This window comes from Diadema setosum, chromosome 19 (assembly GCF_964275005.1).
Source record: "Diadema setosum chromosome 19, eeDiaSeto1, whole genome shotgun sequence".
Classification (NCBI taxonomy): domain Eukaryota; kingdom Metazoa; phylum Echinodermata; class Echinoidea; order Diadematoida; family Diadematidae; genus Diadema; species Diadema setosum.
Genome location: NC_092703.1, coordinates 16,494,366 through 16,566,454, shown reverse-complemented (window position 1 = coordinate 16,566,454; position 72,089 = coordinate 16,494,366). Strand labels below are relative to the sequence as shown.

The 72,089-nt window shown below is 39.1% G+C and overlaps 2 protein-coding genes across 2 annotated transcripts; one reads left to right on the top strand and one right to left on the bottom strand.

Annotated features, from left to right (window-relative positions):
- Positions 1–7,762: 7,762 nt before the first annotated feature.
- LOC140242306 (uncharacterized) lies at positions 7,763–9,625 on the top strand. The gene has a single exon (XM_072322048.1). It carries the CDS (start codon positions 7,763–7,765, stop codon positions 9,623–9,625), a length of 1,863 nt encoding a protein of 620 aa, XP_072178149.1.
- A 49,112-nt stretch (positions 9,626–58,737) lies between these two features.
- LOC140243071 (uncharacterized) lies at positions 58,738–65,395 on the bottom strand. The gene is made up of 5 exons (XM_072322807.1): positions 64,919–65,395; positions 63,925–64,501; positions 63,227–63,412; positions 62,255–62,387; positions 58,738–61,498 (listed from the first exon to the last, which is right to left on the bottom strand). The coding sequence occupies exons 1-5, from the start codon at positions 65,257–65,259 to the stop codon at positions 59,508–59,510; spliced, it is 3,228 nt and encodes a 1,075-aa protein (XP_072178908.1). The 5' UTR covers positions 65,260–65,395; the 3' UTR covers positions 58,738–59,507.
- Between the last annotated feature and the right edge of the window lie 6,694 nt (positions 65,396–72,089).

Sequence of the window (72,089 nt, the reverse complement as noted above, 5' to 3'; positions counted from 1 at the left end):
TCGTCATTTGTATTTCACTGTTGGATTTTGAAACATGGAGTAGACACGTTCTTAATTTTTGAAGACCTATGGTAGTGGATTGCAGATACGTCACAAAGACGTTTAGATTACCTATAAATGAAATATAAAAAGTAATGAGTAAATACAATAGATCAAAGATTATTAAACTGAAAAACTGCTTGACGAACGCCGTGAAAAAAAAAACAAAAAACAAAAAAGATTTGGCTCACCTGAATAATAATCCTTGCTTTCCATTTATGCTTCACTGTTTAACATGAAATTGAACAATTTTGTATAATTGCCTGCAAGGTTTGAAATCTAGATCTTATTTTAGTGCCACTGTTGTGTAAGCATGTTCGTCTAATGTCGGTTTTAATATTATAGTAAAAGATCATACAGCTGTCTCTTATTCGTGAGTATGAGAATGAAAAATTAAGAGTTCTGGGCCTGCATAAATCTATTTGAATACTTCCACTTTGGCAAAAAAAAAAAAAAAGAGGACACCACAAAGAAACGACTCAAGTAGAAACTCATCGTGGTGAGGCCAATGTTGTTTGGAAAGTAAACTGAAACATTGTACTTTACCTGTCAGGTGACAGTAAGTATAAATCTCTTCTAGTGAGCATGTTTGTCATACTGGAATCCCCTTTCCCGTCGACTTCTTCCAGGACCCACAGTGTCATGTAGAATGAATAGGCCTATCACATTACAGAGAATACGATTCTAAGAGGAATTAAAAATTTATTTGATGAAAATCTGTTTCAAAATGGCTAAGATATCCAAAAACGCCAAAAAAGGTTGGTCCAAATAAAGAATGGAACCCACCTTTTATTAGGACTACTTTGTTTCGGGACATCTCACAGCCATTTCAAAACCGATTTTCGTCAAATAAAGTTTTACTTCCGCTTAGAATGGCATGCTCTTGACTATTACACATAAGTGGTTTCTAATCATCTCGCAAAAAAAAAATTAAAACCTGAATGCCCATCTGGACCAAATCTATACCATCCTTTTAACCTAAGCAGAGGCAGGTCAAATTGGGGCGCACGCTTTCTCGTGAGTTCTGAACGGAGTGTGTCATTGGTCCCGCTTCGACCGCAAGCTATACACTGCTAACCTTTAAACTTCAATAAAAATCCTTGCAAGACAATGAAATTATCATTATTTTGTCCAGACGAATAATACGGAGATATAAAACCCATGCTCTATTTAGATGAAGAAATAAAGCGATGTCTGTACATTTGCCTGTAGTAATAGTCAATGCATCGATTGATGAGATGTGCCGAGTCGCAGTCGGGTATGATCACGTCTGTGCTTGACTTCTGAGCCTGGTCGTTCTCCAAGGGTGTCCTCTCGCACAACTGCCTCTTAGCCAATCCTTCGAGTGCCGCGTCCAGGGCCATGATCTCGATGCATCCATTCTTTTGCGTCTCAGCAGTCGTCATCGCCGACTGCCAGTCGAAGTTATCCTCCCTGTAATCGACCCCGATCATCTGACATACCCTCTCCACGCACGGTTTCGGCGCAGTCATAAGATCGGTTGCGTCTATAATCAGCGGTTCGGGATCAACATGGGATTTCACGTACTTCCACAACTGGTAGATCTCGCCGAATTCGTGCTGCGTCGAATAGACCACTCCCATGCCCGCGGCATCTCCCGTGTCCATCGTGTGGAGGTGCTTTCCCTTCAGCAGTTGACTCGCGGTCCCTTCGTTGCTGCTCTCTGGAGGATTCAGGCTCGGATCTTGGATCAAGAAGACATGGCGGAAGCCAGACGGAAGGAACTTGTGACAACCTTGCACAGATACAGCACTATCTTTCACTATCGCGAGCTTCGTGGATGCCTCCAGCGATTTCTGCACTCCTTCATATCTGAAACAAAAATGCGTTGTTTTTTTAATCAATGAGTTCAAAGGACAATTCAATAACCAACGTAAAAAGATTTCATAACTTTCATCTACAGCAGTAAAACTTTAGCAGAGAGATGGAGCTATTTCCAATAACTCAATTACTTAACTCATTCTGACGTGCTGGAGGTCACATGACTGTGCATGAACCCTTCCGAGCTATATACATCGGTTATGTTGTCTTTCAATCTAGAGGAAAATAATATGTTCGATGTTGATTAAAAGCAAAAGCAAAACAAAACAAAAATGCATGCAGTGTGGAAGATTAAAGATCTATGAATTGTCTTTTAGCAGATTCTCCCCCTCCCCATCCTCCGCCACCTGGACAGGTTATAAATCGGATACTCGGCTGACATCACATGAGCGAGGGACCGAAAGGGACCCATGAACAGTACTGCCCATGAATATCATTTGCCTTTGACTAGAACGGTTTTTGCAAAATCTTTATTCTCCTTTTCTGGACCAAAATTCTGGAATTCTCTGGATAATAACATAAAAGAAGCTTTAAGTTTTCATACATTTTCTTTAAAGTTAAAGAATTATCTAAAAACTTCGTACGCAGCATAATTCATTTTTCTTTTTTTACTTTTGATTTTCAAAGTTGTTGTTGCTTCGTTATTCTCACTACTCTTTCTTCACCAGCGAGCCCGTGCTTCTGTGCCTCCAGTGCCCTGGATATGACCCACCATTTTCCTCTCCTCTCCCCTCCTCCCCCCCCCCCCCCCCTTGTCCACCTCGGACTTACTACCTTCTTCACTACTATATCCTCCTCAATTTTTTCCTTACAAGAGAGCCGCCATGTGTTTGTTAATGTGCGTCCGTAAGTGTGCTTGTATCTGTGTGTTACTCTTGTCTGGTATTTTTTTTTTTTTTTTTTTTTTTGCTACCGCTTAGGGAAATTTGTTGTTGTTGTTTTTTTTTGCATTTTTTTTTCTTGATGAGGGGACTGCATTCTACAAGCTCTGCTTTTTAGCAGTCCCCTCCATTTCCAGCAATATCGTTTATGCATTTACCACCGTGACGTAACAGATATTTGTATCTCTGTTGATAATTTACCTATATTTTTCTTACAATGTTATTCTGTTCATCGCATTGTGGTACTGATTTCATGACGTCTGTGTATATGAGTGTTTCTTTGTATTTCTTATTTGTTTGTTGGAAGTGAAATAAAAAATCAACTTGAAATGACGGTACAATCCATATTATAAACTATACCTTAGAATCACGACGCCATAATACGTCGGTGTTCAGAGAATGACATGGAATTTTGAAAAGAGGAAGAAACGATCTTGGACGTGGAAACACTGGTGTGAAGATCCTTTATACTAAGATTTGCTTGCAGTGTTAGAATGAATATTATATTTCTTTCAATACATACCAAACAATTATGTTAACTTTTCGTCAAATTATGTTCCCGCTCTCCATATTTAGTAGTAGCCTCTTAGTTTTGGATCATGCTACTCTTCAAGGTCGTTTTCATATTGATTACATCATGATTCTCTTGATATCTCATGCTCTGTTACAACATAATATAGGCAAATTACAATAGACGGTTTCTGCAATTCATTACGATTTTATGGAATGTTTCTTTTTCAACAGCCTAGTAACAAAGCATTTCATTCACCCTCCCCCTCCCATTAACTTCAAAGACAGGAATTCACTTGATTGTTGCTAGGTTGGGCAAGTCTCCAGCAAGCTTTGAAGCAACTTTAAACAAAAAACAACAAAGCATGCATGCATACAATCTGAATGCATTACAGAACCACTTATGACATGATTATGATTATGAACTTCTTTGAAATGTTCTTTTCTACTTACCGTCATGATATTTGTATGTTTATCACATTGTAACATATTTTTATTTTGATAGATAAGAGAAACAGTTAATTGAAATCGAAATTGAACTGAAATAAAGCAAGGGATTAATAATCAAATTGGAGAAAATGTGAGCAAAAGCTACGGGGAGAGATATATTGTACGTGCGCATGTATACTGAAGCGATTCAAATGTCATTATTGTGGCCTAATATTACCCATGCCGCTGCACTATGAATTCCCTCGCTGTTTCGGTTAGAACTGGTATTTTGAGTTCATTCAATTCGGGATAGCAAAATATCACCTTATCGTTGTGTTTACTTTCCTGAATTAGAAGCACTCTGTCACTGCGGCAATTAGTTTGCCTATTATCAGACGTTACACCGCTAACATCCTGAATTTCGTTTCTATCTCAGCTTCCTTTGGCGGGGATCGGAAACAACCGGAAAGATGACGTTTGAGTCCCACAAAGAATTGTGGGAAATGCCCTTGAGTTAATATACACAGACAGACACACACACACACACACACACACACGCACATATATATATATATATATATATATACATATATATGAGAGAGAGAGAGAGAGAGAGAGTTAGAGAGAGAAAGAGAGAAAGAAAGAAAGAAAGAGACATTTTGCGTCGTCAAGACTACCTAATCAATTACATCGTATGCATAACGTAACTTTTCATTGTGGCTTGCGTACTATGTACTTTGTATTGGCCACGTTTACAGTTAGAGCTTAAATTATACTCCATAAAACATGGCATGAATGGCATATGACATTTGACAGGATGGTCCTTCACGTTTATACCAGTCATCATAATAACACGTTCATCTTATGATCATTGATAACAAGTTCAATAACATCTGTTGCTAATGTTTACGTTCTTGGTTCTACAATTCCTATTGGATTTTAAACGGCTACAAAATAAATGATTTTGTACCACAGATCTTCTCAGTTGTATGAAGTTATAATAATATCTCCCGTCTAACATTTCTGATAACTAGATTTATAACATGACAGTCCTCATACACGATAACGCAGCTAATTATCTCATTTTCTCACAAAGTTGAAGTTCAAGTATAAGTTCAACACGGAAGTGGTGCTTTGTTTCCTGGTCAATAAGAATTTATTTCACGTATTTCCTGTATAATACTCACGAAAGTAAGTATGGATCTGCCTGCTGGAAAGAATGCAAGCCCTTCAGCATGACAAACATCCCATCTGCCACCTGAGCAAACTGCGACTCGTTCCCGGAGTACGCTGTCGGAAGGACCGGACCGTAGACCCGCTGGCTGGCGACTCGAGCGTAGCGGCATATTCTGAAGGGTTCGAACCATAGCTCCACGTCCTCTCTGGCGGATCCGTCCAAATAACTGAGGCATTTGAAAAGAAACACGGCCTCGGGGCAAGGGACGGACCAGATTACTATGTTTCGCGCTCCTGACTCATCATTGTTTTCAGTCATTTTTAAAGATGTATTCTGTCGAACAGAGCGATTGGTTTTGCTGATCACGAGCAGTTTCAATAGCCACCACGATGTAACTAGGTGATTTATGTGTGGGCTTTCGGGCACTCGTCACTGTTCCCGTGATATTTCTGAGCCGTTGATTACCGTCATGCATAACATACAGGACATGCCTCCCCTTTATTTTGTTGGTGTTGGTGTGTTGTATAAAGTTATCGGGTCTTTCGTCTGTCCATCCGTCCGTTCGTCCGTCTAGCTATCCGTTATTCCGCCCCAAATCTCTTTGACACAATTTACGAGAAACACAAGACAATGATTCAGCCTTTACCATAAAACAATGTGGCTAAAAGTTCTTCTTCTTCTTCTTCTGGTTAAGTCTGCCTCCTTCAATAAGCCGAAGATTCTTGCAGATTGTGAAAGCTGCATGCAAGGAAATTGTACTTTGGATAGAATATCACGGACACAAACACACAACGAGAAAACTGTGAACGTGCAGAGGTCATATCAATTGGTGTCAAAAATAACAGTTACTCTCAACGATCGGGGTGAAAGGGCCAAGGTCACGATCACTTTACTTCAGCTCATTTTCCAACTATTACTGGCTGTTACTCCACTTAAAAAAGTCCAGCGAAAATATAAGTTGGTACGATGGACTACGGCGAGCCCGGAAGGGATGTGAGAAAAATATTTTTATCTCATTAAAATGAGATATTATCTCATTTCAGTGAGACTTACAGCGACACAATAGTCAGTGTAAAGCCACACTAAGTTGCCTTGTAAATTATTGGACCCCATAATTTTCGCAGCACCGTGGTTGAAGGCGAAGTTAATCACGACTTTGAAAGAGAAATGGTGCTGCGCCCTCTCTCAATCGCTGCGGACAGTCCCGGGAAGTCGATCCCTCTGAAACTCGTGATGAAATGATAAATCAGTTTATAAAGCGCAGAGCCTATGTATGCATATTCTTCTACACAACAAGAGCTCCTGATCGGCTTAAATAAAATTGAACAGTTGGATGAAGAGATGTGTGTAAGTGGCAATTGTAAATGAAATGATGAGCGTAATGATAAAATTCAGGCGATTATTATCATGATCTTAGACGAACTAGTATGTTTAGTTTTATTTCACAAGCAATCTATCAGAATCATCAATATCAGTGTTAACATTATTACTGTCTTCGTCATCATGCCCGACCCTTTGACATGTGGAATCTTGTATTAAAGTCCTCCCCAAATGTACAAAGTTTCAGAAATTTCGTGGTGAGTGGATTAATGTCGAAGCCATCAGGTCTTAAAGCAAGTCGTATGACTAGATTTATAAATGTAATCTTAAACATAAGAGAACATTGAATCTCCCCATCTCTGCCCGTTCACCTCCCCCCCCCCCCTCACTGTTTGAAGTTCTAACGTCAATACTTTAAAGGGACTGTACAGTACTGGTTGAGGTGGGGATTAATGTTTTGAACATTCCTAAGTGAGATAATGAAAAGCCTCTTATGAAATATGAAAGAGCATGTAATTTAAAGAAGGATTCAACGTTTATTTGATGAAAATTGGTTTTCATATGGCTGAGATATCCAAAAAAGTGCTAATAATAAAATGTGACATGCCACAACTTTATTAGGATCTCTTTGTTTCACATTGTTTTTGGATATCTCAGCCATTTCAAAACCAATTTTCATCGAATAAACTTTTGATACCCCTTAGAACTGCATGCTCTTTGGCATCTCATAGAGTGGTTTCTGAACATCTCGCAAAACGTTAAAAGCTAAATCCTCACCTCGACCAGAACTGTACACACCCTTTAAAGTCCATCGGCTGAGATAACGGGGTAGAACGAGAGATAACGGTGCACACTAATTAGGGTTTCTCGTGACTCAAGAGTCTTGGACGTCCAGGGGATTAAAAGTCCGCCAGACATTTTGACGTACGCTTTGTCCAGACGTGTCACCAGTTCCGGCGTTGTGTCAAAGCAGCACCCGCGCGATGGCTGTATCACTCTCTGGGCAGAGAGTGTTGCCAAGTCTCAGCGTGCGTCGACAGCAGCAGATCTGAAAAAGAAACTGATGTATGACAACACTGTCAATATAGCATCACATTGCGAGCAGGAGCGTGTCTGAAATCAAGTGCCTTACTTCGTCTTTCCTTCGCATGGATATCAGCATCTTCGTAAAAGTCATGTGCAGATGTTTTTGTCTGACTTCGAGACTATGTGGTGCACTATGATGTTATCCAGCTATTCATGCTAATTTCTTTTGTTTCACGTGTGAGCACGGAATTGTTTTCCTCTGCTTTACAATCTTGGATATTTGATATAAAAGGAACAAGAACTTGTTATCATTGTTGACTTTACTTTGCATTGCACAGAAAGACTCTTTCGGGGAATTGAAATTTTCTACTAGACCTGGATGCTTGGAATCTCTGCTGTGTAAATTGACACCAGTAATTAATGTAGTGCGCTGATCGCTAACAGTGTCAGCATATACTGAAACCATCAACGGCGTACTATTTCGCCCTTCTACAACATCACAACGGTTTGGACGTAGCGAAAAGAACTGGCCACAGACATGGCACATTTTGTGAAAGTAGCCTTGAGTTCTCTCCTCCTGGTTACGAGCTCTGTGGCTATATCTTTCCGAGAGCAGCCGGAGAGTAGGACTGTTGGTGCAGGCGAGACGGTGCAGCTGTACTGCTCCGTTAACAACCAAGTGGACGTTCATCTCTACTGGCAAAACTTGGATACAGCAGCCTACATCAGTTTGAATAATAGGATAAGTCCATACGGCCAACTCAATCGTGATCAACTGCGTCGTTATCAGATCATTGGCAATGCTGAACGTGGGGAATATTATCTGCGAATTCAGAACGTCACCAAACAAGATGAGGGCAGGTATGCTTGTGTTTTCTTTCTTAACTTTAATTATTACAGTCAAGTAGCAAAGTTGAAAGTGGTGCGTCCACCTGATCGGGGATACCCTAAGTGTACGGTGGAGCCCATCAACCGCCCGACTGTTGGTGATAATATCACGCTGGTGTGCGAATCACGAGGTGGCGACCCGCCGGCCACCCTGTCCTGGGTTCGGGGTACCACAAGGTTGGTCACAAAGAGAGGGCGCCACTCCAAAGGGGATCCAGTTATTCAATACTCTATGACCCTCACTGAGGATGATTCTGATGTCAGATTTACATGCGTTGCGAATAACCAAGCTCTTCAGCAACCCAGGACATGCTCGTTGACTCCACTGAGGAGTAGCCTTGGAGTCATGCTTCTTCCGGTTGTGGCAAGCGTTGAGGTCGGGAATTCCTTCAAATTTGTGTGTGTTACAGAGCGTATGCCCAATTTGGTATATCAGTGGTACATCAACGACACTCCAATAGATGGACGTGAGAGTAGATTCACGTACATTAGAGGTGGTCAGCAGCTTCGCATTGAGGCTGTGACGCTGGAGGATGATTACGCCTTGGTAAAGTGTGAAGTGACACAAAAGGATTACAGCTATACCGGTTCGGCTGTCGGACTTCTCTGGGTACAGAATAGCGTCAGCACGCCTGACATACTGGAGGCAACGTCGCCTACGACAGAGATACCAACACGGCGCGTAACAAACCTGAGGGCACTGTTTGATAGGACCACTATATCCAAGGCTACTACCGCGGCCACAACAACCGCAGCAACAACGCGACCTGTAATAACAACAGCCGTCACCCCGTCGACAACCTCAGCTACAACGACGAAACGGATGTCGACATTGATAACTCGAAGTGCATCTCGTAGTGAAACACTGGTTCCTGTAATTTTGAATAATCCGAGCGTGGCTGATTCCGAATCGTCGGAGTCATCGCTTTCGTCTAGCTACAGTTCGGTATCGTCACTCTCCTCTGAAGACCATGAAGCTACTGCGAGCGAGACTGAAAGTCAGTTAGAGAACAATCTCCACACAGATGGGAACGAATTGAAGTCGAGTTCCGACACAACTCCAGACCCCGAGGTAAACGACATAGATAACGAAGAAAGACAACCTTCAGGGGCAGTCAGTGCCACGGAGGACACTGGGAGCTCCGATGCTGCAGCAGACGGACATTTGACAACGGCTGCCGCGAACGAGATCGACAATGCCATCGACCAATCCTTGGCCACACCTGACGTGACTGCCACGGTGAACGAAAACGAAATTGCCGGCGAACTGGGGAGTGGCCTAGACATTAGCAACGATGTAGAAGGACTGACCATGTTCACCGACAAAGGTCCAAAATTACCGAACGAGGCGGGGATAGGCTACAACTCTGATCGGTTACGGGGTACGCCGAACTGGGGTTTGATCGCGGGGTTGTTCGTCGTATTCCTACTCGTTATTATCGCTGTCAGTGCTCTAGCAGTCTACCTCTATCGAAGAAAGGGCAAAGAGTCTAAACAAGAGGTTGCCACGTGATAACCAGTGACTTAAAGCATCGAACCATTAGATTATAGCTTGTCATATGTGAAGCCCCTGTGAAAGTCCTCAGACATACGCTGGAACCGGTGAGCTGCAGGATATTGCCTTTAAAATCATCTAAGAGGCATCTCCATGATATTGTGAGATACGGGCTTCCGGAATGAAGGTTGAATAGATGTCTTGTTTGTATATTTTGTAACTTTTATGTAAGAATATGACCATTGTGTAGATACCATTGATCTGTTTCTTCACCGCACCGTGGACTCGAAGGATAACAAAGCAACAGTGAACTCAATCAGTCATAGCCTGGATCGGATTTACTTTGTAGATGATACTTTAGCTCCCTGCTACGATTGACGATTCTTCTTACTGGTTCACTATTAAAGCAAAGAGTCAACAATGAAATACATGGGTTGCAATATGGTGTATGTGCATAATGTACTCACAAGAATTACAAGGCATCCCGGCCATTCAAGCCCATATTCCACCAGAAACTATGATTGGTCGCAATATGGAAGAGATCTGTCAGAATGTATGTGTGTATGTATGTGTATATGTATATGTGTATATGTACAGAAGTAGATTTTGCTTGCATATAGAGAAAGAATATATTTCAAGTCCAAATTTCACTCAAACATGTTCGTCACTGTTAATACGAATTCGAAATGATAGCAGAGAAACATTTCTCATTGTATGGTTTCATGTCTTTTTTTTTTTTTTTTTTTTAGATCTAGTGATTTACTCCAAGTACCAGGACTTGATTTATGGCTTGTATGATAATCGTGTTTCAAATTAATTAGGTCTTACGTATAGTTGTTATTTGACCAATATTAAGGTCATCAAATTCTTTTCTTTTTAATCAAAAGCGAAAAAAAATAGCACGACATCACTTTGGTTGAGTATTTGGTTGAGTACTAGGTTGAGAAGCCAGTATTGTTTTCCCCGTCTTATGTTGAAGAGAGATAGCCCATTTGAGACTATCAAAAGCTCTTGGCGTTAATTACCTTGTGAGGTTAAGAGAAGATAAGAATCACTCATCGCTGACTGGACACCGCCTTTATATAGAAACAAGGTCTATTAACTATCTCCTCGTTGTAAACGCAGTGCCCGTACCATCGAGTGGATCTATAAAAGAAAGTAACTTTTCTTCTTTCCGGAATACTCATCATATACGTGAAAAACTCTCTATGAACATGTTGTGAGATATTACTCCTCCTTCCATTGATGAGGCTCGATTGTGGAAAAAAAAAAACCCACGGAGTGAGTAAGTGCAGGAAACTGGAAGCCAGACAAAGGGGGATGTGCACGAGGTATGGAGGATCAAATATTGACAGAGAGTTGGACTGACAGGTGTATGATTATACGAGATCTATCCCATTGAAGAGTAATGATTGCTAAAGTCGCCTGTCATAGTGTAACCCAAGCCCTTCGATGTCGGTGAAGAGAGACGTTTTGGAAGACAAAAAAAAAAAAAAGAAAAGAAAGCACGAGCGCATAGCTCTCTATAAGCCTATATAGCACTTCCGGGATCATTTCACATGCATCATACATCATTTCTTTCCTGAGCGAGATTTCCAAATGCCTGTACGAATGGATATTCCTTGTAAGGTTTCTCATCATGCAAAGTTGATGTTTATTTACGTTACAAACTTTAAGCATTCATACCCACGGTTTATGTTTACAATTCCTATTTAGATTTTCTGTCCATTTCAAGCACACTTCTTGCTCAATAGAAGAGGAATCAATTGAACGCAATGCTCATGCTGGCTGTGTTTTTAAGTCAAAGCGGTATCGCAGTTTTGTTTGTTTCATTTCCATTTGAGAAGATGGCTGGATAGCCCATATTCAGCTGCATAGCTGGTAGTGACAAAGGTAGTCATTCTTATAAATTACAAAGCATGACAGATTTTGGGAAGAGCGATAGTAGAATGTTATGTAAACGTTGCACACCCATTCTATCTACTCAGTCTGGTCCTCAGCGTGTACTAATTATGAGAGACATACACCGAATATCCATCACGATGTTCATTGGTGGTCTTTTCAAATGAACGCACCTTGTCAAGGATGTATGAACCTGAAAATAGAAATAGTTGGCTTCACAAAGTAGTGTGCATAACTAGATAAGGGTCAACAGATCGGTGTGCGTCAACGAATGTACCCTCTTGCAAAGGATGGACAGTCATCACAAGTCAAGCAAAAAGACCTGGGGATGAACAGGGATACAGTTGTCAGAGACTGAAAACAGAAAGTTTGCCAACGGTTTAATCTTTAGTTACCTATTTTCCAATTCTTCTCTTTCTGCGTTGGCAAACAGACACATATTTGACAAGGGTTAGAGGCACATGCAATATGTTTGACGTTACAACTTAGCACTTTGTATGACCAGCGACCAATTAGGGTTGATACCGATTTTTTGTTTGTTTGTTTGTTTGTTTGTTTGTTTTTCTATTAGCGAGAAACAGTTGATGATACAATAATCGCATTCAAAGAAAATGGGCTGAAACGTGCGTATCCAACTCAAGATTTAATTTGGGTAAAGTATGTTGATATTGAGCATTTCGTTACAAGACCCAACTTGATGAAACTAGATTATAAACGCAAATTTGAATAATAATAAACTAAGTAAAAAATAAAATAAGATAAAGGACAATTGTCTTATGGCGTGTCTTGCATTGTATTTTCTCCCATACTTCTCGACAAACCACAGCACTATTCTATATGATTAAGGCGATCGAAGACTTTAATTACGAGCGTGCCAGGACCCACCATCACAGATAATAGGAGATCATATCTCGGAAAGTTTCTCATCTGGATATGTGCCAGACACGTAAGGACTTATGTAAGACAGTACAAGCCCCTTTAATTTATAATGAAAGCATCTGTTGTAGCCTTATCCAGCAGGAACTCAAACACCAATTAAGTAGATGAGGTGCTGAATAAAAAGGAGAAATTCGAAAAAAAAAAACACACACACACAAAAAAAAAAACAACATAAAAAAGACGGGGGAGTGGCACAACGATCCAGAGTTGAAAATGAAATGTGTTATGTGTGTTGTAGTGGCTATTTCATTATTTTTTTTTTCACTTTTTGTGACTCTTTATATAAGTGCCTATGAGTCTCGCGCACTGCAGTTAAAGCGTGAAATGCAGATTTTGTATTCTGTTCGTAAATAATCATTCTCAGTTTACATTTAAACAATGCTGTCACATTAGCAATGTTATGTCTGGTTTTACAAAATAATTTGTTGTTCTGATGTATTAGTTTTAACAAGCAATTTGTAAAGATTGTTGTTCTCTCTTTTGTTTTCACAGCTACTACTCATTAAACAAGATTAATGTTGAAACGAATTCCGCCGACACCAGAAAAAAAAAAAAAAGTGTGGTCAAACGCAATCATGAAATCATCCAGTATTTTACTCTAGTATCGACAAAGTAGTCAACAATTCTTTCTTGTGTTATACAAATTATGCTTTCCTTGTCAAATCTCCAATTTCATCTGTGTGCTGAGTAAGAGACGGTGTATGATCACCTTTTTTTTTTAAATAAAAAATTACCCGCATTGTACATACCCACTTTGTAACTTCAGGTCAAAATAGAGTGACAGTATTAGATGAGCTTGAAATTCTTAAAATCATTCACTTTTCAAACCTTCAAGAGATCATTGCGTTCACGGTTGAAATGATAGGAAAAATCAATTGATGTTTGGAAAATCAAGACCCAGATAGTGATCCAACTGCTGGGACTTGCGAGAACATCAGAGTACCTGGAGGATTACACTCCCAGTATGTCATTCTTGTTTGCAGTTTGAATTTTAGTGAGATTGTTTCAGGTAACAAGAGTTATTAGAATGGATCTTTTACATATCAAATGAGTACCTATGTGGGGACAGAACACTCACGTTCTCTCACTTACAGAGATACAATATACCTGTATTTACCTTTTCGCGAGATTTTTTTATGATCTTCCAGTTCTTCCGATTAAAAGAAGGTTAATACTGCAAGTTTTCTTCCAAGGTGCAACTATATTTCATTCTTGTGACTTCATTTCTCAAGCGAATGATCAGTATGTGCAGGTGCTACAGAAGGCAGGTGACTTTTTAGGACGATTTCATTACAAATGTAAGACTGAAATGGGAAGGTGAATGGGAAAGTGGGAACATTAAATAATACGAGTGCCTTTTTTATGCTGCAATATGAAACTTGTCGCATGTCTTGTGGTCATATATCCCTTGACTAATTAAAACAAAGGGGAGAAATAGTAACAGAAGTACAAACGTATCTTGTGTGTTATCAACTTTCATGTTATAAGTCTTTTTGTACAATCACGATTGCCAAGATGTTTCTATTAGTGTATGTGACAATAAACACTACATGAATATATGAATATAACGAATACATTTTCATTATTATATGTATGAACATACATGTAGTAATAAAGAAGACATATGTATAAATGTTCAATATCGAATATATATATATATATATATACATATATATATATACACATATTTGAGCGTGTGCGTATGAGACCGTGCATACACGATTGCTTGTCTTTTTTTAATTGTTCATTTCGATGTTTACTTTCCGTGCACTCTTACCAGTGTGAGAGGTGTCGGAAAAGTGAATGGCTACTGAATATTTCTAAAGGTTTGTGCTAACATTACTTGAATCACCGCACTTAGCAATGCTTTCAACGCTCACTGTCCTTTATATATGAATGTCCATATAACCGTCTAGACCGATCACGACAACTTTTGCTCTTGTCTTTGCTATCTGTTTTCCTATTTTGTTCGATTTCCTTTCGATTTTATAATTAGCTAAGTTCATCCTTCGGCTTCTGTCATTCTGGTATTTTAAAACTGCAGACCTGACCAAGACGCAAAGCAGTTGCAAAACGCCTTGAAGTAGCACTATAATGTGTGTTATCTCCTTCTGCACAGATTTGTCAGAACCATGACTAACACTTGCCACTAGTCCCTTCTCTGAGTCCGTCCTTCCGCTACCCTTTGACAGAATTTTGGGCGATAGTGCGTGTAGTGTCCGTTTTCAGTCAAGGGCGGGAAAACCACACGCTCCCAGTTTAAGTGGCTGATGCTTAAAAAGTAGTACACTTGAAGACAAGAGCATTAACGGATTCCGTTTAGAATGTAACCGCTGTACTGCCTGTTGCCAAACGCCATACAGATTCTTCACCTGTTGTACAGTGACGTAGTTAATTGTGATGGCGGTTTTTGATAGAAGTGATGACAAATGCCTCTATCAAACTGATTGCAGTAGTGCTATATATATGTCGCAAACAGATCAGACAATAAGCACTGCATTGACGAATGACATGATACGACTGCTAGGGCAGACTTCGCATTCACCAAGGATTCAGAATGAAGGGTTACTAGTAAACCTATTTCGAATTAAAGTTTAATTTTATCAAGTTCACGTAGCAACAAAGTAACAAAATATCTTTAGTACCTCTTATTATCGCTTATCGGCAATCATACTTAAAAGCTGACAAGTATCTGCAAAAAAAAAAGGGGGAGAGGAATGTTTGATGTGTCCATATGGATTGATATGAATACTCATCAATATTTTTGAAATCTCCCAAGGACCAAGAAATTGTAAACAAAATGTCATGTGTTGCCCACAGTGTCCCTCTTGAAACAGGTGTATTGATTGGTACCTGGCCTCGTTGGGGGACTGATAACGGCAGGACCCTCTTGTGAAAGTGTTTAAACTTAAGAGGCTACCCTGGAAAATCTTTGATTGTGTGGGAGTGTGTGTGTGTGTGTGTGTGTTTATGTGTGTGTGTGTGTGTGTGTGTGTGTGTGTGTGTGTGTGTGCGTATGATTGAGGACTCAATAGTAAGCGTATCAAACGTACACAACTTTTTTTTTTTTTGTATTTTAACAATTTGACATTGTGATCGAAGCTTCGAAGCTCCTTTTCGTGTCGCGTTCTTTTTCTCTTTGGAAGATGTTTTAATCACGCTTTGATGTTTTAATTCAAATCATAATCTTTTTGATCGATATAGAAAAGGAGAACGAAATATCGAATTTCGTCAACTTATGATTGAGAAGACACAAACTATGAAGGAAATGTGTCTCTATTTGTCTTGAACAAAAAATAAGAAAGAAATACACGTAAATTAGATTGACACCTCACTCTGACTCTTTATCCGACCATGGACCTACTAGGTCCATGATCCGACATTACAGCGACATGGTGCAACATTGCTAACAAAGAGTGTAGAAGCGCAATATGTACTCTTCTTACTCTTTAATTGCTAATTTGGATAAGACCAGTTCCATGTTATAAGCTCCCACAGAAGGGGAATGCATTTGGATTTACTTTGAAAGTGTAACAAATAAACAAACAAAAACGATATCATCAGAAACAACAAGGGCGTTGGATATGTGTGAGAAATATAAAAAGGAAATGTCACTTGGAGCGGCTGACCAATGACTGGCGTGTTCGTATGCGGTAAAAACAATTATCATCTAGCACTTATCCATTAACTCTGTAACTGCGTGAAATGGGTCGGTATTATTGTGTCACGTTTATGTCTTCTTTTAAGTGTAGGCCCCTCTGTCACTCCGAAAGGGTTCAGAGGAGAAAAGATAAGAAAAGTTCCTTGGCTTTGTATCAATAGATAATGGGCAAATTAAGGGGTGTTTATGCGTTCTCTCTTTCTCCTATAGCCAATGAATCAAACTTTCGCAGGAAGAGCGGAAAAAGAAGATTTAGCACGTGTCAGTGACATAAACAATGCTTCTGTATTCCTAGTTGAGCAGCATGCTTCACCACGAAAATACCAGTAACGTTTCTGTATCAAGTCATAATTGCATCAGGAATTTACTGAGTTTTGTTGGCAATCGAGTTGACAACATATCTACTGAAAGCTTAGATGTTATAGACCAGGAAGTGAAAGAGCTGAAGAGCATTTGAGAATATCGTGGAAGGTCCATGACCTTCAATACAAAATGAGAAAGTCTGAAGAAGAATATGGATACAGTGAGAGGTTACTTGATATTACTTTTCTTTGGAGATGAAGAGGACACGCTGATTCCCCAGTTTTATCTTAAAGGACATTTCAAGGCGTATGTGGCAATGAACACTGGTTTGTTGGGGGTTTTTTTATCCATAAATCTTATGTCATTAAAAGAGCATTTTATTTCTTCTGCTTTCATCCCACCACTAACTAAGACAGTTAAAAACTTTCACCCACCATGCCCACAGCTTCAAATGACAGATCTCGTGTCTGACCTTCCACACGTAACGACGTTACACTTTATTGCTCTGATAAAATCAATAATTGGGCTCATCTCCGCAAAAGAAATGCTCCTTCTTAAAGCTTCCAACCTCACTTTGACGCATTCAAGGAACTAAGGCACGTGCCGATGGCAGGTCCGGCTTGCAGTATAGGAAATCGTCAACGTCAACACCTATCACGCTCCGCAATTACCCCTCTAAAATGTGGAAATTGACCGATAATGCACCCCTCTGACTTCTACCAGCCGTTCACTTTAGAGACGTGCCAGAAGCGTGTCATTACAAGTGATTACACTGGGTAAATTTTAGATTAAACAGGAGAATGACCGGTGTGAAAAACCACTGACACAAGACGGTCATTCCTAAAATAACTCCATTGTAGATTTCTTGTATAACGGCCCAATTTTTCGTATAGTTACAAGATTTGCTCATCTATGAGGCACCGGTCACAAGAACACATACATTAAAAAGCAAACGTATTAGCTGTAATGTGCTTCTAATTTGACCTTTTAGTAGCATACACTAACTGCCTGCAGAAATTTAACTCTTTATTTAAACATAATTAACATAATTTTACGGCTTAATTGAATCAGGAAGATCAATAAACACTAACCTTGTGTGGTGTCCTCACTCGTCAGCTAGAGGCAGACTACCTTCAGCATCTATCTTTATGTGCATGTAATAATGTGCAAGTTTATATATAATATATTATTATTATTATATCTTTAACTGTACATATATATATATATATATATATATATATATATATATATATATATATATATGTGTGTGTGTGTGTGTGTGTGTGTGTGTGTTTCATGTCATTTACCTTTCTTGTACAAATCGTCATTGCTATTTTGCAATAATGTTATATCATTTGGATATGGAGAAATAACATTAAATGCAAATGAAAAACATGAGCTGAAGATTATATACCTGTAGCTTATATCTTCATGTCTGTATCCAGCAGTTGATATTAGTTCAGATATATAATAACATCTACGTTTTGGTTTTAAGGTTATTTCATGTAATATCAATAATTTGGTTAATATCCTCAGGTAAGTTTTGTGTTGAGTTATTACCAGTTTAAAATATGCAAATTCCCTGTATTATGTATTATCATAATTATGTTTCCCGTTGTTCTCTTTGTAAGCATTGCCGTCATAACTCATTTAATTCTAACCCATAACTCCATCCTCCGCGCTTACCCGTTTCATATACACATTGTACATTGCATTAAAAAACACAGCAAAGAAAGTAGAAAGAAAGGTAGGGCCTACTTACTAAGAAATATACATAGGAGCAAAGGAACAGCAGGGAGGTGAGAAGAAACAGTAATGGAGATGTTATAGGAAGAGACTGAATTTCTTTAGTAGGCACATACGTCACTGTTGGGAGACAATAAGGATAGACATTATGTGACAACACCTTTTTGCAATTACGAAGGAATAATTTTCCTTACATTGCACAAAACTCCAACAACTGTCAAAAATGTTGTACGCAGGGCCTGAGGCGCGTATATGTCGGTAAATACGGCACCTGGAAGAAAAGTATTGCCACAATCATTACACTGTCACGATGCATTACTCATTGTCATCATTGTGCATGTGCTTGTGTGTTGATATGTGAATGATGTCTATAACGGGACGTTGGATCATTATAGTGGGGACGACAATAGTTTAAAGGGATAATATAGTATTGGTTGAGGTGAGGATTCAGCTTTTAACTCTTTGCGAGATACTTATAGAGACCACTTGATAAAATGTTAAAGGGCATACAATTCTAAGAGGAATTCAAAGTTTATTTGATGAAAATCGGATTTGGAATGGCTGAGATATCTAAAAACAGAGTAAAACAAAGTAATCCTAATAAAAGTTGGGTCTTTTATTAGGATCGCTTTGTTTTGGATATTTCTGGAATTTCAAAACCAATTTTCATCCAATCAACTTTGAATTCCTCTTAGAAATTTTATGCTCTTTCATATTTCATTAGAGGTTTCTCATTATCTTAAAAAAAAAAAAATCATCATAAAAAACATTGGAAACCTGAAGCCCCATCTCAACCGAAACTGTACTGTTCCTTTAATAGTAGCGCCAACACTGCTGCAGGCCTACCTTTCCATGTCAAGCTGTAGAACTTTATGTCGCCAAGCGTCACATTATTGAATTGAATTAAATTTGAATTGAATTCATTCCTCAAATTTAATAAAAAGATCAAATATAACACGTATCGCTGAACAAAACATCAAAGTCATCAGATTACAATTCAGAACATAGAAACATATAACTCCATGAATAAATGCAATGATATAAGAGCAAATAGACAACACAAGGCTATAATTAAGACGGAACCAAGGCTTAGGTCCATTACGAAGGTGAGTGTGGAATATGACGGAATCAAGTAAAAGGAATGTTTGTAAGGACTAATTCTAGTTCCTGAGGTTGAATGTGTTTCATATAATACATAATAGAAAACAAAATTAGACATGACAATAATCATATTCAATTTTTGCTGATATTCATAATAAACAACCATTTCTGAGTGCGTGTGTGTTTGCGCGACATTAGAACAGTGGAGGTAAGTCAACGCCGGCTGTGTCCAAGGAGAAAATGGAACTACATGTGTATTATCCATCCCGCCCATGGCGAGAGGGGCAGTCAGTTTCAGCAGGTGGTGGGATGAGTTGTCACGTGACGCGAAATCCCCCGAAGATGAGGGTCTCCGCTACTCATGGTCAGAGAGCGATGGTGAAGTAAACTCGCGTGTCTATTATGCCAATTCAATTCCTATCACGCTTATCTGATTAATTTCCTTTTAAGTCATTCCTAGCTTAATAAGTCCTTTAGGCAATAAAATAGGATATCGACATATATATATATATATATATATATATATATATATATGAAGGGTTTGTTTGCAAAAACCGATAAGTCCATTTTTGAAGATTTTGAAGTACGATCTTTGTCATAAAGTACAAAATAATACCTTTTAAAAGAAGAAAAAAAATTCTTATTATTCTCTTTATTTTTCTTGACCTTTAATCGCAAATATCTCCATTTGGCAAATATGGACTTATCGGTTTTTGCAAACAAACTCTTCATATATATATATATATATATATATATATATATAGGCTTGTTAGAAGGTGAATTCCAATTCAATCCTTGTGACTGGAAGAAAACTCTGGCACATTAATCTTCTCCTTTAAAAAAAAAAAAAAAAAAATATATATATATATATATTGCATAACTGCAAGTCATACTAATATTCCTAGGGACTGCCTCTGCTGCCCCTCCCCCACACACATTCACCCTGCGTTCTGCTCTATGTATCCATCTTATATCCCGAAATGTTTAGTTCTGTTTAACCATCTGCTTTCATAAGGCATGCACTCTCTCCTGTCTGGAAAAATGATTTATCGAAGCATAGCAAATAATCCTAAGCAAAAGGAAATCTGCGAGACAAAATTTCAAAGTAATCATTCGTCTTATAGACAAAGGCTAGACGAACTCCAAGAGGCTTATTATGCTCGCCTATTTTACTGACAGAAGATAAAGAAGAAGAAAAATCAAACCACAAAAGCAAAGAAAAAAAAAAGAAACATGTGAAAAAAAGAAATATAAATATAAATGATGAAAAAGAATCACGAAGCAGAAGAACAAAAGCAAAAAGGAGTGGAAGAAAAAAGGAGACAAAGAAAGATAAGAAGAAGAATAATTAGAATAAAAAGAAGGAATAAGAAGAGAAGATTTTTTTTTTTAATGTGTCAACGATAACTGGGGCATTTTGGCTGGAGTTCTGTTGGAGTCACATGATTTCTATGGCTTAATGGGGTTAGATGTAAGAGAGAGAATACATAAACTCTGGAGAAATGAACGAAGACTCTTTTTAAATTGAAATTTCCGTTTAAGTCTGGCGAAATGACCCGTGGGTACAATGACGTAGGAACTGAGTGTTTATTCCCTTGAGTAACGAGAATGTAGAACAGACCGTTCACCCATTTTTTCAAGTTAGCATTGTCTGTTTGTCCGATACTGTCTGTTCGTACGTGTCTCTCCCCCTCCCCTCTTTTCATCTGTCTAGGTTCTCTATTGAGTTTTTTTTTCCTACTTGCGTGAACTGTGGTTAGGTGTGTGTTTTGGTTCTCCCTCACTACCCCTCCCCCTCTCTCCCTCTCTCTTATGTTGAATAATAGGTTTACAACACTAGTGAGGGAATCATGGTCATGTAACGTTCACAATATTATTCACGACCATGAAACAAGATGTAATATTGAGAGTCTCGTAAAACGGGGGAAAAACAAGTAATAAATGAATTGAATGAAATGAAGCTTGTTTCCCCTTACTATACAAGGCTCCCTGTTTCATTGGTATTTAACCGATGGTGTTATCTTTTGAACTAAAGTCTTTTCTCGCTCTCTCTCTCTCTCTTTATAATATATGAAGAGTTTGTTTGCAAAAACCGATAAGTCCATATTTGCGGAATGGAGATATTTGCGATTAAAGGTCAAGAAAAATAAAGAGAATAATAAGAAATTTTTTGCTTCTTTTGACCATAACTTAAAAAATATACCTTTATATGAAGTGACCAATATATCATTTAAAAGGTATTATTTTGTACTTTATGACAGAGATCGTACTTCAAAATCTTCAAAAATGGACTTATCGGTTTTTGCAAACAAACCCTTCATATATAGATATATGACACATACATATACATATACATATATATATAATATATGATATATAGACATTCATATAATGTGGGTAATATTCATACTGTAAATGAACCAAACATAGTATGAACAAGTGAATGTTTATGGGGAAGATGTTATCATAAAGCTAGATAATCGACCAAACACCTAATGATATTTTCATGTTTTTCTTTTCAATCCTAGCCTTATGCGTAAAAATGGAGAGGTGAAGACAATAAATTATCGCCTCATCTGATGTGAAAATTGTTGTCCTGAAATTAATGATATATAATTGCGTGAAGACATGTTCCAGATTTAACCTTGCCCAATTTTCTAATTTGATGTCTGATTTTGATGGAACTTATACCAGTCTTGTTATTTAATTTCATCTATACTAGTTTAAGTTCGCTGAATATGAAATTTCATTTCATTTTAAGAAAAATGAAATAACTTAAATTTAATGATAGAATTACGATTCCCTTTTCCTGACGCTCTTCTTTATAACAAAAAAATGGTATTATGCAGTTTTATAAGTTATTTGTTTTATGTATAATAATGTTGAATCAACGATGATGATGGTAAGGAGGTTATATACTTCCCTTTTCCAAAGGTTCGTTGTTCCGAGGTTTCGTAATTCCGAAAATGAAATAAGGGTGTTTTTTTTTTTATTCGAACATTAGTGGCATTATTCGTAAGGTTCGTTTTTCCCAAGATTCGTTAGTCAGAAAATGATTTAAAGTTTGCTATTCCAAGGGTTCGTTAATTCGAAAATTAAATAAGCTTCGTTATTTCAAAGGCTCATATTAATCCGAAAATGAAAAGAAAAAGTTCGGCCTTCCGAAGGTTCTTTAATACGCACTTTTTTTTTCTCTCGAATTATCATGATTATAAACTTTATTTCATTTTCGGATAAACAAACTTTCGGAATAACGCACGTTATTTCATACTCGGAATACTTCGGAATAACGAACCTTACGAATAAGCTACTTATGTTCAAATTTCAGAATTCTATTTCATTTTCGGATTAAAGAACATCGAAATTGTGTGTTTTGGAATAAGGAACCTTAATTCTTTTCGGAATCTTCGGAATAACGAATCTTCAGAATAACGAACTATACAGACAAGGCCATAACAAAATGTGCGAATATACGAATTATATTTCATTTTCGGATTAACTAACATCGAGGTGAATTTGTGTGTTTTAAAATAACGAAACATCCTTCATTTTAGGAATAACGAACCTTCGGAATAACGAGCATCACCCAAGAAGAACAACTTGTGACCAATGTATCTTTATAAGGAACAGAGAAGGTGTATCAAGGAGAAACGGAGAGATGCTATCATGTACATCTTCGATATATCTGAACGCAAATCGAACCAGCTTAAACATGCGTGAGATGGCTATGGTTTAGACTATAACCCAAAGGCTCTAGAGAAGCCACCATCATAATATCTGGAATGTGAAAGCAATCAGTTAGGTTGATGATGGCTGTCAAAATTTGGACGGTCTTCAAGGAACTGATGTCGAAAGGGAAGACGGAGACGGACATTAAAGGGAAATGGGTGTGACAGTTCGGAATGTCTGTCTCGCCTTGACCGGAAGGAGAATTAATGGGCCGTTGGAAGGCCATTCTAGGACAGCATCTATTGCAGATGTCGCAAAAATCTCTGGAGATTATGCATTTAAATTGCTTACGTCATAATGAATAGGGTGAAATACCACTGACGAAGAACCTAGATGTGGTTTCTTAACTGCTTCAAGAGAGAATATGATATTTGTGTGTTTATATAGTTCGATGGCTTTATCCTCGACCTCTTCCAAATTTGTACCTAAGTGATCTCATTGAGCATTTAAACCTCCTTGGGGTACCTCTATCATCATCGTGACTGAGTTAACTGTCCTTCAAGGGATTTCGATTATTCAGGACCTCTTCAGTTCAAGTGTAGGAGAGTTTCTTGTTTACGGTCAAGACGATGGGGGAAAAAAAAGAAGTATTGAAAAAGAATTAACTGAACAAAAAGCAATTTCACAAACGAGTACCCCGGTATTTCCAATCTTTTGATGAGTATTTTCCACCAGAGGGTACTACTTAGAAGGTCGTTTGATGATTGAAAAACTCTTACAAACGTTGTTTTAAACAAAATATCCTCCGCAATATTTGTTGGAAGTTGAGTTAAGATGGATCTCTAATAATCCACCTTTCAGTGAAGTTGCTTGTGTGTCCCAAACTATACATCGAAACGTAAGTTCTTCAAAACAATGAAGATAAACATTGATGGCAGATTACAAACTATTGACATGTCAACCGACGGTCCCACAGGCCGTTTCGCGTCTTCGTCAGTGATTGGTAATACTAGTACATTGTACTACATGTATATCAGCCGGCACATTTGGATAGGCATCTGTTCTCCGTTCAAGTCACTTAGGAATTCCTAAACAAGGAGGTTCAAAAACAAGAAAAAAAAAATCCTCAAGTGCACATGGGGTGGATTTGAGTTCAAGTCACCGTCAAGTTGTTTGACAGACTCTCCCGGATTTCGCACCAGCATCCTTCATTAGCACAGCTTGACGTGGTCATCGCACTGGGAAATGGGCCTCAACACACGCACGCGCACACACACACACACACACACACACACACTATTCATCTTTTTACTTGTTTGCATATATATATATATATATATATATATATATATATATATATATATATTCGTATGTATGTATGTATATGCATAGATCACATTTTTCTCTCGTGAAAATGCATTTTAATACATGAAAGATACAAAATTGTACTGTACCGTATTGTGACTCCTGTGTTCAGTAAATAACACCATGCTCAGTATCATTAGCGTTTGATTAAAAAAAAATTGCATGAACATGAAAACATGTAATGATACCAATGCCTACCGAGGAAGCAACAAAATCTCGAAGGAGATATTATAAGGTGAGTCGCGTGTCTCCATCTGCGTGTGTGCAATTCCCGCGAATTAACGGCAAAATAAAGGAATACAGTCTACACAAAATGATGCGATAGTCTCTTGTAGCTACAATGTTATACACAAACTTGATATAACATCTATTTTTAAAAAATGATAATTTAGAGAAATTTGCTTCGTGGTGACATCATCAACTCATTGCAATTGCATAATCATGTGCTCGTAACCAATATCACTGTCTTTTTTTCAACGTAAGCGAAATATCAGTTTTCTTACTTTTTAAAATTCCCTTTTGAATGAAAACTTCTACCGTTCTGTTTATTCGATATTCAATTACCTTAATTCCCATGTCACTTGAAAACATGGAATTGCTTTTCACTAAATTATCAAGACTTGAGCAACGATTCGATTTTATTCTCCTCAATATGGACATAAAGATAGTTCTAGAAGCCCCTAATCTACCACTTGTCTACTAAAGTCTTGTGCTTTTTGATCCGTTGTCACGTCTAAAGATACTGATAACATCAAAAACCTACCAAATATTAACTATATATGGCCTGCTCTGGAATACAGTCGGTTAAATTGATCATGCACTTCCTTTTCTACCTTTTGTTTTTGTTTTGTTTTTGTTTTGTCGATTTGATGAACACATTCTCATCAAGTGACCGGTTAATTGAATAGGTCGATAATGAGCAGGTCAATTTTTGATGAAGATGAAGCCATTGGCAGACCTTTAAAGTTAGAAGAACCTTTTCGCATTCATCCACGATGATCTTGTAGAGGGTATAATACTCACTGCCAGTCCTCAGCCATCTGGAATTCGACTAATGACTGTCCAAATTCATTGGATTCCGACACCCTCAAACTCGTAGCTTGTTTCTTGTGTGTGAGATGGTGTAGAAAGAACCACTCCAAATAGCTTGGTATATGGACACACGGTTCAGCGGCTAATGACCTGACTGTGAATCTCCGTCTGGTACATAATAAATGTATAACCTTTTATATTTTGCCACTTCTTTGAGAACTTTTAATCCCTCACCAGAAGCGTCTTGTAACTGGTTTAGAGTATATCTCCCATGTCTGAATATTTGAACTTCTGAGAACGCAATCAAGATTGTGAATTGAGTATGCCTTAAAAGCTTTGATACAAATTCCCTATTCTTTATACAGTTTTAACGCCGCTCCTGTTCAAACTCTATCTTTATCACACACACCCATGCTAGTTACACGTAAGGGCAATAATAATAATGATAATAATAATAATAATAATAATAATAATAATAATAATAATAATAATAATAATAATAGCAATAACGGCTTCATAGCGGCCACGTAAACAAGAGCAATTCAATTCAATTCAATTCAATGTGTTCAATAAACACACACACACGCACACACTCACATGCACACACATATAAGAAATAGAATTAATCACTGCATCAAACCATTTGTCACAGGAACCTTGTTTGATTGTTATATATAAAGGCTATACGTGTACAAGGATTGCTATAGCATCTCTTACAGATTTTACTGGTTATCAATTTGCGAGGTCACTCTAGGCAAATGACATTAGGCGAAGCTTCCTTTGGGATCGGCACTGGACTTTAAGCTCGGTTTACCAGTGGTCATGAACTACGAAATACTTATTGGAATTGTAGATTTGATGGATAAACCAGTCAGACAAGCAGTGCAAAAAGTTCCCACTTGCATTATTTTGTTGATGGTCGAATTCTGTTAAGGTATAAGATTATAATATAATACAATACAATACAAAGAAATGTGTAATGCGCTCTTCCCATTTGGGTCAGAGAGCCTACAAAATTACAGAAATAAATAAGATTATAGCAGAATACGGGACTGTACATTAAAAAAAATGATTACATTTCTATTTCGACAAACATTACTTAAAAGACGCCTCATAATTTTTAAAAGTTATCCAAGATGTAGTTTTGCCACTATCGTTGTCAATAACTATTATTCTTTTTTAGTGATATCAAATATCATTTAATTGTCTTTATCATACAAAATAATGTTCATCCCTGCATGCTTTCTTGGTCCCCAATACATGAAAGAATAAGATGAGATGAGATGTCCACAAAATTTAATACAAATGATGTTTCTGCAAGGCAAATTAGCATCTACAGCCTTTTCGTCCTTATACGTCACCATTTTCAGGTTAGTGAAACACACACACACAAGCAAACAAGCAAACAGAAGAGTTAATGAAAAGGATGGAGGTCTTTCTTAATTTCATGTCGAAAGGAGGACAATTTTGCAGTGAATGAGATACTTCAAAACCATGACATCATCACGTTATTTCCTTGGCTACTAATATAAGTGTTTTGCAAAAACAAAGGAAAATCAAGATTTCTTTTAAATATAGATTCATCACTAAATTCTTTATAAGCAGTTTGAACATAGAATGAAACTGCGCTTTTGATTTAAAAAGTTTGAATAAACAAAATCGACGTGAACTGAGGCAAGCGATTGAGCTTGGGTCTTTTGTCATCAAAGAATTTACAGCAATTGCAACTTACAATGATTTCAGTTGCTATGGCAACAGTTACACAACAAGACCCGGGGTTTATTATTCCAACATATGTAGTTCTCTCCAAAATACGTGCTAGTCACAAGTTATCATCGGAAACTTAGGCTGACAAGAAAGAGGACAAAAACTAGATACATCAACCGATTTCAAAGAGAGCTTTACCCTTCATCGGATGTTGACTTTTTGGGATCGGTCTGAAAATTCGGATGCCGATACTGCAGGTGGGTCCATTGACCGTTGTTTTGTTGCTGAGGTAGGGTACAATTGAAAATATTTGCCGGGAACGAGGAAATCATTTTACCTGAGCGCCAATATCAAACGGAAATAATACAGAGAACTTGCAGGGCGATGGACCGATGGCAATAGTCCCGTCAAACACGACCCAGTCTTTAATATTAATGCAATCCATTGTTAGGCTGTCTAACACGATGCACGTATTATGCGTATTATCAGTATATAGATGCATAAATTTCAGATGCATAAATTTCAGGTTAAAAAGTTGCGTGGTATCTTTTGGTCACTCAATTCATTAGAGTAAAGTGCGAAACAGTTCGAGACATAGTTTGTACCTCTCTGGGTATACTAGCTGTTAATTTTACATCTATAACTTCTGTTTAGGGCTCAAACTTTCACCACACAAAGGGATAGGAGTGCGTATATGTCATTATTATTTGGCATGACTGGCCCTGGTGCACAAGTGAACTGAGCTCTTCTCCAGGTTGTAAATCGATGGAAGCGTCTACCGCTCGTCTGACTCGGGAACTACCCCGAAGAACAGCTGTCGATATTGTCTTGACCAAGGCTCTGAGTAAGAACCCAGGGAGATCACAACCCATCCATCAAAAGTATCCTAACTCCTTCATAACGAGCCTTTAAAAGGCAGAAGACACCATTTGCAAAGAATTGTGGGCGTCATTTCTAGTTTTGTTGTTGTTGGGGGGGGGGGGGGTGTTGCTCTTACTGTAGAAAAAAAAAACCGCAATTAAAAGAGAATGAAAAGAGATCAGTCGTACTAACCATCCCCCCCCCCCCCGGATAAATTTGATAATTAGATAGAAACTGGCTGGTAATGGTAATATCGTTTTAAGTCTGCAGTCAGTTCTTAATTCAAATCTCAGACTCTCAGAATCCCCTTTATAATTGTTTGAGCTGGTTAAAATCCTCATTAGCAAATGACCTTATGTTGACTTGTAAAACGTTTGTCATAAACGTAACAGTGGTGAAGAACGTGATCATTATTATGGAGAAAAGATTCTTTAAAAATTCATGGTCATTTTACTAGATCTCACCAGGCTTCCATACAATTACAATGTCATAATAAACTTAAAACGAAAGAATGGAGTAGATTGTGAGGATATATCAAAGGTGAGACAATAACAAAGGGGCGTGGCAAAAGGACGTAAGTGCTCGCGAGCGGAAACAAAGTCAATTAAGAAGTTCAGTGACTCATTTCGGTCACTTAAATATGGACGAGTGAATGATTATCACGTGACCACTCTCATTTAATCGACCAGCTGCATCGCTCTGTACCATATGAAAATGATATTGTGTTCAGGCACTAAAGCATAAGAGAGAGAAAGAGAGAGAGAGAGAGAGAGAGGGGGAGGGAGGGAGGAGGGGCGGGATCGAAGATTGTGTTTTCACTCAAATTTTTGCCGTGCATTATGGGCCAAGTCTTATAGGCATTGTTTTTGCAGTCTCTCATTTCAACTAGGGCTACTAACCTGAATCACCCCTTTAGCTCATTAAGTGCCCAATACGAATAGTCACCAACTTTATAATATATTATGTTCTCCTACCATTGGAAACTTGCACGCTTTTGTCGCTCCTTTGGCATTTAGAGGAAGTATAGGAGGTAAAGGAATGGTCCAGGAAAAGAACTCAAATCTCCAGGCTTCCCTTCTCCTCCAGTGGGATTATATCGACGGCGAAGGATATTTTAAACAATTTTATTTTATCATATCACCACGCACAAACTTTCCTCTACATCAGTTTAATGTTGCTTTCCAATATGATTTTCCATGGAATGTATCGCTTTCGCCCTTATAGAATCGCGACACTCTCTGCAAGGAAATAATCATGGCAATTCATCAAAAATCATCATAGAACAAAACTTTCAATAGCTGTGAAAATTATTGTCATAACTTTAAATAGCAGGGGTTTAAAACACGTCTATTAACGGCAGCTCCCTGGGATATGTACAACTGCATAATGAAAATGATTCTTTTTATTTTCAGTGTTCGTTCGTGAATTGATTTCTGATAATCACATTGATGTCATCATAATACTGATTAGAACAGTACAAACGTTCATGTTCAAAATACTGTTTTAGGTCAATAAACATCTACTCAGAAAATGTGTTAAAACACTCAAAATCATAGTTGTATCCTTTGCAGATGTAAGTGAGAAATTCATGTTTTCCGTCTAAAGCATGTACCCACAACACCCGAAGGAAACGGCGAATTATTATTAGTCACCGCTGAATTTCTTAATGTTAAATATGTATTGTTTGAACACCAACCGACGATGGCTTATGTTGATAAGCTGAGGGATTACGCTTGATGTCAACAGTAGCTTTGAGGTCAATCAACTCGACAAGTCATTACAACGAGCCCTTTACCACTCTACATCTTTATTTCAATGTACGACTCGACCAATCCTTCGTCGTGTAAACTTAATGGCGCTAATTAGACGGGCTTGTTAGCAGCCAAGATGCATAGCTGCGATGCGGCGAGATAAATCAATATGACGGCAGTAGATAGAGTTAATGAGTCTGTCGCAATTGAAAGAGAACTGATAATGATCAGTTAATTAAGCAAATCAGAGAGACAGATCCAGCTTTATTTCCGATAACTCTTTACTCTTCCCCCCCCCCCGTGTTCCCTCAGTTTGTTAATCTGATTTCTTTGTTTTGTGATATTCTTCTGACTTCTCTTGACTTTTTCTCATCCCTCCCCTTTTTACTGCCACTTCTTTTAAGATTTTGCTTCTCCATTTTTTTTTCTCAGGAAGAAACTAACATAATAGCAATCCGCAGTCTGTGCCTTTACCAGCAGCATCGAAGGATTTTGCTTTATCATTTCTTGCATTTTGGAAGTTAACGAAGACGCCCAATAACAATCGTATCGATCGATAACGTTTCAAGATAATATGACACTGCTTTATTTTATGTTCATTTTGCTTTGCTTAGGTGCTTCTATGCATTCTTAAATGTACAGCGAAAATTATGTCTACTAAGTATATTTTCTCATCTATATCTTGTGATAATGTCACCATTTTCAAATAATGTTATCTTGAGTACATGTGACTAATCGTTATATTGTGCACAGACTGACGCAAGTCCTCGTGATAAAGTAAAATCAAGCGTATGGATGAGTACAATGAAAAAAAAAAAGGTGAAAATGACGTCAGATCTGATTTATCTGTTTGCTCTGTTAGTTGGTTCTACTTGTTAGTGTTAAAATTAATGTTTGTTTTCACACATCTTGAGAAATAATGTTTCCTCTGTTTGCACCATACCCATAAAAGATGGTATTAAAGTTAGTATCATGCCCTGACGTCAAGATATTATAGCGACAACTTAAAAAGACAACAACAACGAAGATGTGGCACAGAGTCCCTCCAAACGCCAATTTGGTTTCAGCCCGAGCGCGCTGCTCCTGATGAAGAGGCTGCCTCACCATCCGCTCCATAATTTGGCCCGGGGGTCAGACAAGCTTTACCCCTCCCATCGCTTCGCGTCCTTGCCTGTTTCCTAGCCGGCAATCACGAATCGGATGAGAGCAGATATTCTTGGCCGCGAATCACTCTGCTGTGATATTAAGAACCTGACCTCCGAGAAGTCGGGTGTCAGTCCATCTCCTCCGTGGATTGTTGATGGTCTATTCACATCGTCATTTCTGGGCGCAACTGAAGGAGTCGAATCTCCACGTGGGAGTCTCCCTGTCCACTTGAAATCCAAGCACTGCTCTCAGTGACTCAAACAAGGCCCCATCCCCCATCTCTCAATAGCTAACTTACATAGAAAGAAAGAAAGAAACAAGTCAGGAAGCAATCAGTTTCTTTCGAATATACTTTACAGAGATTTTGTGTTTGTGTGTGTGTGTGTGTTTGTGTGTGTGCGTATCTGCACATGTTACTTCATGTTACCATGTGTAATGCTGGTAATTGAACTACAGATGCACGAGTGGTGTTGTATTGTTGATGAAGAGCAAAATAAGTCAATAAAGTATATCAAATCATCATGGCAACATGTTTTAATATTCATCTCACTAGCGCGATAAGAATAGTAATGATGATAATAATAATAATAACAACAATAATAATGATGATAATAACGATGTTTAAGTTATAATAGTAATGATAACACTTCTGTGAGTTGTACATACAGCTCATAATTAATCAATAGGCAGACTTTGGTTACTGGAATATAGATCTAAATACCTTTGAGTTGTTTCATCCCTCTAAGCGAGAGAAGTTCAACAGACAAACAGACAAGCTCGAATTCCACAGCTTTCGTTTAGAAACCTTTAACATCAATCGCATTTGTCACAAAGTGTCGTTCTTCAAACTACTGCAAACGTTCTCTTCTGTCCTTTCCACCCTTTTCAAGATGAACTCTTTAACAGATGTTCCTCGTTCCTTCCTTCGCTTTCAATATCTATCTCCAGCTAAGAATATGGCCATTTGAGGAACATTTTTTTTTTCAGCTTGAACTTCACGCGACCTCGCACAAAAACTGAAGATGAGCAAAACAAACATACAAACAAAAAAGATGGAGTGACATACTGGATATGACTCCCATCACATCTTCTGGATGGAATTACATTTGCCCCTTTCCATTAGAGAGTAGAAATCTTCAGGGATGATGCTCTCTTCTTCAGGCTTAAAGAAGTAAGAGAAGTTGGGCAGATGATGTACGTACTGTTTATGAGAGGAAATGCATGTCGTCTCCCTCAACGGTACCAGCTTGACATTCGCGTCGGCGGAACGATACGAGAAGGGAGTCACGCTGTCCGGTTACGCCCCTGTGCTTCCCTTGGACATCCTCTGGCCGATTAGAATGTTGTCAAGAAATGACCGAAAGAGGGGGTCATGGGTTCCTCCCGGGAAACCTCCATCCCTGACCGCCTCTTCTGCACTCAAAGAAGGGCTTGATATGCCCATTTGTTATAGTCTCCTCAAAGGAGATAAATGTGTGTGTGTGTGTGTGTGTTTTGTCTAATCATCTTTAGAGTATGGTGTTCACATCTCGTTCCTAAGAATTCATTTTGTGGAACATTCTTAGATTGAAACAAACAGTTGAGAGTTATTGACCTTTAAACCGCTAGCATAACCAGGGATGCCAACCCTGTAAACACCACTGAAATACCGGAGGGCTAAAAGGAAGAAGCCTTGGAGGAAAATGTCATTTTTACCTTTCTTGCAATATATATAATATATATATATATATATATATTATACAAATGATGCACAGGATAGAGTGCGTTAGTGTAGGCGTAGCGCATTCGAGGGTATTTACAATTGTGAAACATGCACGAGGCGAAGCCGAGTGCATGTTGCACTACATTGTAAATACCCGAGAGTGAGCTGCGTCTCCACTAACGCCACGAAATAATCCTGTGCATCATTTATTTTATAAAATGGGTCGAAAATTCGAAAACTAACGGCATTTTCAGCGTTTTTCACGTACCTTTGTGGCTCAAGACGTTCAAGATGTTCGTCCCAAACATTTACGCACGTCGCACTCGGAAATCCCGCACATATGGGGGGTTGGGTTTCCGGACACTTAAGTTCCCGCATGAAAACTTACTTATTTTACATAGAATATGCACCCTTTACCTTAAAGACTTGATATAGACTCCTCATATAGGCCTACTAGACAACATACTCTGAAAACGGCGTGCGAATTAACCTGCTATATCGCCCGGATTTGCCCTTCAAAGTGACTCCATGCACGCGTCCGGTCCCACAACGCTTGGTCTACTGTACTGTAAGTATAAGAGTATACGTACGCCACACAATTATGCACAAGGGAAGAAAGGCCGGCCGGCTGGCAGCCCGAACTGGAAGTCAGGATTGACAGCGCGTATGCATGCAATTCAAAGGAGCCGCCGCGCGCACAGACGATAGGATTTAACACGCAGTGCTGTGCAATGGGACTAGAATAACCAAAGCACACGTGACTCATTTCAGCGCTTCCTATTGGCTACATTCTTGAACCCATATGGGCCGTGACGCGAGAAAAGGGCCCTTAACACCGCTGCGCGCAAACGCCAGAAAACGGCGCGGAAGTTTGACAAAGCAATACGCGCAAAATAGATGAACTAGAAAACTGCGAGCACATGCAAAGACGCATTAAAAAGTGACAGGATTTGGGCCAAACATGCTGTTTTGAATGTCGTAATTGGGGCATTTAGGAGTGGAATTTCAGAAAAAGGTTTGCATATCTAAATGCGTCAGAGTTCCTTCTACAATGTGGAGGTGAAAACTCATTTTCGGTATTTAATGCCCAATATATGGTTACAGCTCGTTATTCCGAAGGTTCGTTAGTCCGTAGGCTCTTCAGTCCGAAGATTCCTTATTCCGAAGGTTCGTTTTTCCGAATTTCATTTTCGGATGAACAAATCTTCGGAATAACGAACCTTCGGAATAACGCCACAAATGTTCGGATTAACGAACCCTTTTTCATTTTCGGATTAACGAACTTCTAAGTATAGGGAATTTGCGTGTTTCGGATTAACGAACCTTCGGAATGACGAACCTTCGGAATAACGAACAGCACCCATATATATATATGTTTCATACAATTCGAGAAAAACCGTATTTTCCACGATACCTCTAGTATTTTGGCAAAAACAGTTCTAAATACTGAAAAAAAAGAATGGTTGACATCTCTATATAACCCTTTCTAGCGGTTGATAAATGCTATTGGAGACAGTCCTTTGATATTATCCTGGGATATTCTGTGTAACGTTACCAGTATTTTGAGGGAGAGAATATAAAAATCATGAATGAAGTGGATTTTGAAAAAAAAAATCACAATAACAAAAGACAGCTCTTGACATCGGTACAAGGTTTTCCTTTCCGCCCGTCAGATTTGATAATTTCGTGTTCCTTGGCGCGGAAACCCGGATCCCATCGGGGCTTGTCGATCTTTGTGATGAGAACAACCCCTCCCACTCCCACATACACCTTGCCAATATTGGTACATGTGTTCCTTGCATCTATCGGGTCAACTCCAAACTGTCTCATGTTAAATGGGATTGGTATTGATGCCTGCGAACGATGCCAACTGATAAGCAAAGTGGGAAGGACAAGCATTTTTCATCTACTATAAACCCACGGAAATTCTTATGTGATCATGGAGATGTTACGGTCAACAAGGCCAGCAAAATAATAAGCGAATTATAGCTTGATATATAAAACTTTACTTGGGGGTGGGGCGAGAAGACTTTACTGTACCAGTCTTGGCTTGTTTGAATCAATTACAATAATACAATAATAACTGTTTCATGCAAAAATTACAGGATCCTAGCTGGTTCTCACATAAGATGAGGTACGCGTCGCAATCATCTCGAACCACAGGCAACATGTATCGGTCAGTGAAAAAACAGAAGAGCCTCGACCTACTGACATACAACGCAAGACGCACCTGTAAAGACGAATCTCAAACTGGTCAGGCGCCGCTCCGTGACTTACACCGACTGTAAAATCTGTAAAACATTGCACTCTACATTTTGAATCAAATATTAATTTTCTAGCGATTGGTCGAAAGAGCTTCACGTAAATATATTTGTATTTTCAACTATTTCAGAATGTTAGCCTGTTTGGCACTCCATGGTATACTACTTGGAAAATGAAGTCACTGTTTATGACGACATTTTCCAAATAGCAATGAATAGTGCACTATTATTTTGTGAAATGATATGTCACAATGCGATTGTGACATCACAGAGCAATTCTGACATCGCACGCTATATTGTACGGTCTCTCTGTGAAATGTACTATAAAAGCAATTATGACATCACAAAGCAATTCTGACATCGCGCGCTGCCTTGTACGATCACTGTCGGATCCCTGCACAGCATCGCTTCCACCACCGATTTCTTGCCTCATATTTCCCCCTCCTTTTATTTAGATTTTTTGATCCCAAATACAAAGCAATGTATTCTCTCTTTTTTTTTAGTTTCAGGTTAAAACTATAAGTGATTGTGTCTATGTAATGAATTCGGCGTTTGATGTTGACTCCAAACGTTAGTGCAGTCATAATGAAGAAAGATTTGGTTATTACGTATGTTTGTCATTTCGAACTATATTGACAAACAACGAGATAAATACAAAAGAAAATGTAAATGACAGCAAGGATTAATTGACACTTATTCAACCATCTATCTTGCATCAAATGTTAACAGACTAAACACACACACACACACACACACACACACACACACACATAAATGCTCTATTGCATGTCATCATATGTCGAGGAATGGGGACTCTGTCACAGAGCAGGTTGCATTTGTTGTTTTTAACCCACCCACCTGCCCTTTGTCAGATGTTACTGTCTTCATTCTAGCACCACAATGCATGTGGAAGGAAATAATACCTGGTGAAATAACACCATGCCTGCCGCAACGGACTCATCATTCTTTTTTTTTTTTTTTTTAAAGCAGTGCACACTTTTCCTGTTTAAGTCAAGCCCTCATGCAGCATTTTACACGATCTTACTTTTAAATTAGATTTTCATCACATGAACATAAACAGATACTTGCAAGATTGTAGGGACATGGTCTAAGCACCTTTTTTCCTTGAAAAAAGTCCATTTAGCCTAATAACAGCACTATTACTCATAGAGTGACTGAGGTCATACAGTACTTTAATTCACTTATCTGGTAAATGAGTTAGCGAATAAAGAAAGGCACTTTCTCAAGTTGGTTACTCCACCTCCCTTTACTTTGGAGAAGAAAGGGTAAATTAACCCAGGTTGGGTACCCGGCTGTCATAAATGGCACACAGTTTTCCCTATAAATGGCAAGCAGGGGTCCAGTTTAGTTTAAAACTGGGGAAAAAAAGCAGCACAAGAACATGAGGATCACACGTATTTAGAAATTGTTCACGATCCATGTTTATAGTCATCGACATTCCAGCACCCACTTCCCCTTCCTGCCCCCCCCCCTCTTTTTATCTATACCACAAAGTAGGTCTCGACACTACAGCAATGTTCATTGTCATTGGCACACATCCAGGGAGGAAAGGTTTCCACATTACTGGAGCGATGATGAGACAGATGCAATTTGTTTCAAGGTAGCCTACTTGGCTGGCAAAATGCGTTTTAGACGTATGTGAACATTCGCTGGTTGAAATCCAACTTGAATTACATAATCAGAGGAAGCATTCCGTCCCCATAGCAAGTGCTATGACCAGCAACGCACGTGTTTTATCACGAGCAATGTGCAAATTAACAACAGAAGTAATGGACCCTAATACGACTGACAATACGTCACCCTGCACCCAGGGCCATGAAGAGTTTTTACAGAGGCGTGGATGTTGGCTGACCTACAGAGATGATCTTATATACACAAACGCGGTCACACTAACGCCCACACCAGTTACAGTTCGTTATTGCGACGGTTCGTTAATCCGAGATAAGGTTCGTTATTCAGAAGGTTCGTAATGTCCTAAAATGAAATAAGGTTCATCATTTCGAAGGTATGTTAATCCTAAAATGAAAAGCCCTACGTTATTCCGAAGGTTCGTGATCCAAAGGTTTATTTTTTTCGAAGATTTGTAATTTCGTAGGTTCCGTTATTCCGAACGTTCGTAATCTAAAGATTCGTTATTCCCAAGGTTTGTTAATTTGAAAATGAACGAATGACTGCATGTTCCTTTAAAAGCTCTGCAAAAGTCTAGATTTCTAAAAATTCTCAATCAAAAACTGGTTGATTTTCATCTTTTGTAACTGATTACCCAAGCCCGCTTATTTTCACTGGTCGAGCCGATTAGCAAAATCAAATGACACTATACAAGTTCTAAAACACATGGACACAAAAAGTATAACACTTTGATTTTATCGCTTAGCCAAAGTAGATTGAATGCTTTCTTTGGATTTTTTTTTTTTTTTTTTACTGGAAATGCTCTGATTTCTTTAATGATATTGAGTATGCAACCCTTGATATTCAAGAGGGAAAGTGAAAGCTTTCAAATAATTGGAAATATTTATATTTACAGCATGGCTCTATAGGCTCAGTAATGTTGAGAAACTGGCGTGGCTCAGTTGACCTGGAACTACTAATCTCAATAAAGACACTGATTCGAGTCCCATGGTACTTTAGCCCCTAGGTAAGTCATTACAATGTCGTCACAGCCTGGTCCTAAGAGAAACTTAAGCCTTCTGCCCCTTTTTTTTAAACATTCATTGCTTGTATATACCAGCCTCGTCAAGCAACTCTAGCATCAGCTCTTTTCAATATTGCATCCAGAGGATCAGTGACATCAGCTAAAAATCCTCACATGACCGCGAAGAGGTTTCAGGATTGCTATAACAATAGGTTTATTAACTGATATTAGGAAAGCCAAAAGTCCTCTGTGGTTATCTAAAACTTCCGCTACTTCCGCAAACCCTTAACATGTTCACGCTTTAATTAGGAACTTCTCTTTTTTATGACAATAAGAACAACACCGGCCTGGACATAATATGAAGTTTCGTTTCCCAACATTATTAAACCATCCATCAAACCACTGACTTATCAATAAGTCTCTGGTGGTATTTTATGCATTGGTCAATTAAAATCCTATCATGGCATTAGTACTTGAAGCCTTGAACTTTAACTGATGCGTGTGGAATTTAATAAAGTCAGAGCGAGAATGGCGATTTTGTTAATTGCCAAACTGAAAATACACTAAGTGATGCAGGCACCCTTGTTTTATGTCGTGTATTATTGCATGGAATATTGGGAATATATTATACCGTCATTGTATGTTTTCTCGATCATTTCCTTGATGATTTTCTGGGATGTCCAGGCTAATAATTGACTTCTGATTATTTGATTTCTTCTTTGCTTTTGGGGTGTCACTCAACTAAAGGGATATGTCTTTTATATTGTTGTACGCAGTGTCTCTGCGTCTCTATATTTGGGGGACATAGACCAAACTTTACTCCAAGAAACTGATGTCTTTACAACAAACCACTGGTAACTGAAGTAGCAGGTATGATGTTGGTGGTGTTTTTTGTTTGTTTGTTTGTTTGTTTGTTTTTACATTAAGCAGCTCTGCTAAAATTCTGTCATAATCACATTTAACACAGAACCTGAAATGTCTTGTTTACCATTGGGGGTAGTGACTTTAAAAATGTTCGAGTTACCACCTTTTGATGCATATGTGTAGGCCAGTTGTATCACAAAACATCCTACCACATAAACATTTCGCAATAAAGCCTAAAATATAGGGAGATGTTCTATTTTCTTACTAAGCCTAACTGTTGTTTTAGACAGTTTAGTCTAGAAACAATTTTGTTCACATTTTGCATATTTAACAATACTTGACATTGACTGTAATGATTAAAATCTTTACATTGGTCGTTTCTATCCCTAACTCGCGTTTTAGAAGAATTTTGAAGCACTAGAGCTGGGTTTTTGTTTCATCTGCAAATGCTAAAGAATGCAATTAAGTTGGATTTTCTATTAATAATTCTCTTTAAGTGGACCAATTACATTGCAGTATACCTAGGCTGAAGTTATTGATGATGAGTCAACACAGACAATTAACGTTATTAGACTCTTATCATTATCACCTCCGAAGCACTAATTTTTTTTAATTATTATTTTTTTTACGGTGAAGGAAAGGGAAAAAAGGCATTTAGCGAGAGTAAAAAGTGACCATGGCCGATGTTCCCGCTATCAACGAGAGTTCAGTCAATTATTTTGATTATCAGCATTTTGAACTCCACGACAGGTATTCAGATACGACACTACTCGTCCATCCGGTATGCAGGGAGGGGAATCACCTCCCTGTTCTATGTAAGTGTGTGAAGGGCGTCCTTAGGTACTGTAGATGTGTCTGTTGGCACATGGATAATAGATGCCTTAAGCGTGGTAGTTAATGAGTACACTTCTTTGTTGTTGTTGTTGTTAATAATGTTGCCATTCACCAGAAAAAGAGCCCAGTCAGCAGCTGAATAAGTCAAGGAGACCGTTACCTTGCACATTAGGCCTACTCATTCCTTTTGAAATTCATACATTTTAAAAAAGCATATGAAGGGCCCACGGATCTCTCTTATTATCTCTGACCCTCTACAGTCTAAAGACTTCAAGACGTAGGGAATCAGCTCAAACTTTTAAGGTTTATGGCAAGTAGGTCCTACTTGTTTTATACACATATACATTCAGGTATGTCTCAGCTGTTGTCGTCAATACCATGTCACTGGGACATGTCGCCGTGCATGGGAAAGGGGCTGCACTTTATCGCAGTGGTCTGTCTTCGTCCTCCCCAGGTTCTCCCCTAAGACCTAGACCTTTTGTGTCATTGTTGTCTGCACAGTAGCTGCAAGGAAATCCCGCTCAATTAACACCACCGTGTCATCCACGTGTATTGTCATATCCAGAATCAACAGTGGCGAGGCAGCGAGGACAACAAGCGAAATACAGGAGCAGAGAGATAGAACAAAACAAAGCAAAAGAGATGGTATGGAAGAGCAGGTGTGTGGAAAGGTCATCATGGCGGTACTCAGGTGATTTTGCGTACAACTGGTCAAGTCAGCCGAGAGTTAACCCAACTGTTGTGAAGTGATTTACGGCAGTAAAAGCACTGTATACTGCAACCAAGTTTAATTTTGGTTTACCTTCACAATGCTCGAATGCTGATGATGGTTTCTAGCCGACTAAAGATGAGATGTTTGTTTGTTTGTTTGTTTGTTTTATGACAAGATGGCTGGATAGCCCATTATGCAGCTGCACTAGCTGATCTCCCGTGGGGTCTAGTTGGATGTGAGGCGGACTATATCTCACCGCGTTATGCACCCTTCTCTTTGCGATGATTGAATGTCAAGCGGATATTTTCCGTGCATGAGCCGTGACCCTCTCAAACACGGGACCTCCATTTTATGTTTTATCCGAGGTCCAAATTATGAAAATGTCTTTATGAATGCTACACATCCAGCAAAACTAGGAATCAAAATTTATAATGCGGCACGTAGTATGATGGATGATAACGCATCCTTTGTCCTGGCAAATTGACCTCAAAATGACTTTAAAATGTCATGTCATTCCACTGTATATTATCCTCTTCTATTCCAATCAAAGGATTTTCACATGATACGTCTGGGAACGCCCTAAACATTATTTAAACAAAATCAAAGGACACTGCCAGAACATTTTCATTTCCTCTTGCCGAACCGAGAGGACTACCACAGTGCGATCTTGAAAAGTGGCCACGTGGTTTTCTGATTCCAATTTTCACCTATTGGTGACATCTTCCGGAAACTGAGAGGGCTTGCCGACAAGTGATACTACCGCTGTCGTGTGAACTCTGCAACTATGTCAGGGATGAACAGGACATAATATTCATCGGGCGGGACCGTTGATGAAAGGTCATCCCAACTGTACAGATTGCAAACACTGTTGTCAATGTTCCGGAAATTCGAACCACCCTGTAAAGAGTCATTTGTATGTGGGTCACGCAATATCTTTTATCAGCTTGTACACTTGAAGGATTTCATCAGAATCCGACGAAAAGATGACCCTAACAACAAAGCGTATTGATGTTGAACAGTAAGATTTAATCATATCTTGTCTGTTTCGAATTCGTCTTGCAGCTTATAGTTCCTTTACTGCTTTGAGGATTCAGTACATCTCTTCGAGAAAGAAGAATTTACTTGGCGGTGATTTTATTCGAGAACAAAATGTGACGCGTAATATCATATTTTTGTTTTTTGTTGGATGTTTTTTAAGGGGATGCAGTGGGGATGGGATGGGGAATGGCTTCTTTTTTATTGTCTGGCAGTGTCTACGCTAAATCACTTTTACAGAATTCCATGCAAGAGGTTTAAGATAACGACGAAGTTTTATTGTTGTCTTTCTTTGTCTCCATCTTCTCTTCTAATTACATTTCACTTGATATGATGAAGATTAGTCAGTAACCAAAAATATTTTTCAGAAAAGATGGATTCTTGACCAATCCATTTGATCAAACGTTTCCACTGACATTGTTGAACAGAAAGAAAGAGAGAGAGAGAGAGAGAGAGAGAATAGTTTGGGAAGTGGCAGTTTTCCGCTGTGCCACACTGTAAACTGGTGGTACACTAATTGGTTTTGACACTCCGCCCTATTTAGCCAATCAATTCATTAAGTACATTCAAAACTAGAGCAGAAGTTCGCGTCTATTCCCTGTTCTCTCCCCCTCTCCTCCCTCTCTTTGTGTACCTCCCTTTGTTTGTCGCTCTCTTTCTCTCTCCTCTCTACCTTTGTAACCCTCATTTCACCCTGTCTTCTTCATGATTTCATGACCTCCTCATGAAATATATCAATGTATTATCTCTCAAACTGGCTATATTCACGTGTACTTTTGATTCAGCCATGTTTGTCAATTACCTTTATATGTATACCTTAAGATATTCATCCGCTGTGTACCCACTTTAGTGTCCTTAGGTTATACAACTGAGTGATATTTCATTTCAAAATGTCCCAGATATGTATTTCATCCGCTATGGTATATCTTGAAACCTTGTCGTAACCCTATTGATTTGTTGGTGGTTTTGTTGTTGTTGCTTTTTTTTTTTTATTGATTGATTGATTGATTTCATGTCGGAATTTCAATTTTCATACATAAATGTAATGCAAAGTCAATTGAAAAACTAACGGAGAACAATATTATTAGAACCGAACAGTTGAAAGAAATAAATGATTAAATCAAACATCCGGCAGTATTCCATTAAAATGCAAAATAAAAACGAGCTGGAGTTATGTTATGAACATTAATTTTGCAAACATAGAACCCCATGCAGCTTACCTGCCGTTGAAAATACAAATCGGTTCCTAAAATGACTGAGGCACCCAACATTTTCGTTGTAGTTTGTACCTGGTCGATGGATTTGAGAGACTTCGGCTAACACCCTAGATCAATTTGCCCTTGTGTTGGACGTAGAAAGCTAAATAAAACATTGTTCTTGATCATCTTGTCATTGAGTACTGGAATATTATCAGCACAAATATGAAACGAGACGGCACCTTAACGTGATTTTATGACAGCTATCCCTCCGATTAGCATTGGATTTGTGATCACAATGCAAAGAGAAAACGGAACCGTCACCATAGATAATCATTCTTATCTCCTGATTTTTCGTATTCTTCAATAGACGCCAAGAGACATTGTTAGAGGGATGAGACTACACGATCAGGACGGCTTAATGATCGCTGTAAGATTTTATTTTAGTTCCTCACGCTGATATTTCATACTGAGAAACAACAGGAAATCCTACGATTTCTAAGGTTAAGGTCACACACTGACTCTAACAATGTTTGAAGCATTGTGATTGAGTCATTCGATGCAGATTACAGTTAGATTCATTACAGTTGAGATGAGTTTGTTTCCATCCGGCTGTATAGCCTCTCGCATGTAACACAAATGAAAATTTTGCCTTGTTCGTTTTCATCATTGGTCACATAATTAAGACCAGCAGAGTCCTTGAATATTCGAATAATCGAACCTGATTTTTTTTCCCTGTAATCTTCGACGAGATAAATCACTGAATGTAGAGGGGAGGAATAAGATCATGTCAATGACGATCTTCTTCTTGCGTATGAGGCAGCGGCAGCTGAACGTCCCTCAGATGTTCTAGCCAAGTTACAGTCTCAAGAGTAGGGTGTGTGATGTCCACGTTGTCAGGTGGTCGGAGATCAGGGCAGTCACTCAAGATGTGTTGACGATGATAATAATAATTGTTTGGTGTAATTTTACCGAAGGATACATGTTATGAGCATTCTTCTCGTAGAAATGTTGCACGTAACTCTCCAGTTGAAGTAAAGACTAGAGACCAAACTTGTCCCACTACAGACTAGACAGTTGGTAGTAGTGAGCCCCCAATCCTAGCCATCACTCAAGGGCACCTCCCAGGTGAGATCCCACGAGCCTCTGGTACACACGTTGTCGGAAATCCGCCAATTCACACTCACTTCTCTTCACCGCGGTTTGCTCCGTCGATTATGGATCAAATAAATGTGATTCATCTCCTTCCCCACTCTTTCCTCCTCTTCACAATTCTCTCTCTATAATCTTTCCTTCTCTCTCTATAATCTTTCCTTCTCTCTCTCTTTCTCTCTCTCTCTGTCACACACACACACACACACACACACACACACGCACACGTATACACACACACAAACAGATACATACATCCTGCCATTTACGTGATTAATAATGGGAGAAAATGATTTATGTCGTTGCTCCCTCCTCTCTCTCTCTTTCTCCGTCCCTTTTTGTTTTTGTTTTTTCATTTGTTTTCTTTGTCCTCTTCCTGCCGCTGTTCTTTACTCTCTTTCCTACGATTTATTAATTTCACCGTCATATTTCTATCTTCTATGGTACTTTGATGTATGTCTTTTTAACGTCATTATGCAAATGTATTTTGTCCCGCTCTGAACTTAGTAACTTTTTGACTAATCATTCCATGAGATGGTCGCCAAGGAGTAATGTCAAAGACGTAATGTGCTTCATTCTTCTCAAGTTGCATCGCTGTGTATTAACTTGGACCTCCATATGATATTCATTTTGCTGATGGGCGACATTGTCAACAAACACAAGGCCGGAAGTCACGGTGTCTGTCACAGCTGTGATGGCATGTACGCTAATTTCCTCTTTGCGTCGCTGAGGGCATAAATCATCAGTTAAACACAGTGAAAAAAAAAATTAAAAAAGTATTTATAAGTAAATGTCACAAGATCGTTCTTGGATAACATCACGCATCTTAAATCCTACCGGCAGCAACGGAAACTTCTTGTCTCTGTGATGTCAAGATTACAACAGGAGACATATGCCATCTTTAGATCTGTGGTGTGTGGTGGTTAGGCGAAGAGACAACAGAAGAAACAATGCAGGGATAGACAACAGCTCTTGAGGCATCTCGTTCACGACAGACAATTCGTACAGACGAGAAAGAGATACGTTTTGACGTGGGAAGGCAAAAAGGGAAACAATAATTCACCTGCTTCAAAACATGCTCATGTTCAAAATTTCTCAATCCAATCAGAACTCTGAGCATGGAACAGTACGAACATTACATGAATGAACTTCAGATGAGTTTGCAGTTCGTACGATGAATGAGTTGGACCGTCTTACTATCATCAACCTGCGTGCTGAACGAGGCGTTCAGGGCGAATTTTGGTAGAATCTTGCATTTTTACTGCTCTTCTGGTGCCAAATGATATATAGCTGATACGTATAATATATACATTATACACATAAACACACGCAGTTATCTTGAAATGGCTGTGTGCACTTGCGTACGGCATACATTTGGTATGTCGATTCATTTGAAAACAAGACAATACAATTTCCTGCAAACGATGCTTAGATATTGCCCAAGATATTTGTAAATACACATTATTGCAATATTACACTTCATTGCGATAGAAATTAAGGAATAATTTTTAGCTGCATCGTTCCAGGTGAACGGAGATGCTGAAACCATGGAGCTACTAACCGTAGCTCCATGCTGAAACTAAACTCCACGAGGTCGACTGCACTTCCTTCGATCGTCACTTATGCCAGACGGACCGTAGAGACAGGTGAACACCTCTCACCTCTGGGACCAACTTGCCGTCTCACATGGTTCTACCTCGAAGAAAGTAATCTTCATTTCTACCGACGGACACTTATTCCGTGGGGAGGAATTCAGTGTAAACTTTACATGTGGGCATATAGCGCGAAGATGAAATGAAAAAAAAAAAGGCTTTCATATCGATCGCTTCATGAACGAGAGGGGGAAAATGTCCACTTCATATTACTTTGTCCCAAATTTCGTTATCCTTATTGCTAGTTTTCTGGAATATATAATCAGGGCATGTTTATCACACTCGTCACTTATCACACTGATCACGCTTGTCATTACGTTTAAAAGGTTTTTCAGGCAGCTGCAAACAATAACTTGAATCAACTATTTCGTTATTACTATACTGTTGCCATTGTAAACTGAGTGACTACTTCTACGATGTTTCCGCAGTTCATCAATGGAGTAGGCCTATACCATTGACAAGAACTGTCCTTTTGGTGGAAAAGGCACATCCAACCGTAAAGACATCGCTTTCCGCACAGTCATAGGTCATGTAAGTAATGTAACTTATGTGGTACAGTACCAATCATGCCAATGACATGTATTGCTGTTACGAACAGATTCTAGATTTCAACTGATGCCGAACTTTGGCAGTTGAATTAATAAATCTTGAAAAAAAGATAAAGTCCTAACTTTATTCTGCTATTGTCATAAGTTGTACTTGTTGCAAAAGTACATTGTACCTTTGATGAGTAATGCTTGAGAATATTACACCCAGGTCCAAGTCTGAGTAAGTATTGAATCCTCTGTGTGGAACAGGTGTCTGGCCTTCCAGGAAGAAAGACGGTCATTTATTTCTGTTGAGGATTTATGGAGGAAGTCAGCACGGCAAATTAACCCTCTTTTGCAATTTCTGCATCTATCGAAATCACCTAGTATGATACTGAGTTTGTTTTGATGGTACCACCAACTGATCGTTGTGATTCTGAATGATGGTTGTTAAATTTCGTAGTAGCTTCCGGAACTTCTCATAGTAGCCAACATGAAAAGAAAAGTTTAGTCCAAAAGGGCGATGTAGATATACAAGCAAATAAAGAAATTGTGCACCGGTATGATAATAAAAAGTGGATGTCTTTAGGCTTTTTCAGATGTCGTTCCAGCGATAGTCACATTATCTTCCTTCAGAAACCATAAGTATCGCATCATAATCCTCTCCTTCCATAATAGGTAAACCTATGAAAATTTCCTCGAACAAAGTGTATCCGATGGCCTTGAATTGCATTGCATGTACTATGAGAGTAATATCGACACAAGTAACGGAAGTCTTATACATTTAATATGGATAACAAAATGAATCGAATTATATAAATTGTGACTTTCATCGCTATCATGGCTATGATACTCTTGGGTAACTTGAGGTAAAATTCAACCTTTAGCAATTACGACGCAAATTGTGAATGTCAGACAGACTTGCGCTCGAAAATAGGAACGATTCAGAAAGGGGGCTGCTTCGATTATCAACAAATACAAAAGGGTGACGAATGGCCTTGGGTTGTCTCTCCTACTGTGCCTTTCCCTTAAGTCGCAGAAATGGGAACATTATGTGAATGTGAGGGCATTTCCTCGACCGAAATCATACGATGTGTCACAAGCCTCACCAAACCTCCTCTAACACACACACACACACACACACACACCAACACAAACAAACATGTTCCCGCCAACCGATAGTCAGTCTTACGCTTTGTGGAGTAGGCAACTTGAAACTGTCCAATATAAGTAGATATTTGACTCTATTGTTAACAAAATAAATGCAAACAATATAACAATAAACTAAATTCTGTTATTCGTGCGAAAACTCAGTTGTTGAAAAGCCCGGGATCAATAGCTCATAAAGATGCAGCAAAACGTGCATGTCGTACGGACACCTGTACAGGGAAAAAATCTACGGCATCAAGCACGAACAATATCCATATCGATACCCCGGGACGTCACAGTCCCTTGTCCTGTTCAAGTGTGTCGTGGTGATTATCAAAGAGGACACAGTTTCACCAGTCTGGATTAGATATGAATTTGAACCCACAGCCAAAAAGCACCGTTTGGCGCGACTCCGTTACAGAAGTGTCTGACATCTTAGGCTAATCAAGCCATTTCCATCCACGAAAACCGCGAGATAAAGAGGGTCATCGTTGTGGCCGAGATCCCGGATGCAAGAATGAAAAGTATGACAATAAGCCATATCGAAGTCACATTCTGCGCATGAGCAGATAAAGAGCTAATGAGAGAGAGAGAGAAAAAAAAAACAAACAAACAAACAAACACACACACGCAACATAATGGCCCGAATTCACGAAGGTGGTACAATAGGCCAGTTCGTAAATCCACTTTGCGCATGAGCAGAAAATGGTTATTTGTACCAACAGGCATTTTGATTTGTAAATTCACTGAGATAAGCACCTGTGATGCGATGATTATTCATGTGACCCTTATCTAAATGGTGCTTGCCAGCACATTCACCTGACAACAAGAATAGTATTTCGCCAAAAAGAAGGAAATATGCTGTTATTGCATTCAATACAAAACAATGAAATGGATGCCTGCTAAATTGTCAACTGATGGAGTATTCTGATCACCTGATCTAAACGCAAGTTCATTCTTTGTTTGAACACGAATTTCATAAATTGTTACGTCGGGCACGCTTATGAATTATGCCGCTGTGAAAACGAGTGAAGTGCCTAACCAACTGAGAAAAAAGAAAGGTAAAGCTACGGTCACAAAGGTTCGTACGAACGATCGTACGAATGTCACTGTTCGTACGAATTCTGGAGTTCGTAGAGATTCGTAGATGGGTCACAGATTCTTATACGGCCTTCTTACGAATTTCGTACGAACGCTGTTTAATTCGCAAGAACAACTTAAGACCTTTTAGAGAAACGAAATGATTTATGGCCCTAGAATTCGTACGTTTTTCGTAAGAATGCCTCGAGTTATTCTTTCGTCAGACTTACGGTCATCTTGCGATTTCTTTTTGTCGTAAGATGGTCGTACGTGCAACTCACGGCACTCTCAAGTCATTCATAAGAAGATTTATGATTTTTTAAAGAATATTTGTCGGGTTGTTAAAAAGACGCTGCAGTGTCCTGTCGAAAATTCTGTAACAGTTGAAAGTTTTATACTTCAAGATGGCAGTAGTGCCAAGGAGTAGAAGAGGAGGAGATTGTTGCTCCAACTCTCCTCCTCTCGCTCCTTCCTCCTCATCTCCCTCTTTTCCATTTGATTGTGTACCTACGCCTTACGAGTCCTTTACGAACGCCTGACAAACTCGAAGAGTTGTTCGCAAGAACGCCGTACGAATCTCCGTTCGTAAGGCATTCTTACGAAAGACGTAAGAGCCCTCTATGAACGACTTAAGGCGTTCTTACAATCATCGTAAGAATTTAAGTCTTCTAGAATTGTGTCTCGACCCTGCAAAATCTTGCGTAGTTCTTACGATGTTCGCACGACGTTCGTACATCCGCCTTGCGAAGAGAGGGTTTCGTACGAAGTTAAAAAAAAATCTTGGACAAGACCATCGACCAGGCTATGAACTTAAGAACCGTCTACGAACGGTCTCCGAACGCTGGTTTCGTACGGCTTTCTTAAGAAGATCTTACGAAATTGTCTAAAAATCGTTCGTACGGCGTTCGTAGCAGTTCGTAAAGGCATTTGTGACCGAGCCTTAATTTTTACCAATGTGTACATGAGCTAATTACGAACTGGCTTATTTGTATGGAGCGCCAAGTGTCACATAGCCTAGGGTTATTTTCGTCGACGAAATGACTGATTTCGTAACGAAATAGGCCATGCGACACTTGGTGCTCCATACAAATTGTCCATGGTTTATGTACCACCTTCGTGAATTCGGGCCAATGAGACACAGAGTTGCAATAAGCAATGTCATGGACAGTTTGCGTTGCTGTGAACGAACATTCTTTTACATTCAAGGGAGCTTATTCACATAAAAGCACGTTGGATTGCCCGAGAATGACATTGTAAATTGATCTTTTTTTTTAATGGCTTAGAATTCGTGGTCGTTTGAACCATCGCTGACTGTGAACCGGTCTATGAGTAAAGACCATTACAAAATTAAGGAAGTGGACGTCGTCAGAGAGAATATGATGAGGAAAAAATGCCGGTTATCTTGAAGGCAAGAGCAAGAAAAGATAAGAAAATACTGTTATACCCCGAAGAGGCTATTATTTTACTAAAATACAGTGTGCTTGTGACGATGTTTGAATGATATGTGTATGCTTCTGTATGGGACATCGCATAAAAGTGTTCTTCCTTTCGTGTCCTTGACGGTAGCATGTGGTCGGTGTCAGCAACCGATGTTAACTATTATGCAGAGTACATTCATCGCAAGCTTGTCGCCCCCGAAAATGTCACCGAGATAAAGATCTAACGATGCCCATAATGAACCCAGTTTTTTATACCCTCCTGCATGCTGCCCGCCTGTGCGTGTATCACAGTTAATGTGACCAAATGCAATCACTCTCGACCAATCAGGAAACGAGTTGTCAAATAGTCACCGCAAACTATTGTGACGTGTGGCGCTCCGTGAACACGGGATTGTACATCGTAATTGCAGGTGAAAAATATACTTGAGTACATTCGTATGTGTCAGTGTGTGTACGATTGGAAGACGTGCAAGATTTACAATCTATACACAATCGTTTTCCAACCCCACTTTCGAGCCATTATGTGATAATAACAAAATATGTGTGCTTATCAAGGTAAACTTGTCTTTGATTTGCAACAAACGGATGTGAAAATCATTCTAATGGCTTCCCTTTTATTCTAAGATCGCGTCCTGGATTTTAAAGATGGCCCTGTTTGAGTGTGTGGATAGGGCTCACCATGGCTAAAAACATTAACTTGTGTCATGACGTCAAGTGAGCTGAGACTGACTGCGACTGAAAACTTAAAGAAAGGATAAGCATTTCGACAAGAGATAACTCACACTACGCGCAGATATCATTTAGGGGCTTATTCTTGATCAAAGACATGGAGAGTTTAGTGCAAATGTACCAAAAATGATATCAGTTCAGAAAACTACAAACAGGGGCACGGGAGTATTAGACCCATACATTAGAGTAACGTGCTTCTTGTTCTGATGAATATCTTGTGGTTTCTAAAGATAAATTTGTCAACAACTAAACAGTACAGAAAATAGTCCCCGTATTGAGTTCAGTGCCATATTTTACCTTTGGAAAGCTGAGACAATGACTTTGCAACAGACTTGTTTTGTAATTGTTGCGCTGTTTAACGTGGGGGGGGGGGGGGCAAAACTCATTTCGGCAGGGGTCGGGTAAAAGCATCAGCTCACATGGCAATGCGGTGTGTCAGTGTTATTTATGCACTTGATACTCTTGCGTCTCCAGTCGCGTGGAGGGATAAGGAGAAGTTCTTACTGATAGAGACGGCAAGATTTGAAGATTTTCTCGCAGATTTAGAACTGCAGTCATTCAAAAGGGAACACGAGAGTTCCAGGGAAACTCTGAAGGGAAGATTGTGAATCGGATGACGTAATAGCAGGATACCTCATATGCCGTCAGAGTAACAGCAAACGTGTGTGTGTGTGTGTGTGTGTGTGTGTGTGTGTAAAAGTGTGTGTAATGGTTGGATGACTTTGAGTATTTTGTATTCCTTCTTGTATTTTGTACCCAGAATGGGTTATCAATTTATGTATGATTTGAAGGAAATCATTACAGATCACGGAAAAACAACAACCAAAAAATTACGACTGTGTGATGACTCTGTGTGATGTGAGTTTTGAATAGACAGGAAACCGATACACGGAGAAAAGCGCCGTCAAAGAGCTTTATATAAGTGGCATTTCATCCTCACGAGATGAGACTAGTGATGGACATTTTGGAAGCTTTACTGAGCTCTTTCCTACTCCGCTACCTGCCCGGGAATTCTTCACGAGACACCCCCTTTTTTCCCTAGGAAACGGACTCCCATGAATGCCTTCTCAAAATAGAAGGGCAGCATCCGGGATGATTTTCTCCGCCTTCCTCCGGACGAGAAGGGGCTTTCTGATCAATCCCATTTTTTTTTTCTCTCTCTTTTCTAAGAGTGTTGCTCCCGTAATAATATAAACCATCCGATTTTCCGGATTTTTCCACCACATCATCACAAGCCACAGCTGCAAGAGATCCTAAAAAGTCATTCATGAAGTAATTGCCCGCGGTAAAAGAAGACAGGCGCCCTCTTCCGGGGCTGTCTGTGTAATTTTGGGCGATTGATACGTCAACTTCCTTTCGCAGTGTATGTACCATTCTTCAAGTTTTCTTAAAATACAGTCTAAATTGATTTGCCAGTCCTAGTTTTACATGGCGTCACATGTTAGCTCGAATTATAAGTTGACATTCTTGATAATGATTACAATCAAATCATTATCATATTATCAAAGATAATTTCTATAAGGATCACATGCAATATTCCCGGGGATCATCAAGGCATTTATATTGATTGATGCAATTACTGTTATTAAATACACAGGTGCCAAATTTGTCCCTTTTCATTTTTTTTTTTTTTTTTTGGTGTCGCTGCTTCTTGGTTTATAGTTTGCTTTAGTTTATCGTTGGTTGGGGTGGAGGAGGGGGGGGGGATGGAACTGGGAACGGTTATGTAGGCAACATGATGGAGTAAGATTTCTGGAGTTTTTATTGTTTTAGCAATCAAGTCGGTTTTCTGACATGCTTTTATATGATTGCTTCTTTCAGTTTGATTTTGTATGAATGTACGTGTATCTATCTATGATGTTCTCGACGTTCTGACCTAAACACCATCAATTATTTATGTAAAAATCCCGCACTAAATTTCTTACAATATATTTATTGGACGAATAAACTGAATTGAATTGAAATGAATTGAATTATGACAAGCAGAGATATTGTTTCCTGTGGCATTATCTTACTCTTGTCCTCATGAATCTACATGGACACATCATTATCTTGAGTGGTCAATTGGGGAAAATGATGAAGTTGTAAACAAGGCACGACAACCAACAGTGAAGTGACGATTAAATGTGGTAAGAGAATACACATTTAATTGTTATGTACGCACATCAACTGTCATGTTGGTACACCAGTAATTCGTATAAAATCCATCTTTTCAAACGCGTCTTTTCTATACCATTCTTCCGTATTCTGTCGGAATGTTTGACGAAATAACGCGTCTTCCTATTAAAGATGACACTATCTGTGTTAAGTAATCAGCCCGAACAAAAGGGACCTAACTACATTGCATCTTGATTATTAAAAATAAAGGCATGAATAGCCTCTTAATTTTAGTGTGTAGAAGCGACAGACGTTGTCGATTCGCGAAAAGCTCCACTTAGCTTAATCACCACTTGATAGTAAAAGCTATGGCACAGCACAGCAGTAGCGAATCTAGTGAAGACAGTTTTAATAGCGGAACTGATTTGCGCCTCTTATCAAAACAAAGAACCCTGCATGAACGCTCTGCGTCTGCTACATAATGTTATGTATTGTCACTGGTACGGGCGCCCTCTTGCGTTGCATATGGCTACAGCATTCGTCACTGGACGTCACCAACGATGCCACGAACGGAATGCTATGTGACAAATTTGTATATAGCACTGTAAAAATTGAAACTTATTATGAGAGCTCCAGAAACGGGACTATAAAAATTGAATGCTCTACAGAAAGGAAGAAAGGGAGGAAAATCTTTTCGTCGTCAGTGTTAACTCTGGGGGAGAGGGAGATTATAATGGCAAATGTACGATGTACTAACGTAATTGATAGGAAAATTGAGGTGTCTAAGATAGCGTCACCTTGTCGGCCGGCTTCACTCGTTCATAGCCTGCAGCAAAGCTATTAACGATAAGGATGGGTCCAGTCAATTACTAGGGGCTGTCATTACCTGACACCAAATTTAGACCAATGCCCGGATAAACACATTAAAGGTCTATTTATGTGACAGGATTTTATGAGCGAACATTACCAGACATTTTATTCACTTCTGTCTCATTTATCCCGTGGGAGAAAAATAAGATTCATCTTCTTCTCTTTTTTTTTTTCTCTCTCGAAAACTTCCATCTCGTCTGGATGGATGGTGTAATATCACTCAATGCACGGACCTGAAATAAGACAGCAGCAATAACATGTTTTGGCAAATTAATTAACTTTACAATTCTTGAAAGTCTCCTCTCCGGAGACGTCATATTAAATTAGAGCCACAAATATTCCACAGAAATAGTGCTTAACGTAATCAGAGAAGGAAGAACTAAAACATGGCGAATTACAAACAAGGTTTTCGAACAAACAGTCCACTCATTTTGTTACCCAGAAATGAATCTGTTCGTTAAAGTCCTAGTAGGCCTATATGTATGTATATATATATATATATATATATATATATATATATATATATATATATATATATACATATATATTGAGCAGTCACACCGACAATGGAGAAGCCCGAATGATCATTACTACAGAGACTTAAAAAAAAAAGCTCTGTAAGCTCCAAGTTTTCCTTTATCAACATCGGACAAAGCAAAATCGTGATTCTCATTCGAGGAGAGTGTAAATGAATTTGTCTCCATTGAAACTCTTGACCTACCAAAACCAAATCCATCAATAGAAACAAGAAGGAATATGATAGCTATAGAGTAAGGCTGTATTATACGTCGTGTTCCCCTTGGCAACGGAAGCAAAAGAGTAGACTTGGGCGGGGTGAAATAATTATACTGGGTGCAGACAGAGTGAGGTATCGACAGATTGCATTTTACTGCGCTTTATAAATAAACACGTTTTTCAAGAATGAGGATTCAATGTAAGGGAAGATACTGCATAAAGTTATTGATAAGTTGAGAAAGCATAGTAAGGAACCGATATTGGGAGAGATGGAGGAAGAAAAATGATGAAAGAAGGGCAGACAGACAGAGGGACAGACAGACGAACAAACATACAGCAAGAAGAAAAATAAACGGAAACGAAAGCCGGAGTAACAGAGAAAATTGACATTGTAATAATGAGGACACATTATTGTTACCTCCAACAATCCTTTCATGGTCTCTCTTCTTCTCCTGATTGTCGACACGTTTTGTTTGTCTTTTTTTTCTTAAGCACGCATTCCAGGTATAGGTTAAGTTTGGGCTGGAAAATGTGCGGGAAAAAAAAAAAACGTGATCAACTAGTACTAGGGTCAATCTATTGTTAGTCGTAGCGGCCGGGGGAGGGTCATCCTATCTGGTCTCTATACATTCCGCTGACCAGTTGAAGTTATCCGTTATCCGGGCAAATTTAAGGAAATTTAATTTTTGAGTATCCTCTTCGGGAAAGAACAGGATATATTCTAATTTGTCCTGGACACGGACTGACCTTCTCGTTAATTCCATGTGAAAATAATCATTGAGCAGTTGCCTAAATTCTTCGTGATGGTAAAAGTCAATTTTGAATGACAGCTACAAATGTTATTACTCAACATTGTCAGAGAACAGTGAATATGGCTTCAGCAATAACAGTCACTTGAAATGCTTTCTCATGATAATAATGATAATAAAAATGACGATGGTGATAATGCTAACAAGGCAACAATAATAAGAATGATACAATGAACACAAAAAGTTCCAATGTCTATTGTCAAAAAACAAACAAACAAACAAACAACCCGAACAAACCCCAACATAAACATACTACAAAGACTCAAGATCAGCCTGCAGAGAACTACAGAATCAAGTATGCAAACACGAGTCAGAAGCCATCTGCATAGCAAGCAAATACCGAGAGTACTTTGTAAGGTGTAACTTCCTTTAACTTCTCCTTTTCCTAAATTTTCCTTCCTTTGCCCTTCCGTTTTTCTGACACTCTCTTTCTTTCTATCTTTCCGTCTTTCATTCATTCATTCATTCATTCATTCATTCATTCATTCATTCATTCATTCATTCATTCATTCATTCATTCTTTCTTTCTTTCTTTCTCTTTCAGTTGCCTCGTGTGTAAGATGACAACTTAGCACTTTTGAAGAAGAGATAAAAAGAGAGGAAATGATGAAAAGACATTATCGATGTAGAATGCGTTTTGAAGTGATCACAAAACGAAAAGAATGATGAATGGCATAGTGACGCTATGAGACGGGCTGTCAATCTGGGGGGCGTTTCATGAAGGAACTTGTCGGATAAAATATCTGACAAGTCAATTATATCCGACAAGTTTTGAGAAATTCTTTAGTCTGATTGGCTGATTTCTCTGAACTTGTCGGATATAATTGACTAGTCGGACATTTTATCCGACAAGTTCCTTCATGAAACGCCCCCCAGATTGCAACAGGGAAAGACAGGTGTATTCAGTCCCCCATCCCGTAGCCGGAGGAGCTGCCATGGTTCTGTGGACAACAACACCACGGACTGTCAAATCACGAGGTCCCTGGTTCGCGTCCTCAGGCTGCTGTGGTTGTGCCCCAGGCAAGGTACTTTATCTTCATTACCTATAGTCCCTCGGAGAGGAGTTCAAAGGTACTGTTTACAATTGAGATCAGTGATTAAAAAAAATATTCAGGTTTGAGTTTCTTCAGTTTGTCTCCCTCTACAAATGAAAATTTGTTAAGATCGCAACTGCTGATCTGTAAATTAACAAACATGTCGGAAAAAAGGAACCAGTGGGACTCGAACCTGTCATCTACTGCTTTCCGGGCAGCGACACTACCACCAGGCTGTCCCTGGTTGCCGGCAGTGACACGATGAACATGGAACAAATACCCAAGCTCCGAGATTCCGACATTGTTATGTTAAGTAGTCCAAGGCGGACAAGGCATATGAAAGAAAGATATATAAACTGAAGAAACTCAAACCTGAGCCTTCACCCCTCTGAATATCTTTCTTTCATATATCTATATATATATATATAAGGTCGTCACTATAATTGTCACTATAATTGTGAGATTTAATAAGCAAAAAATGACAAGAACTCCATGTTCTGTAAGCTGAAATACAAAAATTTTTGGCTCGCTCGCTGCGCTCGCTCGCCAAAATTTATATATAAAAAAAGATGAGAACAATACGTGATGATGACGAGGACATTTACAAATTTCGGCTCACTCGCGCGCACTAATTTAGAGTATTTTTTAAAGTCCTCAGTTTTTTGGTATAAATCGATATCTATATCTTGATTAGAATTGTAAGATTTGGTAAGCAAAAAATGACAAGAATTCCATGTTTTGTAAGCTGAAACACAAAAATTTTCGGCTCGCTCGCTGCGCTCGCTCGCCAAAATCTATCAAAATTCATTACATTTATATCACCCTCAAAAGATCCCTTTTAAGTGCTTGAAAAAGCATCATGTGGACTTTGTTTAAAGTCCCTACCGGGATGGGGTTGGGGTTGAACACTTTTTCAGAAATTAGGGGCGCAATTTTCGTGCTTGCCCTGGGCGCCGTTTTCCCTAGATACGCCACTGCTTGTCCGCCTTGGACTACTTAACATAACAATGTCGGAATCTCGGAGCTTGGGTATTTGTTCCATGTTCATCGTGTCACTGCCGGCAACCAGGGACAGCCTGGTGGTAGTGTCGCTGCCCGGAAAGCAGTAGATGACAGGTTCGAGTCCCACTGGTTCCTTTTTTCCGACATGTTTGTTAATTTACAGATCAGCAGTTGCGATCTTAACAAATCTTCATTTGTAGAGGGAGACAAACTGAAGAAACTCAAACCTGAGCCTTCACCCCTCTGAATAAGCCAGTTCGGAGTTCCACTTTGCGCATGAGCAGAAACAAGGTCATTCGGACCAACAGGCATGTTGGTTTTTAAATTTACTGGGATAAGCATCTGTCATGTAATGATTATTCATGTAATCCTTATAAATGCCGCTTGCCAGCACATCCACCTGACAGCAAAAGTGGTATTTGGCAATATCAATAGAAAGAGATTGTCAGTACATCCAATGCAAAATAATGAAATGGATGCTTTCTCAAGTGTGAATTGACAGATCATTCTGCTCATCTGGTCTACGCAAGTTTATTCTTTGTTTGAACGGGATTGATGAATCCCATAAATTGTTACGTAAAGCTTATACATTATGTCGCTCTGAAAACGAGTGAAGTGCCCCTAACCAACTGAGAAAAAAGAAAGGTCATTCGTACCAATGTGCCCATGAGCTAACTCCGAACTGGCTTATAATATCTTTCTTTCAAAAAAAAAAAAAAAATATTGTTCGAGTTATCACATTTGATGCATATGTGTATGTCAGTTGTATCACAAAACATCCTACCATACAAAAATTTCGCAATATAGCCCAAAATATAAGAAGATATCACTATTTTCTCACTAAACCATACGGTTTAGTCTGGAAACAATCTTATAAAAGCTATTGTTCACATTTTGTATATTCAACAGTACTTGACATTGATTATAATGATTACAATTTTTACATTGGTTGTTTCCATCCCTAACTCCCATTTTACAACTATTTTGGAGCACTAACATGACTAAAGCTGGGTTTTTGTTTCATCTGCAAATGGTAAATAATGCCTTTAAGCCGTCGTCGGTCCTTGCTTGGTTCGCGGCCATGTGAAATAAATCAATTCAGTTTAATTCTCTCGACACCGACGAGACGTCCCCTTGTCAGATGCCACAATGAGGCTTTTAACCTGGGAAGACACGGTCGTCTGTGAAGTGTTCTGACAGGTAAGGAGCTACTCACGGACATAGGTCCTATCTCATGGCAACGCTCAATCAAGCACGTGACTGGTCACCAGAGGGGCTGGAGAAATAATTGAAATCATCCGTCTGATACATGCAGGGGGGCGTTTCATCAACGAGTTCGTCGGAGATTTCACCGACAAATTTGCTATCAGCCAATCAGACCAAGGATTTCATTAGCTTTTAACAGTTGTCAGCGTAAATCCTTGCGTCTGATTGGCTGATAGCAAATTCGTCGGTGAAAACCTCCGACGAACTCGTTGATGAAACGCCCCCCAGATCCGTCTATTTTCGCCAAATCTTCTTGTTTTGTTTTTATTTTTGTCCGAGTTTCATTTGTGACGTCGATTATCGGACAAAGATTTCCCGGGGCTCTGCTGATGATGTTGATATTGTGATTAATCGCAATCAGTAACAACAATAATAATGATATTAATGCTATCAATTATTATTCATGTAGTCTTGGTTACATTCTTCAGCAAAGCCAGTATCCATCAACAACATTTCCAGATTCAATCTCTCATCTTTTCTAAGAGATGCAATGGGTTAATGGAAAACACGGTTAACGAACCCGAGGCTAGTATGTGTAAACTAATAGGGTCCTCAACAAGGCGAACTCGGCTTGGTAACTCGAGAAAGCAACTAGACAAACTATTCACGTTTGATATTCTCTTCTACTGTACCGCCTTCGGAAATGAGCCGTACTGGTTGATGCACATCAAAGTTTTCATTTCATTCTCGTATCCCAATATATTCTAATTTCATTTCACCGACTCGTAACTTTCCCTTTGATGTGTGCGCAAAAATATCCCAAGAATTTTATTTTCGGGGATGATAATATAGGAACTTCGTATACCCCTGTCGGATTTGAAATTCATTAATGCTCCTAAATTGTGCTACAGAACATAATTTTGATGAGAAGGATACAGGGTTTCCTTTTGATTTCACATAAAAAGAGTAAATCTCATGACGATTTTGTGTGCAGGCCAATTGGTGAGTTGTGAGGACGGACGACATTATTACCTCATCTAATTTGCATATGTGATTGCAACCGATACCACTATACTGCAAGGAGCGGCAGGCGTCGGGGAGGTGAGTGAATGAGATTGAGTATTAAATATAGGAATTGTCGCGAAAATCTTTACACTCATACAATTGAGAAACAATTAAGACAGAACTTGTCACTCTTTATCCATTTAGACGACTATAGAATAACAAATTTATTCAAATAAGTAATTGATCACGAATAACAAGAAGTCGAAAGAAAAGGGACACAGAAACGTGGTAACATTCGCAATCCAAAAACACTAATAACAACTTGATAAAGTGAAAAAAAATGTTATTCTAGTCTTCTTCAAGCATAGTATTTCATTGAGAAGAGAGGAGAAGATAGACAGTTAAAATCTGGAAACAAAAAAAAAAAAGATATTAAGGGAGTAACAACGAAAGTAACGCAGAGAAAAAGAGCAAAAAAAAAAAAAAGAAGAAAAAAAGAGTGACAGAGCAAGCTGCACGGTGGCAAATTGTAACAACAGACAAAAACGTGTCTCTACAAACATCTATCTCATTATGCCATATATACAGAAACAATCATCAAACAACTGATTATTCATTATTCAAAGGGGAAATATATACCCGTAAAATATATTCTACTCTCATATTATAAGCTATTAATACACTTACAAAATGTTTTGGGACAACCTCTTGTTGTGTGTGTGTGTGTGTGTGTGTGTTTTTCAACTGTGCTCGTCTTTAAAGCACTGGCAAAATCAGTGAGTCTCCAGTTCTGTTTGGTGCTCGGCAAGATGTAGGAAGGTATTACATTTCTTTTTCTTCTTTTTTTTTTAAATATGAAATATACATTATGCATAGTTTGTCTTAGGGATTGGAATTAAGTTTATAAAATCTGGTAGTATGAGACGAATCCGAATCATCTAATGAGACTGGAAAACGTTCAACGGAGGATGCGGCTACATACGGGCGGGTGGGTGTCCATTCATTGGAAACATGGGTCTGTAGCCAGGAGGTCCATTCAGAGGCATACCTCCCGGGGGAGGAAATCGAGGAAGTGTCTGTAAACCAGGCAGGGGAGGAGGAGGATGCCGCATCATATGTTGATGGATCATCAGCTGCTGCTGATGATGCTGTCGGTACAGATGCTGCTGCTGCTGTGCGGCAATGTGCATGGCCATCTGGTGCTGGTGCCATGCAGTTTGCGCGTTGAATGGGCGTGGCCCTTGTTTCCTCGGACCATTCCCACCACCCTGGGGTTGGTTGGTTGGCTGCAACAGCGGAAGTCTGGTCGGTAGCCGTTGCCGACAGGGCGGGTCTGGTAGCAGCGGCGGTGGAAAGGGGACGGGTCCACAGGTGGGGTTTACAGGAGTGCCCATCAAAGGTTGCGGGACGGGCGCAGGGTTAGGAGGGTTACCTGCTGCTACTTTGGTGCTGTTCTCTGTATGACTTACAGTCGTTCGTGGTGGACGACTTGCGTCTGAACTTTCTTGTTGCTTCGATACCGGAATGGCAATAGGAGTCTTGTTGCCAACTTTTGGCTTGCACTGACTGGCAGAGCAGCGAGGGACGTTGGTGACTGCGGCCTCACAATTTGTGACCTCTGCGGCTTCAGTATACGGGCAATTTCCTTCATTCTTCTGGAGGGTGTTTTGCTTCAACTCAACACCATTACCAGTCACTCCCTTCAAAGATTCAGACGATGTCTTGTTTTCATTATGGCTGGCATTGGCGTTCGAGCTGGTGATGGATACGCAGCTTTTATTGCGTGGCTGATTCCCATAACTCTGTTTCAGAAAGGCGAGCCGTTCGTTCGTGATAGATTGCTGTCGGTGAGTGTTAATCTGGAGTGCTTTCATCACTTTATCGTGGTTTGATCCGTTCACTGCTCCTGTCCGTTTGACGTCCGGCGTACCCTCAACGTCCTTTGGTGTGGCCTTTATCACTTCCTCTTGTCCATTGCCCGATGATGTAGGGACGTGCGCATCGCCCTGTTGAATTTCGATCCTCCGCAGCTGAGGGACGCGTTGGGTCACCACACCGCCATTATCGTCGTCCCCGGCCCCTGGGGTCCAGGGTTGGTGGTGCTCATCTCCATCCATATTGGACAGCTCCCAGTCCCTTGCTGGCGTCCAAGGCCGTCTACCGACGACGATGGGAATGTTGTGAGGGATCAGTCTATTTGCCTTTCCCTTGCTAATCGGACGTTGCAGCAGAGGATGACGAGCTCCATTTGGGCTACCTGCCATTTTGCTATTTGACTGATCACTTTCTCTTCCTAGTACGGCTCCGGATATTAACTGTTTGTCTAATTTACTCGTCTGAAAATCATTTTCATCAGATCGAAGTTTGCTAGCAGCTTCCACCTTAGTAAGGGGTCTGCTCGTCACAGCACCATGGTCTTGTAGCTTTCCAACTCGTCCAACCGTTCCTGAGGAGTCCGACTCGAGTGTTTTTTCAACATTTACATTGGTCAAGTCCTTCTTGGGATCATTCCGGTCCTCAGTTATATTGGACTGCACAACGTTCTGACAGAGTTCCATTTCCGTGTGTTCATCCAGACCCTCCAACTTCATCGCGAAACTATCTGCCTCTGCACTGTCGTGTGTTGTGGCTAAAGTTTGGCTGTCGCGTCCGAAGTCACTGGCATTCACGCGCTCTGTGTCGATCGGCTGGAACAGTCGAGTTTTGGCTCTCGGCTTTGACTCGAAGTTCTTCGCCAATCTCGTCACCGCCGCACTTCTTCTACGGCGAGTCGCAATCGTCGCGCGATCTGCGAAACCGGGCCGAAAGAAATTCGGCGGGTATTCTGGGTTCAGCGCTAAATCGTCGAGAACTTCGTAACCGACGTCGGACAGGAGGCCGTCCGATTGAAAGTCATTGCGATTAAGATCAGCATTCACCATATCGCAGATGTCGACTATCATTCCCTCGTCGCATACTGTGCTTTCTTCAATGCACAGAAAAAAACAAAACAAAGGAAAAACACGAAACCTACAAAATTAACGTGTCCATTGCTACAACGAAGAGTTTTATTCAAGATACTCACGTCCGACTTCTCATTAACTTGAAAAGCATTACATAATATTGTGTCTTTCCTCAACATTCAAGCAATAAGACGGACCATGTCAGCTTCGTATCGCAGCATTTTAAGATCAATTTCCTTTTTTTTTTTCAGGATCCATGTTGACTTTAATGCGTTGGAATTCTCGTGTATCCTCAGGGTTATTCTTCTTTTAGGCGCGGTCAGACTGGCAAAAGATCGAGAAGATTAAGTTCGAAATCTATAAGATCTCAAAGTTTTGCCAGTGTGACCGCAAACTTCCGGCGAAACTTCTCGCAAAACCTTTATGGCGCCTTATATGACGAACCCACACTGGCAATATTTACTCATTCTATTACTACTTAAATCACCAGAGTTAGAGATGTGCTCATCGATCGATTGTTGGCAATGAAAATGATAATAAAGAGAAATGATTATCCAATAAACAGCGCCGCTTTGAACAATTTTGTACTTGTTTTGTTTCTAACTTCGTGCGCTAATGAGACGAATTTGAGGGATTGTGATGACCTAAAAAAAACCCCAACAGAATATTACTTTAATTTCACACGTTACAGAGAATTCAAAGTGAGCAATGTATATGCAAGGCAATATTTGACGACCTTAAGGAAGAAGACGATTTATCCCATAGTCCTTGACACTCACCTGCTTCTGTCAGTGTTGCCACAGAGGGCGCTTCACACTCCTCTATCTGTAAAACCGCCAGGGCATCGTCCTCCGTCGCACCATCAAGACTTGGTTTGTCACTCTGCATCTCTTTCTGTTGTTGTTCGCATTCCTGCAGGAAAAATTTCGTCGGAAAAGCAACATAAGCTGCAGTCATCATAGCTGCGGCATATGAACAAACATTCAAACTATAGCAATGGCGAATAGCTTATTATCTATTAAACGATATCGTTGTTGGTAGATATTGAGATGCGGTTTATCAACACTAGATCAGGCGGCAATATTACTATGGTGTTGATATCATCTAATGCACGTACTACTTTTTATTTATTTTCACGTTTTGCCACTTCAACTACACATACCCGCAGTTATCACAACATGTATACGACTACCTATTCATTACTGCTTACACACCTATCCCTTGAAACTTCTAACCGTTTATAAGCTACCGTATCTGTCATAAATAACACTTTAAATACCGACTTCGTTGCCTCATAACACTAATATAACAATTATACGGATGTTGTGCCTAGGAACAATACCAGCTCAGGCTTCTTGAAAAATCGTCGTTAAAATATTATTTTAAAAAAATAATGGTAATTATAACAGAGGGTATTCATAATGCCTTTCCTACTCAGATTGAGCGCTCATAGCATGAAAAATCTCTCACTCATCATAAAAGAGAGAAAGGAATAGAGATTAGAGAAAGAAAGAAAGAAAGAGAGAAAGGAGAGGAATTAAATAGTCATTGACTGCTGTGTGAAATAGGAGTGCTTTCAGTGCTGTCTAAGAAGAATCAAATGAGGAGATAGTACGAATGTTGTATGTATAAGGGAAGCTTGTTTCAGACAGAGGAACCCGCGTGAACACATTTTTCTCCGGTTGGGGGAAAATTCTGATCACCTACATTATCAAAGTCTTCTAGAGTATTTCCATTCACGTATTCCTCACCTGTCTTATTGCTTGAATTCCCTCTCTCACAGTGTCCTCTGCACGCATTTCCGTCCCATGGTTGTCGTCAGTCTTCTTCGTTCCATCGTTTTCGTGCTCGACGTCACCATCTCGCTGACCATTAGGTGTGGTGTCATCGGGTAAAACGGGTTCTAGACGAAACGGAGATCTCAGGAAACCATCTTTCTACTCCCCGTGTAAAGATGACAGAAAGAAACAAAATAATGACATGTATGACTTGTGGAGCAGAGACATGGACAGTTAACAAAGCGATGAGTGACAGGATAGAAAGTTTTTTGGTGTGGTGCTATAGGAGAGCTCACCCTCCCCCCCCCCCCCCAAAAAAAAAAAAAAAAAACCACGAAAAATAAAACCCCGGAAAAAAACCTATATCAGCAATGTTTCCATTACATCACTGACCGTCTAACGGTTGATCACAGTGGCTACTTATTTTCGTCAAATTTTCTATGTGCTTGTAAATATCTGTAAATTGTATTATAATGTAAATAGCACCAGTCTGCAAGAATCTTCAATCTATTGAAGGAGGCAGACTTAATCATAAGAAGAAGAAGGAGAAGAAGAAGAAGAAGACTACTGGTACAAGCCGTATAGATCTAGTCATATTATTAAACACGAATAATTTTCATTCAAACATTTAAAATTAAAACGTCCTGAAAGCAACAATTCTCGCAACTCACCTCCGCAACCTCATTCAGTGAATTCCACGAGACTCTTAGTGCTTCGGGTGTCGGAGGTTTCCGAAGTCTCTCGGAGCGGTTTCGTCTCCCCCGACTGCGTGACGTCAGCATACGTTGATGGGCACGCCTCCACGACTTCTTCGGAAACTGAGTTTCGAAATAAGATCTGAACAGAATCGGCTCGTGATACAATACATATTCCTTCCATTCCGTAGTTCGTCGAGAAGTCGGAGCTTCGTTCTCGGATTCGGGAACTTCGGCTGCGCAAGGAGTGCTTGTTCTGAATCGGTCGGAATCGTCAGGACGATTTGATTTCCGAAACCTATCACATGTTTCCGTCAGGTTCACTTCATTGCCATCAGCGTTCAATGTGCCGCTTGCCACGGGAGTCACGTCAGGCAAGGTTACTTCGAGCTGACTCGCAAGATCTCCCGTTGTTTCCCGTAGAGTGCATTGCTGAGTCGAATCGCTGCCCAATCCCGATTCTAAATTACAGTCTATCAGCTCAGGGCGAACAGATCCAAGCCATGCCTTTGCTGGCTCCAGCTCGGGAAATTCGATATCTACCCCTGTTTCCCTGTTCACATGGAGAAAAGACAGAAAATTGCAATGCATAGCTTATGGAGAAAATCCACCCCAAAGATAAATGAGTTCGGAAAGAGAGAGAGAAAAAAAGATCTCTACAGAATGTTCCAAAAATGACAAAAATGGGATCAGAAACAAGAAAGATATAACACTTTGAAATTTCAGTTTTTTCGAAAAACATTTCTCGACCAGTCCTTATGAATATTCAAATGAGCGAGTTATTCATGTCAGACCCTCACAATTTTTGCAGAGAATAATATGTAGAACCTACAAAATCTTTTACACTCTTCTGTCATAAAATCGCTCACAGAATAACCAGGTAACGGTTTCAGGGACTGACCAACTAGGCTTTCTGGGATAGACTCTCTCTAGACTCTCTCTTTAGTGCAATAGTGTTATAACTTTTTACCTGTTGATTTTATACCAACGGCTGGACTCGCTGTGCCTAGCTGAGCTACTATTTTTCGGCTCCCGCCTCCTTTCCTTAGTGCAGCGCAGCGTAGTCAGAAGTTCGGAAAGCCGATCAGCTGCAGTGGTTTTCCGAAATCGTCTTCGGAGTTGCCGATGATGTCGCACGAGCCACTCGCAGTGGTTGTGCCAGCGGTCGAGCACAGGAGCCCAGCGGCGCGAACTCTCCACACGGTCCGCTAGGCACGACAAGGGAGAAAGGGGATCGTGTCCGAGAGTTACCTGACACGAACCTCCCCTTTCGAATCCAAGCCGCCAAGATGCTTCGTCACAGGGATACATTTTCTCACAAACATTGGAGTGATATCACATCGACAGGAAGAATACGTCTTCCGTTCGAAATGAAATGCTCAGCATCATAAGCAATGCCAATGCTATGGCAATGCTCAGGGTGAGAAGAGAATGCGTATTAAAGCAGATACGGTTGCCTGGATACATTGTTCAGCGCACAATGGGTGCGCGCTGCATCCCGCTTACGCGCTTAGATGCGTCAAGAAACAACGGCATTATGACGTCACCTGTCAACAATAGGGAACTGTGTTTTACAGGTATTAGCCCACATTTGTAAACCTGCAGCAATTGGTCTCATATTTTAGTTAGCATGGAGTTTGGGTATGATTGCAGTAACACCTGTGCAAAATTTCGTTCCAATTAGTCCATTACTTTCATAAAAAATAAATGAAAATGCACCGTATTCATGCGTATAAAAACGCTCGCTAGCTGCGGTCCACGCACGTACTACTGTACATGCATGCGATACATGTGTAAGTTAATGTACGTAGCTAGCCCGCGCTCGTAATTCGATTTTGGGTCGGGTTGACCCGGTTTGAAAATTGATTTTAAAACGATGATTTTCTCTCTTTTATCGAATGGTATAGACAAAGAGCAACAGGTGAGGTATGTTACTGTTATAACGTGTACTTGAAGTCATATTGGACCTGTTTTATGCAGTTTTGATTTTCGTGGGTTTGCAAATGTGGGCTAGTACCTTTAAGACAAAGGATTTGTTCTGCGTGACGGATACAGCGATTCGCTTTCTTGACCTTTGAAGTTGTTGTAATGTCTTTATTGATAAGTAAAAACAAAGGACATGTTGACATGATAATACCAGGCCCATGGTTCTATTCTGGACACATGGCAGGTAATGACACATTTATAGATACTTACAGTGAATAAATAACAATATAGCTATATTTACAACAGATTTGTGAGGTTCACAACAATCACCCATTTTTTCCACCATACAAAGGAATACATAAGGTCACGCAGTACACATACACTGTCTTTACATTTCTAGTTGCTGAAGTGTTAATCAACTGTGCTAATTTTATAATCATTAGCCCTCGACTATAATTCCCTTCTGCTAAAGAATCTTCATCCAGGGCCGGAGGAAAGGGGGGAGGGGGAGGTGGGGCTCGGGCCCCACTTTTTTTTTTTTTTTTTTAAAGCACAATACTAGTACATGGAATATAATAGTGTGTAACCACTTTGGCCCACCCCCACTTGTTTTTTTTTTTTTATCTTTACGTTGCAGCAGCCATGTATTTTCATTTTAGATAATGCATATGCCATTCAATGTCAATTCAAAACACAAGAGAAAGAAAGAATGTCTTCAACTTAGTCGACAATTTTTGTCTTCACTTTTCTATGAAATTACCATGCTTACCCTGAATTCACGTTGTAAAACACCCTGTTAGAATGGCAGAACTCCTCACGTGAAAACGTTCTTTTATGAAATACATGCAATACCTTTTTCAACTAGGCGATAGTCGAAAAGGCGAAAAGAGGGCGTGACGATATTACATAAAGCAAAGCAAAAAAAAAAAAAAAACCCACCAAAAACAAAAAAAAACCCAACTTATTTTGTTTATCTTTACAGCCGCCAACTCGACATTTATTTGTCAAAATTTGATTTGCCGCGCACTAAGCGCACAGTCAATCTTATCGGAAAAAAAAAACAAACAAAACTAACTATGAAGGAATGACGCGAGAAATAGCGTTTTTTAACACTCCCACAAAATCACACCATATCGGCGTGAATTTGCACGTAACAAATATAGGCGTGCATTGCAAAATCGTTTCGCTTTGCTGCTATTGATAATCATATTTATTCATTTTTTCTCAGATCGTGCTGCTTATGATTCGAGATTATTTGTTTGAATATGCTGGTCCAAACTATATTATAGGCGAAGTTAAGGGATGGATTGATAGTGACAACGATGACGAACACACGATATACTTTGCTGGGAAAAGATAATTCTATCAAAACCAATTGAGCAAGCGCATGATAATTATGAAAACTGGCATGTTAAATCAAGACATTTTGGAAGCAAAATCACATCCTCGTCCTTGGAAATCAGTGAATCAGCGTACATTAAAAGGGTAGGCGCCGTTATTCGAAAGAAATGTGTACATTTCTCGATTTGTTTTTCAATCTTCTTAATTTCAAGCAATTTGTCCTTTCTTGTAGGTAGGCAACTCAAATTCGCTCGAAGTTCAAAGCCAGGTTTCGATGGACATAGCGCTAAGAGCAAACAATCTGATGATAAAACTGTGGAATAACAGAATTCAATTATGAGCTAGACTACATCTTTGTCACGCACCATGCCAGTGAGAGAACGATTTTGTGTTGGATTTTTATTCGTGTTATTTTATTACGATGTTTACTTAAAATCAACATTTGGGATCATTTCCACTTACAATACTTGAGAAGACCAAACTTAAACATGGTTAGCATGGACAGCTTATCCTTGAATCCATGGATTATGGTGGCAACATTCCTTTATGCAAACACTCATGACTTGGAATTATTTTCTTTGTTGTTGGAAGTTATTATCAGAATTGAGTTGATGATACATGTAATTTGTTTGGAGATGTTTTCCCCTTCGGTACCGTGAAATCGCTTATCTCCTGTACCTTCATGTCGCTTGCATTTAGACCTACACATAAACATCATATTTCTAAAGGTTGTGTCTTATGAGCGTGAAGCTAAGCATGTCTCACATTTCTCTGAAAACATGGACTCGCCTTGCAATGAAAGCTTTGCAATCGAGACTATCATAACCAGTAGCGGATGTAGATGGGGGGGGGGGGGGGGGGGCGGAGGGGGGGGGGCCTTCCCCCTTGGGCTCCTCATTGTTTTGTTTTGCTTTGTCTTGGTTTTTTTGTTTGTTTGTTTGTTTGTTTGTTTGCTTGTTTGTTTTTGCTTGTCAGCCAATTTTGTGGCAGCCATAAATTTGAAAACTTTTTTTGTTTGCTTCATGTCAGCCGATTTTGGAAGAGAATTGGCACCAGAAAATGTGAAAACCTATTTCTTTTCTTATTTTTTATTTTTGGGCTTGTCATGACCCAAACTTAACCCCCTCCCCCAGCTAAAAAGCTATATCCGCCCCTGATAACACGAAACCTCAACGGTCAAGTCACAACAACAAACACGATGTAATGTCAAATAAGACATGAAATAAGTCAAACATTCTACATTACAAACGACATTTATTTTGGTTACATGATATACCTACGGACAGAGATTTAAATAATGATTCAGAAGGTTGCAATGTAGATTTTGTAACGCGTGACCTAAAGCTGCAGCAATAGATTTTCTGACAGAGCAAATCCAGGGCACGGTGGGATAGTGGTAAGACTCTTGACTGGAATGTCCCGAGTTCGAGTCCCGTCAAGTGCTTTCGTCTTTGGATAAGATGTTTTATCGATCATGTCCTTCTCAATCCAGGTGTTAAAAAGGGCAGCTTGCAATGGTTGGATAATACTTTTCACAGGGCCCTCTGATAGAACAGTACATGGTAATATCACAAAGGCTAAGCTATTCTGGAGAGATAAGACCATAATGAACAACGTCACTATCATTATTATCATTACATTATAAATATTATCACTGTTTAGTATGAGTATTATTATTGTTATCTATATTGGTTATTACAACGACTACTTCTATTACTACTCAAGGTAACTATCATCATCATCATCATCATCATCATCATCATCATCATCATCCTCATCATGTCTGCAGACTACTCTTGTCATCCCTAAACAAAGGTAGAATCAATCGAGAAGTGTTCAGCCTTTACAATATCCCCTCTTTCGTGACATGACATGCTATTCCACATCATCGAAGTTTTCTAGTCGAAGTTATCAAGACGAATCAAACGAACAAAGTTTTATTGTATCATTTCCTGTGAAAACTACATCAGTCAGGAGGAATAAGTTCAGTGGAAAACAATACAAAAATATACCTCTTTTGCGCTCCCGCATGTCTGTGATGCCTAAAAGTTATCAAAACACAAACGAAAATGAAGAAAATTACACACGCACACACACACACAAACATAAAAACCACAAAAGAAAAACAAAAAACGTCTGACTACACAGTTCTATATCTGGTTTGTTATTACATCAACCTTCTTGGGAAGTGGCGGTTGCAGAAATTCGATTTGTGCATTCAACCATCTCTATACTTGGTCTTGTTGTGAGGCGTAGGATATTTTCAAGCGCGGAGATCTTGTTATTGAAATCACATCCTTTGTCAGCAAATGACGGTCTTGATATTGGAAATCGCCCACGCAATTCACTCGCACACAATCTACTCGGCAAACAATGAAAGCAATGGCAAACAGGCCTGCGACGGTTATGCTGGTCGATTGGTTCGATATTACATATATATCTGTATATAGGTGTACGTCCATAGTTATATAGTTATCATATTGTCATTGAATTCGCGAAAGATTCTTCAAGTACACAAGCACGTGATCAATTGCTATGTCCGATTCCTTATTTCAGCAGAAAACCGTGAAAACGTTCTCCACTGAGCTTTCCTCCTTGTGTTTCCAAGATATCTGAAATTGTAAGGCTCGGTAATTTGATTACTGAGATGTGCTACGTATCATCGTTGTTTTAAGTTGACTTTCTCTCTTTCTTTCCGGCTGCTGGATCCTTTTTCCCCCGCTAGTTTTCGTCACAATATATGAGGACTATATATTACTTCCCTCAAATGGTGACGCAGTTTGTGCATTGGGTGGGATCGCGAGAGAACAGCATTCCCTATCGCAAGAACCGCGTTCTGCATTGCTTCTAATAACAGTAGGTAAGTTTGTTCGTTGGGTGTCTGTTTGATAATTAGGCATTTAAATATATATATATATATATATATATATAATATATATATATATATATATATATATATATATATATATATATATACGTATATATATATATTAAAAAATATACGACAAATTGCAGAAATTTCGATACATTTTTATTTGCGATTAAAGGGATCGTATAGTTTTGATTGAGACCAAACTTTAGATTTCCAACATTTTTGGTGAGATAATCAGTTTAAAACTCTGCTAAAAAATGTCAACCCGCCTCGGGCCTTCGTCAGTGGAGTGTATACTAATACAACTAGTACAATGAACTATAGTACAACCAATGTACACACCATACTGACAAAGGCCCCAAGGCGTTTTGAAAATTTTGTGAATATAAACCTTCTTGTTGGATCTACAGATGGCGTATTTGAGACTCCTTCTTATAATGATAGTATTAATGATAATAATAATAATAATAATAATAATAATAATAATAATAATAATAATAATAATATTATATATATATATATATATATATATATATATATATATATATATATATAGTATTTTCATCATCATCATCATCCAAATGCATTTTGAAATGTGGAAACTAGCAACAAAAATATATGAAATGAAAATGAGCAAATACGTAACGCGATCTCAAGGCTATTAGAAAATATATAGGATAAAAGCTTGGGTCCTTAACGAATAGGAGTATGAAATATGACGGAACCAATTAACCAAAAATAACGATTGTAAGTTCAAATCGGTTCTTTCGGTTGAATGCATTCTTAGAATATATGATAGGGAACAAAATTCCTGAGATGTAAATTATCCATGTAGATAGTTATTCAGTTCTGCTGATAACAATAACAAAAAGAAAGAAAAAGAAAAAAAACAGGTAAAAAGTACATGTTTACTTCATCTAAATCATGTTGATTAACAAATCTTTCAACTTCAGGTTGAGGAAAAAGAATATAGAATATCAATGTCAAACTGAATCTCAATCTCCGTGAACGTCTAAGGATTGAGAAACAGTCTTGTAATTAGCATGTCGCTGATGAAAATGGTTTCATTGTGGTATCTTTTTAACCTAAAAATTTCAATCTGCTTTTAAGTAGTTACGCCATCAGGAAGGTCATTCCAGATTTAAGGAGCATTTGTTCTGATTGTTTGTTTCGATTTGTTTTGTTTTGTTCAGTTTTGTTTTCACAAACTGTGCTTGTCGAATGTAATTGCAAAGTAAAACTATATCGGGTTATACTAAGCGTGATATTCGTCGTTTCTTTTTAACATGGCTAAATAAAATTCTGTTAAGAACGAATCCAAATTTCTATCAAATTCTGAAGAGTTATGACTTTTGTAACAATAGATTTACATAATATCCAGACAAACCAAAATTCATCTTTTGATTTCGTAATTTCTTTGACAGGGAAGAAATCAAAGTATCAAAAATATCGAATAATGTCCAACCATGAAAATGACTGTGATGGCCGAGCCAAGTCACATTAGTTGGTTGATGTTTGGAATTATCAACCATTATGATACAGTGTAATGTCTTATGTAACTATAAATATCGACTTCTTAAAGCAAATCAAGTAACAGCATACCGTCCCTTCACGTTTCGTTTTGAATGCCATTTTACTAGATACAATTGGAGAGTACAGAGATTTTATGTTACTGTGGCATTAAAAAAATACCGTTAAAGGGAAATTCGTACAAACTTCATACGTGGAGTCGGGGGAATGCAAGAAAAAAAATAGTCAAACACAGCAGTGAGGTTTGAGAATATCGGACGATCAATATTCAAGAGTTATGAATTACTATAGCTCGGTTAAATTCATGTGTCGTCATCGCAGGGTAAGAAGATAACTATTGATGTCACAGTTGGAACATAGAGAATTCCGCAAATTTCAGGTACCTGTAACAAAAAGTATATATTCCTGGGTCTTGTAACTGATGGGCAATATCATTCTCCCTCTCTTCGGGAGGAGGTACGCTATGTTATTT

Excerpts from the sequence above, each read along its gene's own strand:
- LOC140242306 (XM_072322048.1), top strand. The coding sequence starts at position 7,763 with ATGGCACATTTTGTGAAAGTAGCCTTGAGTTCTCTCCTCCTGGTTACG.
- LOC140243071 (XM_072322807.1), bottom strand. The coding sequence starts at position 65,259 with ATGTATCCCTGTGACGAAGCATCTTGGCGGCTTGGATTCGAAAGGGGA. Across the intron at positions 63,413-63,924 it reads CACTGAATGAGGTTGCGGAG|AAAGATGGTTTCCTGAGATC; the intron begins GTGAGTTGCGAG and ends CACGGGGAGTAG. Across the intron at positions 61,499-62,254 it reads GGCAACACTGACAGAAGCAG|AAAGCACAGTATGCGACGAG; the intron begins GTGAGTGTCAAG and ends TGTGCATTGAAG.